The 72,089-nt window shown below is 37.9% G+C and overlaps 2 protein-coding genes across 2 annotated transcripts; both read right to left on the reverse strand.

Annotated features, from left to right (window-relative positions):
* Positions 1–12,258: 12,258 nt before the first annotated feature.
* LOC149163471 (magnesium-protoporphyrin IX monomethyl ester [oxidative] cyclase, chloroplastic-like) lies at positions 12,259–57,241 on the reverse strand. The gene is made up of 5 exons (XM_089431740.1): positions 56,606–57,241; positions 13,815–13,879; positions 13,234–13,561; positions 12,987–13,085; positions 12,259–12,865 (listed from the first exon to the last, which is right to left on the reverse strand). The coding sequence occupies exons 1-5, from the start codon at positions 57,143–57,145 to the stop codon at positions 12,602–12,604; spliced, it is 1,296 nt and encodes a 431-aa protein (XP_089287866.1). The 5' UTR covers positions 57,146–57,241; the 3' UTR covers positions 12,259–12,601.
* LOC149163472 (uncharacterized) lies at positions 34,343–35,316 on the reverse strand. Its single transcript, XM_089430748.1, has 2 exons — positions 35,189–35,316; positions 34,343–35,065 (listed from the first exon to the last, which is right to left on the reverse strand). Exons 1-2 carry the CDS (start codon positions 35,314–35,316, stop codon positions 34,606–34,608), a joined length of 588 nt encoding a protein of 195 aa, XP_089286874.1. The 3' UTR covers positions 34,343–34,605.
* Positions 57,242–72,089: the final 14,848 nt, after the last annotated feature.

The following is a 72,089-nucleotide window of genomic DNA, read 5'->3' on the forward strand; positions in this document are numbered from 1 at the left end:
ATAACACATGCTCTGACCATCTCACGTACACAGTACAATGGCCACATGTCAGGTTTTGAAGGTGCTAGCATGGAGTAAATATGGTGTCCAACTCACCACCCCAATTGCTTGCCACGTGTGAGTTCTAGAAGCATGAAGATTTGGGCGCTGCGTAGGCTTTTCAGCAGACACAAAAGCAACTTTTAGACTTTTTTTTATTTTAGTTAATTTTATCAATCCGAAGACCTTTTTAAAGATAATTTGTATTTAATTAGGTTGTTTTTGCTTTCAAGAAGACAAAAGGATGCTTTATGCTTTATGTTTGGGTGAAAATCATGGAAAAACAACAATTTACTATTTTTTCCTAGTTTTGAATCGATCCTTTGAAGGATCGAAGATGCAGTGAACTTGAAATGATTTTCCTCCATGTTTTTACTATATATTTTGATGAATGAAGACAAAGAAGGTTGTTGTTGGTTTTCCCAATTGCTAGAGGAATTACTGTTGTCATGTTTGTGGTTTGGTTTAATGAAATGTTGAAGGGATTCCAGTCGATTTATGGAGATTCTTATGGTATGAATGTGTTTGGAATAAGTTTTTCTCTCAGTTTATGTGTCTTTCTCTTATTTATTTTCTTCATACTGTGTTTAAAGGTGTAGGGGATAGTTATATTTGAATTCATCTTATATGCTCATGTATGACTGAAACCAAGTATATTTTAGTTGCAAATGAAGTATGCATGCCTTTTAAAAGTTCTGTATTTTCTTCTTAATGGTCATAAATCTGAGCTGCAGTGATAAAGTTGTTATTTCTGCTCTTTGATAAATGTCTTGATATTCTACAATTTCTATACTACAATTTCGTTATTCATTCCAAACACTGTGCTAATTAAGCCTCCATATATGAAGCTGGTTGGAGATACATCAACATGTTACAATAGAAGATCACTTATACTATCAATAACTTTTCATAGAAACCCTCTACCCTTTCTTTATCAAATCCAAATACTCTCATAACTGGTCTCTATATGCTATAGAGTCAAACCTTTAGTTTTCATTAGTTGAGGGAGCCCCCTCTGGCTAGAAAGGCCAATTTTCTAGCCCAGAGTAGTTTGTGGTTATCTTTGTGGCCCTTTCCTCAGCTTAAAGGGATTTATGAAGTGATAACAATATCTAAAGGTCTTGAAGAACAAATTGTCAACCACTTTGTACTACGTTCTTAGTTTTGCAAGAACGTTATCTAAAATCTACAATATATATCATTGTAAACAAACTTGGGAGGCTTATTCTATAGGTATGAATCCATACAAGATGAAACCAAATATTTTTAGCCCTTATTCTCCTTAAGTTCAAAAGATGTTAAATTTACTTGTGCTCCTTGTACTTCTTATAGATCTGTTCCAAAATGAATCAATAATCCTTGTATTTATATTATTTTTACTGTTGAAACGTCACTGTTTATGGAGGAGGAAACAATCATATCTTTACTAGCCAACATATCTTTAGGATATTATTTAACAAAAAAAAATATTGGTCTGCCATGTGAAATATGGATCATATAATACCTTGTCTGCCATGCAAGTGTTGTATCCCATGAGTGATGTATTACACCATGTTGCATTCGTTATACATTATGTCTACCATGGTCATAAGGAACATGTATGTCATGTTTGTACACCATGCTACCTACATTATACATTATGTCTGCAATGTATGGTCATAGGAAACATGTATGCGATGTTTATCTGCCATTAATCAAAGTCATTTGTTAATAAGGAATTTTTTATATTGTTTTAAAACATATTCGGAGCCAAGGATTATGTAGCCCATTCATAGAATTGGGATTAATTAGTAAGAGTTTGTAATGGTGTTCTAATAGGAATAGGGTAATCAAAATAAGCTAGCATGAATATAAATTAGGAAATATGGGATTGATAGAGTTATGGTTTTGAATAGGGTATACATTTAGGAATCTAGGCATTATGGTTTAATAGAGCTAGATTAGGGCTTTCAAGAAATTAGGGTTAGGACATTATTAGGGTTTTATCCATCTTCAACGACGCCATATTGACATCATTGACAACTTTAACGAATAATCCCTCAATTTCCCACTCCATTGTAAATGCAAACTCTGCTTCTCAAAATGTACATCCTCCTCCATCCTCTTTGCCTTCCATGCTGCCCAAATTTAACATCCTCAAGAATATGGCTAACATTAAAATTGATGCCTCCTTATTTGAAATGGCAACAATTCTCGAATAGAAAAATCAATTAAAAGATTTCCTTAAAGGAAAAATACCTGCATTAGTCAATGCCCCATAAATCCAACTAGAGAAGATCATCAAGATAAATTCATTTTTGTTCATAATCCTTCAACTTATTTTAGAACTCCTCCTTTTTATGTCTCCATGAAAATCCATGAAAAAATAACACATTGTTGCTTGGTTGATGGAGGCTCCAGGCCGAACATAATGCCTAAGGTAATAACGGAAGAATTAGGTTTGCACTGTTTTGAATATATCCCAAGGAAAGTGCTTGCATTTAACAATTATCTCCAAGAAATGATTGGTCAAGTCAAAGATATCACCCTAATCATCTGCACTCATACTGAAATTAGAACTACATGTAACATATAAGTAATGGATATGCCAGTTTCTAACTCTTCAATAATTTTGGGAAGAGATTGGAAATTTTGAACCACAGGATACATTTCACTCCATGATTCACATATGCTCTTTGCCTAAAAATTGAAAACGAATAATCATTTACAAGAAAGGTCACATTGCACCATATATTGAAAATTTTCCTCAACCACATGTTAACTACATGGAAGAGGACATTAATGTGTACTCTCTCTTCACTGAAGATGAATTACCTCCTCCCATAAAATCCCATCAAGAAGATAAAATCTTCCATTTACATTTCGATGGGGCCTCTTCTAATGAAGGTAATGGCGCCAATATTTTCTTATACTCTCCTCCGGAAAATGCACCAATATGCATTCAGACTCGACTTTCAATGTGCTAACAATATTGCCGAGTTTGAAGCATTTTTTATAGGAATAGAGCAAGCATTATCTTTAGGTTGTAAATATTTGACCACCTTTGAAGACTCAAAATTGGTTGTTAACTTAGTAAAGAAAATATATTCTCCTAATAACAAACTCCTCAAAAGATATACTTAGATTTCTTGGGAAAAAATCTCTGAGCTCCTAGCTTTCAATAATACTCATGTTAGAAAAGAACTTAATTCCTTTGCTGATCAATTAGTCGTATACGCAACTAGCCATTCTCCTCAAATGTTACCTGAAATCCCTAGTTTTATTATACAATATCTTTATAGCCCTCATCCCCCAAACAATGACGGATACTGACAAGTCTTCTCTAATGACAAAATCATCTGTGCTTTTATCCAAACCCAACCTATCAAGGAGAATGCGATTATATCCTTAAAATACAATCGATACCTAGGTAGACTTTCTCCTTTAGAATGTACATTCTTGCCAAGTGATGTCCCTAATTCGAAAGAAAAACATGGAGAAGAATCTAAATGCAAAATTGGAGAAACCATTCCAGTAAACATTGGAGCCCTTGATGATTCAAAGATATTAAAAATTGGGGCCCAATGCACCGAAGAAGAGAATGAAAAATTAAGAAATTTATTCAAAGAATTCTTTGATGTATTTGCTCGATCCTATAAATACCTTTGAGGTTTTGATCCTAACATCATTCAACATGCCATTCCCATCAAACAATATGCCAAACCAATTAGGAAAAGACAAAGACTGGTCAACCCTGCGCTTGTAGCCACTATGAGGAAAGAATTGGATAAATTAATTCAAGCTCAAATCATTTTTCCAGTTAAGTATACAAAGTGGGTGGCTAACTTGGTCCCTTTTAGGAAAAAATGGTGACATGCACTTATGTGTAAATTATCGTTATTTGAATAAAACAAGTGTAAAATATAATTCCTAACATGAATAAGATTTTGCAACAAGTGGCAAGATAAAAAATGATGTCCCTTTTAAACGACCTTTTTGGTTATAACCACATTCATAAGAAGAAGGTGGACAAATACAAAACTACTTTCACCACTCGCTAGGGCACTTTCACTTATGAACTAATGCCTTTTGGCCTGACCAATGCAGGTGCCACTTTTGAGAGGGTTATGCAACTAGATTTTAATAAAATGATCAAGAAGATCATCTAGATTTATCTCGATGATATGACGGTGTATTCCAAGTGTTGTAAAGATCATTTTGAGCATTTAAAGAGAGTCTTTATTCCGTGTATAAGATTCAGTATATCCCTCAATCTGAAGAAGTCTGTAGTTGGTTTACCATTGGTAAACTTCTTGGACACATTATCTCTGAAGATGGAATCAACATTGACCCAAAAAGGATTGGGGCAATTAAAATCCTTCCTCCCCCTAATTTAAAAAAGGAAATCCAATATTTCATGGGAAAGGTAAAATTTCTTTGCAAATTCATTAATGATTTTGCTAAGATCACTAAACCTATTCATAATCTATTAAAGCAAGATCATGTTTTTAAGCGGGATGATGTTGCACAAAGAGATTATCGATGTTTAGACCAGGGTGTTCGTCGAAGAAGGTTCAACAGAATCACAATAGGAGACATCAAGGGAGTTTCAGGGAATCGATCTCATGGATGACGACAATTAGAGAATGGGAGGCATATTATCCATCATCTCAACATCAGGGGGAGGGATCACAATAGGTGTTTGAGATACCTCATGTTCCAGTGTAGGAGTGGGACCAGAATCCGCAGGTAGAGGAGTGGTGGACTCACTACGAGTGACCTCTAATTCGTGAAGCACTTGAAGTGTATCACAAAAATCTTCGAGACAGGGAAAACGATGAGAATAATGGCCATAATTATCACACAAAGCACAGGGTTGATTTGTGCATAATGAACTGTTCTTCTTAGTTGACTTAGGTAAGGTGATATGGACCTCAAGAATGTTAGAATTAGGGAAGGTGTCAGTGAACACATTCTTAACATGAGGGAGCTCAAGACAATTATTGGTGGCATGACCAACAACATTATACAAAGCACAAGGAAGAAGAGGTTGTGGTGGCTTAAGTGGAGCTGGAGTTGTTGGGGGGGGCCTTGTCTTTTGTTCCCTTTTTCTCGGCTTTGGCCCCCTCGCTAGATGATTTCGCAATAAGAATAGGCTCCCGTTGAGGTTGTTGTGGAACTGAAGCAAAGGCAAGGGTAAGAAAAACCATTTGGACCAGGGTCAAAGCAATGTAAGGTTTAAGTTGGTTAGGTGGAGTGTTTGTGGGGGGATCAATGTACTAGACTGGGATCCCCAAGGTAATGTTGGGTAAACTCAACATAGCCATAACAAGTGTAGAATAAACTCCATGGGGTGGAAAGAAGAATTATATCTGACTAGAAGGATAGTGGCCTAGAGGAACTGCTCTGAGATGGTTAAGGCCTGGGGTAACTGTTTCGGGCGGAAATGGATTAGGAGAGACACCAGCAGAAGGAAATGATCCTTGAGGTGTAGTACCAGAAGGTTGGGTTGAGTTAGGGAGAACATGTTTCTGATGCACTCAAGCTTTGGACCGTGGGATGGTGAAGGATTTTAAGCACCCTAATATATCAACTTCTATGTCTCAATGAAAGCGATCGATTAATGTTATTGAAAGCCTATCCCACCGATTCTACACCTACACTACAAAAATTGTTTGGCCCTGGTGCCCAAGTGGGCTTAACCTATGTGTGTTGATTTATTAAGGTGTAGTATTTCAAGTCTTGGCTTGACGATGTTAACCAAGCTCACGTTTGCTTAGGGTGAGTGTGTGAAAATAATGTGTCAAGTGGATAAGTTAATTAAGCATGTTTCATGATGCCATGTGCTGCTGAAAGTAAAGTGTTGAAATACTATAAATAAATTTAAAAATAAAAGAAAATAAACAACTAATCAAGCACACCAAATCCCACCCACAAGGGTTACTAAGCAGCTAACCAAGAAAGGGAAAACAAGCTACTCAAAGACACATAAAAATGCTTAAAAGATATAATGTCAAGGGACTTGGATCTAGAGGCACTAATCTATTGTAAATGGTGTAGACAAACAATAAAAATCAGAGGTGATAAATGTTGTGAATGATAGGAGTGAAGCTCTAAAATCTAGGATGCTCAAGGGGATCCTAAGGGGGGGAAGGCCAACCCAAACTTTAAAGAGAGAAAAGGTAAAAGAATCATATCCGAAAGAGTTGAAAAGTTATGGACCAGACTCTAAAAATAAGTGGTTGAAAATGTTGAAAACCCTAAACTCCTCACTCAGCAAATCTCTTCTTAACAATGTGGAGGTGTAATCTAAAACCTAGGGGGATTTTTCCTTCCCCAAAGAGACAAATCAAGTGGATCTAGGCCTAAGGGAGACTGAAAACAAAGGTGAAGTACCCCAACTAGTCTGCAGAAAACACTCTCAGCAATTCTGGAAAATAATAATAATAATAATAATTTGAAAATTTTCCGGAAAAAATCCAAAACGCAAGTATTGATCTAGAACAGTGGAAAACATGGTTTTTGGGCCAAATAGTGCACTCTGGAATGCAATTAAGGGGCTGAAAAGTGTGTTTTTCTACCGAGACTCTCGGTTGGCAGATCTCACATAGATTTTGTCATCCCCTGCTCGGCTGGTACCTGTGACCTGCGAAAAGAACCAGAAAACCACCAAACTCCGAAAAGTTGACAAAAAAGGGTTTAGTATTATAAATATAAATTGAGAGGCTAAAAATAGTTGTAGAAAACCTTGAAATTTTCTAAAACTTTAGTCACCCAAAAACAATGTTATTACACCAATGAAGTCGTCATTTGTTGACGACAAATGTAACTAAAAACCCATTGGAGTTGCCATTTGTTGATGACAAATATAACTAAAGACCCAATGGAGTCACCATTTGTTAGTGTGAAAATTCTTGGAAGGTGTACCAAAAACACTTCACTTAAGTCACTACATGACAAGGGACCCTAACAACAAGTTAATGGTTGCTTGCGATTCAGATCTACAATAAAAATGGAAAAACCTGCAACAACAGTATAGATGATCCAGAATAGAAAGGAACAGTGAAAAATATCCAATGCGATAACCCAAATGGAAAGATTTTAATCAAATAAATTATTTATTAAAAACACCTTGTGAAGGAGATCTACAGATGGGTTAGTAAGTCCCCCTCCATGGGATGGGTCCTTTGATGTCCTTGGTGCTTGAGAAAATGATTCTCTCTCAATACGTGAAAAACCCAGACAAAATGAGGAGAACTCAAATGGGAGCTCAAGAGAAAAAATATGATAATGGTGACGATGTTTATGATCATGGTGAAGAATGAATGAAAAACCCTCCTATTTATAACAAATTATTGAGTTAATATCAAAAATGGAGAATAATAAAATAATATTAACCAAATCAAGATCCAACCGCTTGTAATACTTTATTATATTTATTGGAGAGGGAAAAAATATTTAAAATAGTTAAATATCTTTATGTAGAAATAATTAACCAATAAAATGATTTATTAATTATTTCGCAAGAATTAAGAATTATGTGAAATTGAAATAATTATTAAATAGTGATTTAACAATTATTCCAATAACAAAAATAAAGAAAATTAAATAAACATTGATTTATTTAATTATTTATAAGGGATTTAGTTAAATGTGACAAGGAATAATTATTTAAATAATGATTTAATAGTTATTCCTAGAGAAAATTAAATAAATGATGATTTATCTAATTATTCTCATGGGTTTTTTTTATTTAAATCAGAAATATTTTAATAAAAGTGGTTTACTAATTTCTTTTCCATAGTGAAAGTGATTTTACTATGGTAAAATTAAATCTACATAGTGTATTTCGATCCACCTAATTATAAATGGCTAGGTGATCATTTTTGGTGATAACAACATGATTCAACTTGATTTCCCTCTTTTTCCGAGTCATCTTTGGATTATTATTTTTTTTCAACAATTCTTCTTGAGGAGCCCAGTGTTGTTGCAATATCAACATTTGAGTTTACTCATTTTGCATTTTGATTTTGATTTGGATGCACCTCTCGCCTTTTCTCCTCTTTCCTTGGATTGACCTCTAGTCACCATTGCTTGTGGTGAGGAGGTTTCAATACTTGATTTCTTCATCAACTCTTCAGAGAACAACGCTCCAATAATAGCTCAAATTCAAAGGTTTCAATTTTATTAGAGCTATTGGAAATGATCCCACGATTCAAGCAATGAACACAACAATGTAACTGCCTTATCTTCACCATTGATTTTAATATCCATACTATTCAACTGGAAAATAAGAGTATTAAATGCATTCAAATAATTAACCATTTTCATAACTTATTTTATTTTTACACTATATACCTAGTTTTCTAAGTAGATTTGATTTGTCAAGGACTTCGTCATATAAAGGCCTTCTAACATGGTCCACAAGCATGTTATTGTTACTTCTCCAATGAACGTTAAACAAGAAATCATCAGTGAAACATAACCAAATTGTATTTAGGTCTTTGGCATCCATTCCTCCCACTCTTCATTGGTCATCATTGTAGGTTTATTCCTTCTGCCCCATAATGCCTTTTGCAACCCTTGCTATACTAATAAATCCTTCATTTTAAGTTTCCACAATTCAAAGTTGCTTTGCCATTAAATTTTTCAACTTCGAATTTAGTATTCACCATCTTCATCATTATTTTGAAAAACTTACAGAAAAAAACCAACTCACCTTGTCCCTCCCGTCCCCCTCCTCTCACACACACACATGAGCTCTTGAATTTTTTCAAAACTTCATTGACATATACAACATAGATCCATCTTAACTCTGGATCTACCAAACATCGAGAGGGATCAAATCTCCTTTCCTCTAAAAGAAGCTTACATCTGAAGAGATTTCATCCATCTCGGAGCTTGGTAGATTCAAAGTTAAAATGGATCTAGGCTACTTTTATTATTAGTTATAATTATAATTATTAATTTTATATTTTCATATTTTATTTAATTTTTAGTTTTATTTAATTTGACAAAGTCAAAATGTTTTATTGATGACTATAAAAAAAAATTATCTGAATTTTTATTTTATTTTATAGGCCATTATAACATCTCTACGTACTGGGCTCGATAGCGTCTTTCTAGGCAATTATTATTATTATTATTTATTTTATTTAACCCCACATGTAAATGTTTACATACATTTACACACTACAACATCTCCCCACAGCTTTTTGCTTTTAAACTTAATTTTAAAAAGATTATAAAATACAATTAAATATTTATAAAATATTTTGATTAAAATGAGTTATGATTTTTGGACAAATGGTATTGATAAATCATGGTATTGTAATAAAGTTTATTTACAAGTTAATAATATTCATGGTAAAATGGGGTGAATATCCATAGTTAAAAATCTTGTTATATCGAAATATTAAATTTTCATTTTAAAAATATTATATATAAAATTAAAATAAAATAAATATAATTTTTTTAAGAAGGTTTTTTTTGAACCTATGGTATTAATAAATCATGATAATATAAATAAAAAAACTAATTAAAAGTTAATTATATCTATAGTAAAATTAGAGCGAATATTAAAAAATATTCTTATATTATAAATATTAATTTTTTTTATGTATTTATTAATTAAATTTAAATATAATTAAAAAATTATTACTTTATATAATAAAATAAATGTTAATATATAACTATAATTTATATATTATATATTTTAATGTAATAAATATATTATACATTTTTTAATCTCAAATTTATACATCTATTAATAAAAACAAAATTAAAATATTAAAAAAAATTAAATTAAAAATAATATATATTTTAATGTAATAAATATATTATAAATTTTTTAATCTCAAATTTATACATCTATTAATAAAAACAAAATTATAATATTAAAATATTAAAAAAAATTAAATTAAATATTATTCATATGTAACATCTAAAGTCTATCTAATTGCTACATAGCTAGCTATGATATATTGAGTTGTAACATCTAAAGTCTATCTAAGTGCTACACAGCTATGATATATTGAGTTGTAACATCTAATTGCTACACAGCTATGATATATTGAGTTGTACCATTTATGTATTTATTAATTAAATTTAAATATAATTAAAAAATTATTACTTTATATAATAAAATAAATGTTAATATATAACTATAATTTATATATTATATATTTTAATGTAATAAATATATTATAATTTTTTAATCTCAAATTTATACATCTATTAATAAAAACAAAATTATAATATTAAAATATTAAAAAAAATTAAATTAAATATTATTCATATGTAACATCTAAAGTCTATCTAATTGCTACATAGCTAGCTATGATATATTGAGTTGTAACATCTAAAGTCTATCTAAGTGCTACACAGCTATGATATATTGAATTGTAACATCTAATTGCTACACAGCTATGATATATTGAGTTGTACCATTTATGTATTTATTAATTAAATTTAAATATAATTAAAAAATTATTACTTTATATAATAAAATAAATGTTAATATATAACTATAATTTATAAAATAAATGTTAATATATAACTATAATTTATATATTATATATTTTAATGTAATAAATATATTATAATTTTTTAATCTCAAATTTATACATCTATTAATAAAAACAAAATTATAATATTAAAATATTAAAAAAAAAAATTAAAAATAATATATATTTTAATGTAATAAATATATTATAAATTTTTTAATCTCAAATTTATATATCTAAAGTCTATCTAATTGCTACACAGCTATGATATATTGAGTTGTAACATCTAATTGCTACATAGCTATGATATATTGGGTTGTAAAGAACCTCAATAATGGTTCCTCTAAACACAATTCAACTTCCACCCAGTGAAAAAACAAATAATTAAAGCTCGGCTGAATCGAGTCCTGTACCGAAGTTTTTCATTTCATTTGCCGTGGACCAGCTCGGCCTCCTCTGCACACGGATTGGCTAGGGTTTTTACGAATAGCCTTTCTTCTACTTTCTTCTACACACGGGGAACTGGATCAAAGACTTTGACGGCTTCCTATGCTGCGACGGCCCTCACTCTGCTCGACATAGCCCTCTGTGGCTTTCTTCCACCTGACAGCTCCTATTCGACATAGCCCTATGTGGCTTTCTTCTACCCAACGGTTCCTCCATTCTGCTTGATGTAGCCCTCTACAACTTTCCTCCACCCAACAACTCCTTCACTCTGTTCGACGTACCTTTCCCAGTGGCTGCGGCCAGAATTCATATCTATGGGCTCCTTTTTCATGCAACAGCCTCCACCTTTAGCGGATCTCTACTATTCACTAACAAACTCAGTTCCCTTTGTGTGCGAATCAATTCCGAAACGACTCGCATCTAGGGTTTTACTGGACTTTCTCTCAATCTACGCAGCTCAGCCTCTACAGTATGGTCACACTTTCTTGTTGCAGAAACTTGGCCTTTTTTCTGTGTGGCTTTGACCCGAGTGAGAGTTAAGATGTCCCCAACTCGGCTCTGATACTGCGTGTTGTTATTCCAAGTCTATTCAAGCATTCAATAACTGGATAGAGATTTTACATCGTAAAACATTGACAATTTGGCAAGGAAAGGATTTTATTATTAGGAGAAAATTCTACAATCAGGCTTACAACTCACGGGCTTCATAAAAGTGAAGTAGGCTTCGATAACTATAGTTTGGTTCCATAAACCAATACCATTAGAGTAGCCCTAACAAAATAATTTGGTTCCATAAATCAATAACATTAGAGTAGCCCTAACAAAATACTAGGTAAATTCGGTTTTTACATTTTCTTTTAATCAAATTGTTGACATACTCTGACATCAACTTCAGATAAACAATCATAGTATTTGATCTCAGGCACTGAGGCTTATGTCAAGAAAGAAAATGAGAACCAAAAAAATTACAGGGACACTGACACTGACACTTATAAACAATCATAGTATTTGATCTCAGGCACTGAGGCTTATGTCAAGAAAGAAAATGAGAACCAAAAAAATTACAGGGACACTGACACTGACACTTATGTCACTGACACTTATGTCAAGAAAGAAAATGAGAACCAAAAAAACTAGAAGGACACTACTCATTTCTGGATTATTCATCTGTACGATCCTGCAATGGTCCTGTAAAGATGTTCTGCTATGATCTAAGAATATTTTGTTTAGTAACAAGACATATGGACTTTCCATTGCTCAGAACTTTAGAGGACATAAAAGAAGAAAATGAGAACCAAAAAAATTACAAGGACACTACTCATTTCTGGATTATTCATCTGTACGATCCTGCAATGGTCCTGTAAAGATGTTCTGCTATGGTCTAAGAATATTTTGTTTAGTAACAAGACATATGGACTTTCCATTGCTGAGAACTTTAGAGTACATAACTCCAACGGTGTATGTAGCATGTGCATATGTAAACACAATTTTCCTACAGAAATTGAATTGCTTTTCTAGAAAAGGGTACGATATCTCCAAATACAAGCAGCTACAAAGAAAGGCACAGGATCAGAGAGCTCCATTCTCGACACTATAGTGCAACCCTGCAGTTCCACATGTATGAAATGCATCTAGTACACAACCTGTGGCTCAAAATCAGCATAATCCAAAGAACCGGAATCCACGGGTGGCATCAAATAAGCTGCTATTAATTCTGACACCAAAGCAGCTATAAGAGGAATTCTTTGGAGATTCTTCACAAATCCAGGAGCTTGGCTTTCTCCAATTGCTATTATCTGCTGGTTGATGTCTACCATCCTGTCAAGTTTCTTTTTGAATTCTGGATTCTCAACATCCAAGACAGCAGGAAAAATCCTTGCTGTAGTTCGATTTGTCTGCATCAGTCAGAAAAATACATTGCTAAAATCCATCCCACACAAAACATCACTACAACTCAATTTTAGACACACAAAATGGCTTCTAAGTATTGCGATCTATATGAAACTTCTAACCCACCTCAATGATAACATGCATATCGAACTCTTTTGTGTTCAGTCCAATGCCTTCATAAAATGTTGTCCTCTGGCAATCATTCAAGTACATCGTCACATATACCTGCAAAAGGAAAGCAAGTGTACCCAGAAGAAATCATTCACACGGAATAAGAAACAGAAAAACATCCAATAAATATTGAATGAAAATAGCAGACATCATATTGCCTAGATCTTTAGGATATATTAGATGTAATTCAAGATTAACTCACCGAGAGACAGAAAAACCTTGACCAAAGCTTGGCCTTCCAGTCATTCAGAAACTGTGGTTGTGCTTTCAATAAAGCTGAGAAAAAGTCACCGTGCCTATTCTCATCCTGGCACCAGTTCTCAAAGTACTTGAATATAGGATACACTTGATACTCAGGGTTTTCTCTTAGGTGCCTATAGATGGTAATATATCTCCAGTAACCGATCTTCTCAGATAAGTAAGTGGCATAGAATATGAACTTAGGCTTGAAGAAAGTATATTTGCGTGCTTTAGCTAGGAAACCAAGGTCCAGTGCAAGATTGAAATCTGATAAACCCTTGTTCAGAAACCTGTAACCCAATGTGTCAAAGATTGAGTTGAGAAAGTCAATAGACAGATTACAGCATAAAATGCAATTACAGTGGCAAAAAAATATATTCCAGATAAATACTTTATCCAATGTAAGTTTCAAATGGAAATATATCCAATATAGTAAACAGCAGTGCCAACAGACGTAGGGAGCTGCGAAAGGGGAGCCATGTTTGCAGCAAACAGCCACGGCTTTGATCTGACAAACCATGCCTACAAAGAAAGATAGCATACCCTGCATGGCGAGCTTCATCTCTGGACATGAGGGAAAATATCTCAGCCACAACTGGGTTGGTTTTCTGCAAAAGAACATTCGAGTTAGGTCAGTTTCCTGCATACCCAGTCACCAAGTCATCTCATAACAGGGCACAAATGAATATTCATCAAATCCAATTTTTTAAACCAATTGTTTCATGTAATTCCGTATCCATATCTCACAAAGGCAGCAAAATTCCAAGCCAAGTATGTAACAGAAGCCATCAAACCATGCTGACTTGAGAGGAAAAGTGACTCTATTAACCCTTACAGTATATCATGTTTTTCACGATGTACACATATCTGCATTTAATAAGGTTCACTAAACTAAGGGTCACTCAACGTATCATTGGCAAGAGAATAGATTCTGCCCCTGGATGTAAGGTGTACAGGAGAGAAGTCACTGTCAAATTGCTGAAAGCAGCGGCTTGACACAACCAATTTGGCAAGTTTGCAGGTTGTGGGCAGGTGTTTGTAAATCCTTTAAAGGAAGCATTACAGGGTTCCTATAAACAGCAACTAGTGGAGGGGATTTCACAGGTGTAGCCTGATGCTACTGTGATGGGGTCTCTATTTCAGTGTGTAAATGGTGGAGAACCGTTGACTGCCTTAGAGAGGCTCAAAATGTGTTAAGAAACCCAGGCTTCTCCTTCATTCAACGCGTCTGGAGTGAAAACCCTGGAAGACTATGTTGCTAACTGAGAAATGTTTTATTTGCAGGTTTGTTTGCTAAATCATGAAGCCTTTTTCTTCTGACTAGAGAAAGAACAAGTGGTTTTATTAAACAGTTCTTTCACGGCATACCTCATTTTAAGATTTTTTTTGCCATTAAAATTTGTATTTGTTGCAAATATGATAAAAGTTATTGTGGAAGGCCTTGGCTCAAGGGAAGTACAAGATCTTTTTTCAACTCTGGTTCCCTAATATTTTTCTAGCATCTTTTAAGTTTTATCCCTCTTCCATCCCAACATGATCAAGGATTCCAAACCTACTTGTGCACCTTTGGCCAGACCATGTTTTAGAAGCAATAGAGAAGTCTATCAGGAATATAGAATGAGCTGGATCTTCATAAAGGTTGGATGGGTAATAATTTTCTAGAGTTTCAAGGTTTAACCACTGGAACAGGTCTCACCAAGTCTCCTGAATACTTGCAAGTTACTCAGATCAGCAGGAAAACAAGGGGAGGACATGGTAAATCTCGTCAAAAGTTTGAACTCTCCATTACTGAGTGAGTTTGTATAGGGTTTGGCCTGGAATACTCGCTGAGCATTTCAAGGTTTGACCAAGTTCAACCTCATGCACTTGGTCAGCAGCCTATAGATTGAAAAATTCAGTTAAAAAAATTACAACATTTCTTCAAGGACTTCAGACTTATTTTTTCTTTCGGGCAGATGAATTTACAGAGAGGATTCTCCATCAAAACGAATCACAATTCAATTTTGAATAGTGGATTTTCAATCCATGTGAAGGGGCTAATTGCTTGGACAGCAGATTTTGGGAATTTTAAAAGGATTGTGCAGCGAAATTTTTGAAGATCTGCACTGAAGGTGTGGCCAGACTTGTGTTCTAGGCCAGCAGGCTTAACCATAAAAGATTTTCACAGAGATTGGAAGCAGTTTTTGGCTTATGCAAATCTTTTTCATAAAGCCTTAAGGAGAAAAAGAATGTTCTTTTCCTCTGTCTGGGATTAGTTGTAATGCCTCCTTCCCTCTCTCAAGTGGGTTTAGGCATAATGCCTCCCTTTTGTCCCATGTCATTTTGTAAATCCTTCGTCCTATCCCAAGTTGTTTTTAAGGGGGGATATTAGGATATTAGACCTTAGGAGTTGCTTAAGACCACCTTGGTCTTAACTATAGTCATGTGTGCTTTGGTTATCCAATGGTCACCATTCTATCTCATGCATAGATGCTCCAATGGTGCTCATGTTCGAGGTATTTATGACAACTGATCTATGTCTTATCACATAATTGGTCCATGATCTCTATTTAAAGATCATGGATGGTCACTTGTCTTGCATGATGAAGAGTAAAGTATAGTACTGGATATAGCCATTTATTTCTTGAGCAGTAGTACAGCTTTTCTATTGCTTCAAGGATGTCTCATTTTGAGGGTTTTACCATGTAAATCTCAGTGTCTTAGTTTATGTTCAGCATGAGTTATTCCTAAGTGGTATCCATCCTTGTGAGTAACCCACTGGTGATTTCCCAATATGGTATCAAAGTGCTTGTGAGGTTCACTCCTCGTTCAAAGATCGAGCTAGTTATGTTGGGTATTTGAAGAGCTTCAGATCCCTTCTTTTGGTTTTGATGTCAGACCTGTGGAGCTCACATTATTATGTCTTGAAGAACTAGGGTGGTTGTTCTATTTCAACAAAACCTGTGTATTTTTGGGAGAGCTGACTACTCCATGTATTACAGTCAAATTTCAATGCTTGGTATTTTGCTTATGTTGGGGCCCTCACTTGCATTTTAGGTTCTTGGGAGTCATGCCACTTCATATGGGCACAACCCTAGATTTGTAGATAGTCGCAAGTGGACCCAAGGTTTGCCTAAGGGTTGGGTCCACCTTAGTTGCACAAAGCTAGTATCTATAAATGTAAGGCTTTTGGCCTAGTTTTGGAATATAATCTAGATAAACAGATGCAAAACAGAGTATATTTCTGTGTGTCCATATTTCATTTCATGAGCAATGATACAACTTTTATGTTGCTTCGTGGGTGTTTCTCTCTTTGAGCGTTTTACCACATAAATATTGGTGTCTCAATTTTTGTCAGTATGATTTATTCCTCTGTGGTGTTCATCTTGTGAATAGCACACCTGAGATTTCCGATTATGGTATCAGAGTGCTCATGTGGTTAACTCCTTTTTTATTCAAAGATTGAGGTAGTTATGTTGAGTATTTGAAGAGTTGCGGATCCTTTGTTCTGGTTTTGAGCTCAAAATTATGGAACTCTCCTTATTAGCTCTTGAAGATCTGGAGCAAAGTTACGGGGGAGCGGCTCCCTTCAGGAGTGACCTTGGGAGTGCGCTCCCGAAATTGCTTCCGTAGGGAGCGAATTTCCGGAGCGACCCAGGGAGCGAAATTTTCGCTCCCTAGCCTTTTTTGCAATTTTTTTTTTCAATAACATTTCAAATGCAATTTTTTTTCAAAGAAACAAATATTTTTTGAGTGGGGCAGCCTAATGATCAAACCTATGGCTCTAGTATTGATATGTGATTCATGTTAATGTTAAATTCTTAAAGTAAAAGTGAATTATTTAAATTTTTAACATTACCATGAAATGACTCAGGATGTTTGAGAGTGGTTCGAACCTCATTGGATTTCATATGGAGAAAGTAGAAGTTCAGATCTCATTCAAAATCCAGCAGACTTATCAGTTTTTCAGGATTGGGGGGAGTGCAATGTTTCCATTGGATTTTGTCATGTATTAGGGTATGGAACTCGTATTTAATGAAGAGCACCAATCCCTCTGTGTACCTTGATGTTAGTGACATTGGTTGTCGAACTCCACTATCATGACCCTACTAAAAATGTACCCATCACTCAAACAAAATCTTGACTTGACATGCTACGGTTTTTCTATATTATGTTAATGCTTAGAGGGTGATATTAATGACAAAGATCCCTATACAAATTCAAAGGTAATGACAAAGATACCTCTGCATATTAATGCTTAGAGAGTGATATTAATGACAAAGATCTTGATTTTCCAACAAGACTATAAAATTAGACATTTCTCATGGCGGCAAGAGGCCCAAGCATTAGCAATAGATAATAGATTTACTTGTCTTTTCTAGTTTCTAGTGGTTTTTATAACTGTTGACTCTTTCATATTTATTATGATATTTTTTCTACACAATATATGACAATTTAAGTTTGAAGTTTGAAGTTGGCAATTATAACTCATTGGTAATGAATTATGAATATGATGCTTTGTGAAAGTTGAAAGTTGTTTCATTTCATTTCATTTTATAACATTTTATTTCATGTTAGATATTCTTTGTTGTAATGGTTACACTTAGCTTACAAGTACAACTTTGGTCATCAATGATGATAAATGTTATATATTGAATTTTGAAAGCTTGAAACTTCAAGATTGATGAAGCATGAGACTCAATATGTTGTATGTTACTTGTTGAAATTTCTAAGTCTAACACGTTAGAAATTCTTCCTGCATTATCTGGTTTATTTCTCCTACTTGTTTATTACTCAACAAGTTATTTAACCATATAAATACTGAAAATAAACACTAATGCAGTCTCAACCATCTACAAATCAACAACTGAAAATAATAGACAAATACACAAGAGACACTGTTATTTTTGGACAATCGTCCCTGGAAAAACCCAACTTGGGAAAACCGGTGCAGTAGTTCTAAGGGTTTTATTATTAAGCAGCTTTTCTTGAGTAGACTGGGTGCCAAACTGGCTCACCTGACAAAGATAAAAAATCTGGCAATAATACCTCTCTTCGGAAGCAGATATCCTGAAAGTCTGCCCCACGAAACCCTCTCCAACACAATCTGAAGCACTGCGTTAGCCCTCCTGGCCTCTGCATCAGCCTAAAACCCTCTACTTCAGCCCTTTGAGGCTCTGTGCAGCCTCTTTGTCTCTTTGCGTCACTCCTAAAGCCTCTGCGTGGATGACGCAGGCCCTTCTGGCCTCTGCATAGTCACTACTAGCCTTTGTGTGGCTTCCTCTAGCTCTGCGTCTACCTCTCTGCTTTTGTGCTAGTCTTCCGACACTATCTCTTTCTCTCTGCCTCGTACTCACTACCCCTCGCTGCAACTCTAATCACTAGTTCAATTTCTCTTAGCAAACCCTACTGTAGAAAATCAAACTGACTAATCAATCTAGTGTTTTTCCAACTGACCCTCAAGCCTCCTCTTATATTTTTTCTGTTGAGTCTTCAACGGCCAAGATACATCTCTAATCAACGGCTAAGATTAAATTTGGCTTGATCCATGTCATTTAGAACCTTCTATCCCAGTTTTATATTAATACCCATTAATATTTTTAATTTCCTTAGTTTAGACTTAGAAACCCATTAAAAATATTAATTGTTTTAATATCTCCTTCACAGGGAAAAATTTCCCCAAACCATTTCTGGGTCTTGGAGATCTCATGTGCTTTAGCCTCTCCACCAATATTCATGGCTAGAGCACATCTGATGCTACCCCAAATCAACACTCCCTCTTAGCAAGGAATGTGCTCTACTAATACTCCACCACTGAGCATCACCCTGATTATCCAGCATCGGTACCTGTGCTAATGCTTGGCCTCCCTGCCCAACATCCTCTGCATTGCTGCATCCTGTACTGCTGCCCATGGCCCTACCACTGCCACTGCTACATCTGTACAACAGCTCCCTTTGCATCTGCGTTGCTGTTGGTCCTTTCTCCCAACACTGCATCTGCACTGCAGTTCTCTCTCATCATGCTGCATTGTGCTGCCCATAGTACTACCACTGCTACTGCTGCACTACAACTCAGTTACAGAGAAGTAAGTAACTGATCCACCTAACTACTGACATCCTTGTCAGGCCGGAAACCCTCCTGATGCTGAAGCTCTCTCTGCCGCTGTACTGTGCTCCCTCTGCTGCCTCTGCACTGCTGCAACAACTTTGTGCCTCTCGCACAACTGCAAACCTCTCTATGCCATCCTGCACTGCTGCAACCTCCTTTGTGCCTCTCGCACTGCTGCAACCCTCTCTGTGCTGCCTGGGACTACTGCACTCTAGCACTCTCTGTTGCTTCATTCGCATCCGCTTCTACCGACATCCACCATCTTGCTACTGTCACTTTGGGGCTCCTATAGTCATATACTAGGAAACCGGATTCGTCCTAAACCCCCTGCGAATCCCGAATCCGGCGAATCCGACACGATTCGGTCCGGATTCGTGTCCAAATCACAGGACACGTCGTGTCCGTTTCGGACACGTCGTGTCCGAGGGCGTGTCGCGATTTTAGGACACGTGTCCGGTTTCCAGGACTCGCTAAGCTCAGCGCGGGTATGAAAAGGGCGTGTTTGCTCATTAATATTTTCATTTGGTAAGTGATTTGTGCTGTTGCAGCAAGGAGTAGAGCATTTTGGCAGCTTCATAATCAAGTCTAGGCCCTAGTATTGATATGCTATTCATGGTAATGTTAAATTCTTAAAGTAAAAGTGACATTCTCCTTAATCTTCATTTTCATCCTTTTACTTAAATTTTTAACATTACCATGAAATGACTCAGGATGTTTGAGAGTGGTTCTAGCCTCATTGGATTTCATATGGAGAAAGTAGAATTTTAGATTTCATTCAAAATCCAGCAGACTTATCAGTTTTTCAGGATTTTAGGATTGGGGGATTGCAATGTTTCCATTGAATTTTGTCATGTATTAGGGTATGGAACTCGTATTTAATCAAGAGCACCAAACCAAGAGCTTCTGAATATGTCGCTCCCACTCCCATTTTCGCTCCCGCTCCCCGCTTTCGCTCCCGCTCCCAAGTAACACTGTTCCTGATGATATGGGTCTGGACACCATTGTTGAGTTGGCATTGGCCAACATGGATCTCAATGATCCAGTGCTAGAGCCTGTTAGATTTGATGACTTAGAGGGGTCAGCCTCCATACCAGCAGATGCAAAGGCGACTATGGATACAGGGGAGGAGGAGGATGTAGAGGAGAGCAGTGGGGACCATGATGATGGGGACAGTGATGCTGATTCTGATGCTGATTGATGCCTTGAGGCTTGTATACCTGTAGTTGTTTTATATTTTCTATTTCTATTTGCCATTGGCATTGCACCAACACTACCTATGTAACACATTTTGATTTGATGACTTAATGAGAAAACTACAGTTGTCAGTGTGTTTATCTTACTATCTTGTAGTTGTAAGTTGTCTTTCAGTTATGAATTATGAATCATGATTTAAATTTTTAATAGATTTATCATTTATGTGACCAGTACCACTGACATTTATTTGAATTTTGTATGTACTATGCATGCTAATAGCTATAGATGAAGATCTATGTTTGAAATCAATAAATTTGTATCATTAATTAAAATTTGTGTAAGAAATATGATAATATCTAATTTTTAATATATATATATATATATATATATATATATATATATATATATATATATATATATCTATATATATATATATATATATATATATATATATATATATATATATATATATATATTTAAATATATATATATATATATATATATATATATATTTTAATAAAATAATATATAACGTGTCCTGTTCCGGGGGGTCAGTGTGTCCCGAATCCGACACCACGAATCCCGAATCCTACGTGTCCCGAATCCCCGTGTCAGGTGACTTAGGTCATATATGATCCAAGAGTTTGGGTACCTCAAGTATCCTGCCCCTCATCACCTGTAGTCCTCCTGACTACAACGCGATGTCGCCCCACCTCTTCTCTAGAGGTACATGAGCACTCATGGCACAATCGTCATCATCCTCTACCTCCTTATCTGCCTTCGTTGGCGTTGCCTTGGAGTCAGACACCTCTCCCTTATTCTTCTTCCTCGAACACTAGTTTGCATAATGGCCCAACTCCCCACAGTTGAAGCACTTTATCTTGGAGATGTCCTTTTTCTTCCTCTTCCCCTGCTCCGCCGCAGATGCCAGGGCTGCATCCTCTTCCTCCTCTTTCTTGACCCGGGCTCCTTTGCTGCTACTTCCCGTCTTGGTCAGCCATCTGATCTCTTCTTGGCGAAAAGCTGCCCACAATTCTTCCCAATCTGGAAGATTCGCTCTGCCCAAAATGCTCTGGACAAATGTCTCCCACTCCTCAGAGACTGGGTTTAGGGCGGTCCTCACCATCAACTCCTGATCCGGCGTGGCCCATATGGAAGTCAGTTGGTCCCGGATCTCCTGCAACCTGCTGAGGAAGTGATCTACCTGCTCCCCCTTATGCATCTAGTACGACCGCAACTGATTCTCCAGTAGCATCTTCCTTTGCACGGAAGTGCCTTGATACAATGTCTTCAAGGTATCCCACATTTCCTTTGCCATCTCCTTCTCGGTAATATGCTGGACCACATGATCCTTGACCCCATCAAGGATTATGCATTTCACCTTGGCCATCACATCCTCATACTTTTCGTTATCAGCTGGGTCGAATGGGATAGCCACAGTTCTCAAGGTGAAGGCCTTGATGCGATGTCTATCTAGAACGGATATGATCCTGGCCTTCCAGATGACAAAGTTGGACACCCCGTCTAGCCTGTCCTGATCCATCAGTCCATTCATGGCCATCTCTCTGCTCTTCCTTTCAACTCCTCTGAGTCTCTACTTCCCTCCTGGAAGTTCTTTCTTCGACTCCCTTCGAGTCTCTACTTCCCTCCTGGAAGTTCTCTGTTAGACTCCCTCTGAGTCTCGATTTCCCTCCTGGAAATCCGCCTACCAATCGTCGAGTCGCACCTCTCCGATCTCCTATGCTCCTGCAACACTGATATGGATTTCTTGGCTAGAAATCCACCTAGGTAGCCACTCCCTCTAACTTGGTTCTGTCCCGTTAGGTACTGTTCTGCCTCAACAACAACAACATCCCACCAGCTTCACTCTTCACAATCTGTCCACAGCTTCCTATGCCCCAGCAACTGAAGAACTGAGCCTCTAGACTCTGCGCAATCCAGGGAAGGCTGATTTGCTCCCTTGGCCAATTGTGTCAGCCCTCCTGGTCTCTGCGTGGCTCTTTGTGAGCCTCTTCTACCTTCTTCTGCCTCTGCGCTGGCCCTCTCTCTGGCTCGAATTGATGACGCAGGCCCTCTGCGTCAACTCTTCTCTACTGCTTTCTGCCTAGGAATAACTTTTGTCACTCGGGACAGTTATTTCTACTACAAATTCTCTAATTCAGTTGGCGCCTTCAGCTCTCCTGTGATCTGCAACCCTCTAATACATGTTGAAATTTCTAAGTCTAACACGTTAGAAATTCTTCCTGCATTATCTGGTTTAATTCTCCTACTTGTTTATTACTCAATAGGTTATTTAACCATATAATTACTGAAAATAAACACTAATGCAATCTCAACCATCTACAGATCAACAACTAAAAATAACAGACAAATACACAAGGGACACCGTTATTTTTGGACAATCTTCCCCGAAAAAACCCAACTTGGGAAAACTGGTGCAACAGTTTTGAGGGTTTTATTATTAAGAATCTTTTCTTGAGTACACTGGGTGCCAAACTAGCTCAACCGACAAAGATAAAAAAACCTGGCATTAATACCTCTCTTCGGAAGCAAATATTTTGAAAGTCTGCCCCACGAAACCCTCTCTAGCACAATCTGAAGCACTGTCTCAGCCCTCCTGGCCTCTGCGTCAGCCTGAAACACTTTGCGTCAGCCCTCTGAGGCCCTGCACAACCTCTTTGGCTCTCCGCGTCATTCCTGCAGCCTCTGCGTGGATGATGCAGGCCCTTCTGGGCTCTACGCAGTCATTGCTGGCCTCTGCGTGGCTCCCTCTAGCTCTGCATCTGCTTCTGCGCTGGTCTTCCGGCACTATCTCTGCCTCTCCGCCTCGTACTCACTGCCCCTCACTACAACTCTAATCACAGGTTCGATTTCTCTTAGCAAACCCCGCTCTAGAAAATCGAACTGAATGATGAATCTGATGTTCTTCCAACTGACCCTCAAGCCTCCTCTTATACTTTTTCTGTCGAGTCTTCAATGGCCGAGATTACATTTTTAATCAACGGCTAAGATTAGATTTGGCTTGATCCATGTCATTTAGAACCTTCTAACCTAGTTTTATATTAATACCCATTAATATTTTTATTTTCCTAAATTTAGACTTAGGAACCCATTAAAAATAATAATTATTTTAATATCTCCTTCACTGGGCAGAATTTCCCCAAAACATTTATGGGTCTTGGAGATCTCATGTGCTTTAGCCGCTCCACCAATTTTCATGGCTAGAGCACATCCTTTGCTACCCCAAATAAACATTACTAACTTGTGGATGTGGTTGATGAAGATTATAACTTCTAGATGATTGATGTTATATGGTTCAATCTATGTTTGTATGCTTTTTATATCTAATTAATTATTCTACATGCTTTTGTTGACATATATGCATCAAAATATAAAATAATATATATTATATAAAAATTCGCTCCCTGATTCGCTCTTGAACTGGGAGCTTCTGAATGTGTCGCTCCCGCTCCCAAGTAACCTTGATCCGGAGTTGTTCTGTTTCAACTTTCAACAAAATATGTGCTTTTTGGGAAGATCGGACTGCTCCATGTATTACATAGTCAATGCTCAGTATTTTGCTACCTTGTACTGCAACAACTCTTCAGCATTGTCAGGCACACCATCATTTTCACTCTCTAACTCCTTTATCACCTCAAAGGCACTCAACAACACCCCAACTAATCCTTGTTGCAACTCTCCACCTTCCTAATCTATTGAGTAGACTTCCTTGGAATAAACATTACATTGTACCGTTGGTCCCTTTAGAAACTTAGGTGTCTTATGATATGGAAGAATCAAGATGCAAAGCACCATGAACTACAACTCTCTTCTCTGTTGTCCAAATGAAAGTTCGTTCCTCCTAATACAGTGAATAAGGCTGCAAGTGGATCAGTTCCTGTCATCTGCAAAAGAAAAACAATCTGGAAAAGTACCCAGAAAAAAAGCTGATAAAGCTCCAAAGCCCCATCCCCATCCCCATCCATCCTATTAGGTTCACCTGTGCTATATTAAAGTAGCTCTCCCTTGCATCCACATTCTAATGTGTTGAAAGGGTCATTCACATCCCCAAATGAAAGAAATTGTTGCCAAAGAATCATGTCCTCTTTGATTGTGAACATCCTGATAAAAGTGATTCTTAACTCCACCTTCTAATCATTAAGAGGAAGCAACTCTTTGGAACTCTTTTGAGAGCACACGGTTTGGCTATTTGCCTACTATTTTCTTGTTTATCAGTGACCATCAGGTTAGGTCCATAACAAACCTTCAAGTATACTATGGTGTCTAAAGTCAGCCCTTGATTTTTGTATATGAAAGTTTGAAACTTAAATTGTATATGGAAGATATATTCTGTTTAGGGCTACATGTTAGCCCTGTTTTTGTATAAAAAATGTGGAGGATGATATCTGAATATTAACCTGTCATCTTCAGAAATGGTCTTTTGAGTTCCTAAAGTAACTGAGGAATCTGTTAAATGTCTTCTTCCTCTCGTTGTGATTGGAAATAAGTGTTGGTATTATAAGGCCTTGTACTTTGTTTTTTGGACAAATATATCTTAGTATTTTATGGTCACTAGAAATCAAATTTAAATACTTTGCTTGCAGTTTTGAAGTGGATCTGTTAGGACTAAACACTTTTTTTCAAGGAAAAATCTCACAAGGAAACTGAAGGGATGCTTCCCCACATTCATGGATGGCACTCGCAGTAAAACCATCCACATAGACTAGTGCACCTAACCCAATGGGATTCAAACCAGGTGTCTGCTGGCATGGAACTAGCTAATGACCAAAAACATTGGCAACAAATGGTTGAGCTAACCCCTTGGGTTCTGTTAGAACTAAATATAACAACTCACTACAAAAAAATCTGGAATTTTCCATTTTGATTGCTTTATCAATATTTTCCAGAGTTCACTCTGATTTATTTTTATGAGAATATATTTCATCTTACTAGACGATATTGCTTGTCCAAAGAATATATACTCATTAATGTCTTGAATTGATATCTCTCTGATGTGAAAAAACTTCCTGATTCATCTTATCGGTCTAGCAGACACTGATTCCACAAATGGCTCCAACATTTAAAGTTGGAAAAGGATAATAACAAAAACAAAAATTGAAGTTCAGAAATTTTCATGAAATCAATTGCTTCATGGAAACTTGAATCTGGAAAATATGTACTTCCATTGAGCTCAGGATTTTCATATTTATGAGTCTCTCTAAGATGATTATTGGCAAGGTCCATACCAAGATGGGAAAAACAAATGGAATACACAGCACCATACAAGTCAAGCAAAGATGTCCATTGTCACCCACACTCTTTCAGCTTTATATTGACGAGCTAGAAGATCTCATTTCCAAATGATACAGGTAGTTGCCTTCTCTATGGGATTTCCATTGGAAGTCTTCTGTGTGGATGGAATTGTCCTTTTATCCCACATAATCACAGGACTCCAAAAGCATTCTGTGATTGTTATGGCCTTCAGGTCAACCTTGCAAAATCAAACATTCTGGCCTTCAACATGTCTGAGAAGGAGGCATCTAATATTACTCTTACCTATAAAGAGGAGGAGGTTGAAATGGTGACATCCTACACTTACACTGGAGTAGTATCCTCTGGATCATCCTTCAGTGTAATCCCAACAGCAAAATCAAGGTTGAGTATAGGATACGAAGGATCAGAAACACTATAGAAAAAATGTTTCCAGATTGACTTCCAAGATATTTGTGCTTAGATCTTCCTCTTCCATACCTTAGTGACACCTTCTCTCTTTTACAATTGTGAAGCTTGGAACCTGTGCCTAAGTGAAAAAGGATGGAACTACTTGAGAGAGCACTCATTAGTATTACTATGCTCTCAGACTATATTCATCATGCAAGGAAGTATATCTCACACTTTTGGCCCCTCCGCACTTCCATGATTTTCCATGTTATGACCATGCTGCACAGGATTTGTTGCATGTCAGGCTCCCACTCAAGCCAAAACAGATATCCTTACGGCTATCCACTTCTCTATACAGCTTGCTAGTCAAAGTGTCATAAATAGCTGGCATGCTAGATCTTCCTCTTTGCTCCAATACTTGAACATTGATATGGAATTTCCTATGGCTCAAAGATTTGTTTACAATACAAGGCCATAGATGTATTGCCCTACTCCTCCATGAGATGCTTCACCTTTGCCCATAAGCTCTAAGATATGGATCTTTCCACATTGTTAATTCTAGGTTCACTACCTGTTATTTTTACCTTCTAAATGATTCTGGTCACAAGAATCATTATGAGCAGATCTACCAGATTTATTAGGCAGGTGGACGTTAGAAAGCTCATCACATACTTCTTTTCAGCCTTGGATGATAGGAGAGATTAGGGCTAATGACATTGTTGGCCTAGGGCTTCCTCCTTGATGCCCTCTAGATCCTTTCCCAGTTTGATCTTTTGGGATTCTTGGGGTTTATTCTCCCTCTCTTTTGGCATTCTCCATAAACTCAATTCTTTTGCAGTTCTTGAGATGCTTTAGCACTACCAATGGCCACTTCTCTTTGTACCTTTTCGAGCGCCATTGGCCAATTATGGCCATTGGGGTACATTCATATTTAAATTTAATTTAATTACAATTAAGCTAAGTCATAGGACATGCCCCTAGGTGGTCATGTGTCATGAATCCCACATGCCAGACATGAATTTGGCATGTGTCCTGTTCATGGGACACATGCCAAACTCTTGTCTTACACATGCCCCACATGTGCCCCGAGTTTAAGACACATGTCCTACCAAAAGGCAGCTGATAGGTCTAAAAAAGGCACCCCATGCCTCATTTTCCTCATTTCATTTGGCAGGTTGGAGCTCTAAGACATTTTGGAGTGCAGCTGAGGGTTATAGTGCAGCTTTGAATGACTTTCAAATGCTGGGAAAGTGGATTTGTCCACCAGTATTCAAGTTTTTTCCTACGGTAGTCCAAATTCTTCCTCATTTCACTAAAATCATGGCTCAATCAACAAGGGCAATTGGAAAAGGGCAAAGGAAAGGGAAGAATGCCCCTATTGAGGTTGTCCCCCCTCCTTCAATTTCATCAGCCTCTACTAGTGTTCCATCTATTGGAAGTGGGGTTGGAAGTGCAGCTTCAAATGCTGTAAAAAACATTCATGTAGCAAGACAGCAAGCTCAAGATCAAAAGTATCAACCCCAGGACAAGTTAAAGGGGAGAGGGAATGTTCTTTGCACATGTGGTTTTTGCCATAATCAATTAAATAGCACCTACTGCTGAGTTAAGGACTTTTTGTTGGGCTAGTCTTGCGGACGTGGAGCATGTCCAAAAGTGAGTGCATCCAAACAAAAAGAAATGGAAAGGGAGGACAATGTTGAATAGGGAAGGTGACCACTGACAACAGCGTGCAGGAAATCCAAATATAAGGATCCACTTCCTTCTTGAGGAAATAATCTAGCAAATTTCAATTTGGGGAATGGGAATGCAGTTCGACCAGCCAAAAAGAGGGCAGTTGGTCCAATGGACAAGATATTTCAACAAGAGCAGTGAAATGAGGTTGAGCTTACCATTGGGCTAAGTTGCAAGAAACGCACCCTCCAATCCCCGCCTCCCATACCAACCATGTTTTAGTATGTAAACTCTGAAATGTGGTTGAAACACATTTGAAATGTGTTTCAAGGGAGGTGAAATACATTTCACATTTTGGAAACACATTTCACAAGACGTACATCACGTTTCAGCATCATACAGTGTGTTTCAGCAGTTGTACGAGGTGTGTGGACCCCTAAATTGCACCAAAATGAACCCCACTTTTGCCTAGGCCCCACAAAAATCAAATTATTACTAATTTAAAATTAATTTATTTCCATCTTGTGTATAAATAATTGTTTTTAGGAAGCCCCAAGGGTTAGCTCAGTTGGTCAAAAACCGTGCCTCGCCATCGGGAGGTCACAGGGTCGAATCCACCCGAAGCCCTTGGGGTCAGGTCTTGCAGTAGGCCGAGGGGTGATTTAGCCTAGCTATCACCCAGATTTTTCCGTGGACGTAACGATCACTCACTGACCAGGGTGCTCGTGAATCACATGCAAAAAAAAAATTGTTTTTAGGAGAAATCTAGAAGCCTCTAGAGATTAAAAAATTCTTTTAAAATCCCTCTCATTTCTCCTCATACTACTTGAGGCTTGAGCAAGGGATAATGAAATGAGCAAGGGTGATTACAGCAAGGGGGATTTGAGCAAGGGCGACTTTATCAAGAGAGGATTTACATCATAAGGTTGCTAGTGCTACAACTACCCTTGTTGCTGTGTTATAGTGTTTTGGGGAAACTACAACCATATTTTTTCACTGTTTTTTGGTGTGTTTGGGCAGCTATAGCCATATTTTTTAATTGTTTTTTGGTTTTCTTGGACCTGTACAATGATACTTGTCATTGTTTTGTGGTCATTTGGGCAGCTACAACCATAGTTTTTGGCTTTTTTTGTGGTGTTTTTAAACAGCTACAACCATCCTTGTTACTGTTTTATGATCCTTTGGGAAGCTACAGCCATAGTTTTTGGACAGATACAACCATCCTTGTTGTTTTTGACATTTGTGGTCTTTTTGGATAGCTTCAGGTGCAAAAAACATCTTGTGGTAATATGGCTGAGGCTAGCATCTTTGAATTTTCATTTTTTCAATTATTTAGTTTTTCTAAGAGTTCATTTTTAAGGGTTTTATTTACTTTTTAATTTTATTTATTGCAGATTTATTTTTGTATTTTTTATGCAGCTAAAATGGCTTCTGGGCAAGGTGCTTCTGGTACAGTGCCCAAGAGCAAAACAAGGACTGGCTTTTCTTTGGAGGTACATAACAAAGGCTTCTAGAATTGCAAATGGTGGTTCATGGGAGTGGATATGCAATCTGGGTCAAAAACCTTACAAAGTCTCTTACCCAAAGAGTGAAGGCAAATTTTTTGCATGACAAGGGAAAGGGTGTGGATGTTTGCCCACGACAGTTAACCCAAAAGAAAGCTTGAGTAGGGAGAGGTTGATGGGCTCAAAAAATACATGATCAACTTGCCAATGCTACTCCTCAGGCTCCAAACATTGAGCCGAGGATAGTGTTTGAAGCAAGGAAGAGCAAGGCAACTCGACAACAACTTGAACAACAAACATAAAAAACTGCTAGGAGTCTATCAATTCAAGAGAGTAGACTAGCTAAAACGACCAATGTTCAAGGGACAGAGGAAGCTGAATCAAGAGTGGCAAGGGCCATCTATGTTTATGGTATCCCTTTCACTATGGTTTGGCCTCCTTATTAACAGGACATTGCGAGGGAAATCAACACAACTCCTCAAAGGTTCAATGGGCCTAACTAAGAAAAAGTGCAAATAGAACTGCCCAAAAGGATGATCTTGTTGATGATGTCGTATCACCTATTTTCTCTTCATGGAATAGCTCTGGGGTTAGCATTATCTCAGATGGATGCACAAATACTAGGCATAGGCTATTGATTAATATCATTGCAAGTTCACCAAAAGAAGCAATGTTTTTTAAGGCCGAAGATTGTTCAGGGGAGGTAAAGGACACTCAATTCATTGTTGATATTTTAATCAAAGTTGGACTTGCTAGGGAGGTGCAAGTTAATATGGACAACATACTGGTTTGCAAAGTTGCAGGGTTGATTATCGAGGGCAGATATGATCACATTTTATGGACTCCTTGCATTGTCCATAATTTGAATTTGATCTTAGAAGAGATTGACAATACAACTCCATGGATTAAGGAACTCACAGGACAACCAAGGGAGCTAATTAAATTCATCACCAACCACCAACAGTATCAAGAAATACTTTGAGAATACTCTAGGTCAAAGTTGTTGAAAGTTGTTGAGACAAGATATTTTGCAAATTCCATTGTGTTGGGCACCTTCTTGAGGTAAAGAAACCATCAATTTCCATGGTGGTGAGTCAAGTTTGGGAGGAGCTATGGTGTGCAAATTGTGTCTTGATAAGGATTGGTAGAGTAAAATAGAATTCTTGCTCAAGTTGACATCCCCTATATTTGAGCTTCTTTGAAGTGCTGCTAGAGGCAAGCCTTTCTTGGGAGAGGTTTATGATGGTATGGATACCATGGTTGAGAAAAATATGGAAATCATTACAAAAGAATCTCCTCAGTTGTTATTTGTTGATGTTGATATTGACAATACAATGAAGGAAATCATGGTTGGAAGGTGGAACCAATTTAACACTCCATTGCAGACTTTAGCACATGCCCTAAACCCAAGATTATATGATGAAGACATTATTTCTCAGAGCAATGGGAAGAGGAAGGCACCACATAAGGATAGGGAAGTGATAAATAGAGTGAAAAAAACACTTATGAGAATATTTCCAGCTCATCAACATAGGGTGGTGAAGGAAGAATTCGCTAGTTTTGTTGCTAGTTTGGATGAGTATTCATATATATTAGCTTTGGATGAGAGGAGCACCATGAGTCCAATTAGATGGTGAATTTATCACAAAGAAAATGGTGTATACCTACAAATCATTGCCATCGATATTCTTTCGCAAGTGGTAAGCTCTTCATCAATAGAAATAAATTGGAGCACATATGGTTTTATTCATTTAGTGAAGTGCAATAGGTTGGGTTGGAGACGGTTGAAGATCTTGTTTATATACATTCCATCCTTTCCCTTGCACATCATAGGTATCCAGAGTATAGTGTCATTCCTTATAAAGAATGGGATGTCGATCACAAATGTCTTGACTTGGACATCTCTCTTGCTGCATTGAATATTGAGGAACCTAGAAGTGTAATTGGAAATACTTCTACCAATCCAGGTTTGCAACGGAGTGCCCCCCCCCCCAAATCTGCTCCCGAAGTGCACTTCGAGCAGGAGTGAATCGAGAGCGACCAAGGAGAGCGCTCCCGAAATTTCAAATAGAATTTCAAGAGCGCGCTCCCGCAGATTTCAAATAGAATTTCAAGAGCGCGCTCCCGCAGATTAAAAAAAAAACCCAGAGTTTTTGAGTTGGGCAACCTAATATTCAAGCCTATGGCCCTAGCATTGATATGCAATTCATGGTAATGCTAAATTCTTGAAGTAAAAGTGACATTCTCTTTTATTTTTAATTTTCATCTTTTTACTTAAATTTTTAACATTACCATGAAATGACTCAGGATGTTTGAGAGTGGTTCCGACCTCATTGGATTTTGTCATGTACTAGGGTATGGAACTCGTATTTAATCAAGAGCACCAAGCCCTCTATGTACCTTGATGTTAGTGACATTGGTTGTTGAACTCCTCTATCATGACCCTACTAAAAATGTACCCATCACTCAAACAAAATTTGACTTGACATGCTACGTTTTTTCTATCTTATGTTAATTGCTTAGAGGGTGATATTGATGACAAAGATCCCAAGATAGGCAATGATTTTGATGATATGTAGGTATTTGTTGTAACATGATTTTTTTGGATGCTAGAGGCCATCTAGAGCCTATTTGTTGATGTATTTTCGGTTCAGAGATGGATTGCACTTGATGTTATTTTGGTTATGTGCACCCTTACATGCTATATAAATGAGAACTTGTAACTTGTGGACATGTGGTTGATGAAGATTATAACTTCTAGATGATTGATGTTATATGGTTTAATCCATGTTTTTATGTTTTTTATATCTAATTCATCATTCTACATGCTTTTGTTGACATATATGCATCAAAATAGATAAAAATATATATTATATAAAATTATCTCTAGACCCAGGAGCTTTTGAAAATGTCGCTCCCTGGTCCCGCTCCCAAGCAAACTTGTACCAATCCACATTCCATTGTTGGACATGCAACTTTTCCTATTTTCCATGATGAAGATGAAGAAAAGGATGATGACTATTAGACTTTAGGATTTATTAGCTTCTAGGTTCATTGTTCATGCATTGTAGCCTTAAACCTCATATATAGAGGCTATTTTGTACATATAGCCTCATTTATCAATAAGAAATGTTGTTTTTGGAGTTTATTGCTTGCATTATGTTACATGTATCACTTGTCCAATTTATTTTATGTTTCTCATTTAATTGTTTTTAGACCTTGGGCCTTGCAACCTGTTGATTTATTCATGAATCTATAATATGTATATGTATTCTAAATTATAATGTTAAAACAAATGTTTTTTTTCAAAGTTTCAATATAATTTTCTGAAATCTTTATCTATCTATCTATCTATATATATATATATATATATATATATATATATATACATATACACACACACACACAAACACCACATTTCCCCATTTCCTAATTTTTTGAGGGTCATATTTCCAACACATTCACATTTTAGATATGTGTTTCCATTTCCCCATACCATACAACTTGGCCATTGGGTTTTTCTTTCTAACTAAACTTCATTTCTTTTAATGTTGCATGGTCTTCTTCATTTACTGAGATATGTTGAGCTCTAGTTGAAGGGGCTTCAACTAGGGACATGTTGCCTAGTTCATAAAGGCTTAGAACCACATAGTTGGTTAAGGCAAAGAAAGAAGAGGAAAAAATGCTAGAGCCCATTAAATCACCATGCCCCTCATTTGGTGTTAGTATTGTTCATGATGGATGGACAGATGCAACATTCCATCCACTCATTAATTTCATGGTTCCTTCATTGAATAGACCAATCTTCTTAAAAGCAGTGGATGCTCTTGGAAAATACAAGAATGCATAATATATGGTGAGTTATTGATTAAGGTTATTGAAAAAGTTGCAATTGATTCTTTTGTGCAAATTATTACAAATAATGCACATGTTTGCAAGGTTTTGTGGTATGAATGTGGAATCCAAATATCACAAATATTTTGGACACCTTGCATTGTTCATTCTTTGAACTTAACTCTTAAATCTATTTCTTTAGATGTGACATGAATGAGAGTGTCATTAAGGATGCATGCCATATTTGCAATTTTGCACAAAACCATTCCAATGCCCTCAAATTTAAAAAGAATACATACATATATCAGTATTGAAGATTGCAGATACGTGGTTCACCTCCTCATTCATCATGTTTAAGAGGATGACGAAGGTCAAGACTGCTTTTGGGTCCATGGTTACTTTAGAGTTTTGGTCTTTTTGGAGAAAGAAAAATCAAACTTATTCATAAAGGTCAAGGATATTGTGTTAGATGATGGTTGGTGGGAGATAGTAGATCTTACCATTAAGATCATGGACCCTATCATCTCTCTATTGTGGTTTGCAAACACGGATTAGCTGTAATGACCAAAAGTCATATATGCAGCGAAAATATTTAACATACTTCAAAGACGTAAATGTCCATTGTAAGACATGTAACTGTATATTGAATATTGTATATGGAATTGATGTAAGATAAGATATGATTACAAATGAGAATGAGGGTTTGCTTATATACCCTACGCAGGTGCCATTTCATGAATGGTCATGTCTCTAAGACATGCCTCTTCATTACTAACTAACTAACCATTAGTTAATTAATTATTATTTATTATTATTATTATTTATTATTATTATATTTATTATTTTTATATGAATTATATTCATAACATTGCCTCTCTCCTCAAGAAGCTTTGTCCTCAAAGCTTAATGAGAATATCTTCTCATCTCTGAACTTTCATCTTCGTTGATACAAGATGATATACTGCTCTAAGTGATAGACAAAATTGTTGTACTGAGAACCAATGTTGTTAAAAGCGCGAGCGGGATTTAATCGGCGCCGGGAAAAAAGCGGAAAAAATCGTTAAAAGCGGGAAAAAAGTGGAAAAAAGGGGAAAAAAGCGTTTGGCACAAAAATATTCATTTTTTTTTCATTTTTTTTCAATTTTTTTAATATCTAAACCATCTACAACATAAAATAAATACATTGACACATAAATATGATAAAAAAACTAATATATAAGATGTTTAATATCATTTCTAGCGCTAAAATCACACATAACATTGAATCATGTCCTGAATAGTAAGTCCTGAGTCCCAACTCAGCCTCAAAATATCAACAAAAAATATGATAATGTATCTCATCATGTCATAATGTCATATACAATAAAATGAAAGTCTAATCCTATTGATTTCCTCTGCCCCTCTTGCGAGAAAATGGCACAACTTTCTCTTTCCCTCTAGATGTAGAAGCTGGTGCCTGCGCTGGTGGAAATGGCAGTGGAGTCTGACGTGCTCTAGAAGCTGAAGAACTAGTAGTAGCAGCTACAGGAGGCTGAGGTGGACGGAGACCACGTCCTCTACTGGTGGTAGTGGTAGCCCGGGTAGGCGGTGTCACCTCCTCCTCCTGCTCCTCCTCCTCCACCTGCTCCTCCTCCTCCCCCTCCTCCTCCCCCTCATCCTGCACTAACCAATCATCAGTGGGATCCATGAGAGGCCTCTCGGTCTCAACCCTCCATTCAGCAGTGGTGTCAATCCCATCCAATGAGATGGCTTCCGTATCAGGTGTCTTCTCTAGTTGTCTCACCCACAATCGAAGATTGTAGTAGACATAGACCATGTCATTAAGTCTATGGGACTCCAACCTGTACAAAGTTCATGAAATAATAATTAATAATTAATATTATAAAAAAAATATTGTTTAAAACTTTAATGAATTCAAAAATTTATTTGGAAATTTGCAATATTTTAAATGTTTAAGTGTTAACCTATTGCGCTTCTTGTTGTGTATTTTTTCAAATACACTCCAATTGCGCTCACATCCCGAGGAGCTGCATGTTTGGCTGAGGATGCGTACGGCAAGCTTTTGCAAAAGGGGTACTCTGACACCATACATCTTCCACCATGCGTCTACAACAAAATTACAAATAAAATTTTAAATAAACATAAGAAAAAAATGGAATTTGAAGAGACAATGAAATTTGAAACAAAGTTACAAAGTACAAACTAAAAAATACCTGGCATTTTAATCGTCCTATCAATGACAGCCATCTCAAAGCCAAATGTGCCACCTGACAACTTATATGTCTCAATTTGTCTAGAGATCTCCATACGTTCTTCTGGAGATCTCACCATCTTCTGGACACAGGTTAATAATCCTTCCACGACCTCAACATCAAAATCAAACCCACATGCATAAGAAAATGCAGGGTTCAGGAAAAGCCCAGCAGCATGAATGGGACGATGGAGTGTGTTGTTCCATCGCTCATCAATGACTTCCCATAGAAGGAGTTGTCTCTGAAACCCATCATCTCCCTTATCATCATAGTAGGACCGAATGGCTTCTTTGGCCCTGTCCATGGCTTCATACAAATAGCCCATTGCGGGCTTCTCACCATCAACCAACCGAAGAACCTTTACCAAAGGTTCTGTAACAGCGCACACCTCCTGCACTCCCGCCCAGAAGTCTTCCTCGTATGAAACTAGTCTGCAGACGACCTCTCCTTCTGGTTTGCGGCTCATTGACGAAGCACGCCACTCCTCTGAAAGAAACATTCTCTTCAAATCCCACATAGAATTCAAGAGGGATTGAAGAGATATGAAACTCGTCGCAAACCGTGTAATGGCGGGGCGCACCAACTCTTTGTTGTTGGTGCATTTTCTCATCAAGCTAAGCACAGATGTGTGATTGTAAATAAATTTTGTGATGCTTTTTGATGAGTCAACAACCTCTTTGACAAAGGGAATTTTCCCTATGTCCTCTAACATCAAATCAATACAATTGGCAGCACAAGGTGTCCAAAATAAAGTAGGATGCCTGTCCATAAGCATTCTACCAGCAGCAACATAATTTGCAGCATTGTCCGTTATGACTTGGACAACATTTTCTGCACCCACCTCCAAAATAAACACATCCAGCAAATCACATAAAGTTCTTGCATCTTTGATTTGATGAGTTGCATCAATAGATTTGATAAACATAGTCCCCTTGGGACAACTAACCAAGAAGTTTATAAGGGTTCTCCCCTTTTGGTCAGTCCAACCATCTGACATAACAGTGCATCCTGTTTGTGCCCATGATGCCCTAAAATCCTCCAATCTTTGGGTGCAGTCACGCTTTTCATCTTGAAGAAGTCGGCCTCTGAAATCATGAAGAAAAGGGATTTTGTACCCCGGGCCAACACTGGCAATAGCATCAACAGTAGGTTGGAAAAATGGATTATTCCTTATAATGCTGAAAGGAATATCACTCCAGAGGAGAAATTTTGTCATCAACTTGTCAGCTTGTTCTTTTTCAGTTCTTTTTAGCATTGAACCAATAGTTGGTTGTGAACCAGGTGTGGTTCGAGGAACAAAATATGATGATGCAGCTACCGGATTGACTGACGCTGCAGTAGAACCAGTGCCACTTGGCCCACTTCCTTCAGCTGACCTTTTTAGTTGCCTTTTGAGTTCTTCTTTGGCCTCTCTAGTGTGCTCTAATTCTCCCAATGCTCTCATGGCTTTTTGGATAATTTCAGCAGTTGTATTTCGACAGGGCCCCACATCATGTCCAGGGATTTGTGCAAGGTGGAACTTCAACCTGTACACCCCCCCGAATATTTCCTTTCTACAAAACTTGCAATACAAGTTTTGTCTATCATTCGGAGTTTTAGGTTCACCATATTCCCAGAAAGGATCCAATTTCCTTGGCATGTTTGTTTTTGAATTTTGAATTTGCAAACCTATGGAAAAATAAGGATTAGGAAATAGGAATTTAGGATTACATAATACAAATTACAATTTAGCATTTACAAAATTACAAGTTAATTATTTCCAAAATCCCAATTTCTAAACCCAAGTTACCCAACCAAATGCCAATGGCAAATGCCAAAAAACAATGAAAATTCAAAAAAAATAAACAATGTTTAAAAAAAATGAGAAAATAAAAATAAAAAATTGGTTCTCATAGTCATAACAAATTACCCATCCCAAATCAATGAAAAATTACAAAAAATTCTTGAAAAACAATGTAAAACAAAGTTTTTATAGAAGCAAAACAAAAAAAAATTAATCTACATACCTTTTTTATGGACAAATTGGTGATCTTGTCTTGGATTTCTCCTAAAACCACTTGGATTCGCTCCCAAATTCGACGGAAACCCTTCAGCTCCTCTCCCTCACCTCTTCTTCTCCTCCTCCGCGCGCAGACAGCATAATGAAATAAAAAAAATCGTTTTTTGCCTATTAAAAGCCCGCTGCCCCGACGGCCTGCGATTTTTTCCATAAAAATCGCGATTTTTTCCAAAAAAATCGCGATTTTTTCGAAAAAATCGGTATAAAAAAAAATGCGCGATTTTTTGGTATAAAAATCGCGATTTAAGCGGGAAAGGGAAAAAATCGCGATTTTCCGATAAAATCGCGATTTTATCGCGATTTTAACAACACTAACTGAGAACGGATCAAACCATCCTAGATTAATCTTCTGTGGAATCTTCTAATATCTAAAAATTTGTGATGAATAGTTATCGTTGGTCTAGATTCTGCAAACTTCGGTATTCTTCGAAACATAAATTTGTCGTTTATGTTCTCAGTGACACTAGGACGTAGATTGATGGGAAAGTCTACTCTTTTGATTCAGAGGTTGATAAATAGTTCTTCTAGTTGGACTTTCCCTTATCATGTTAGTAGTTGTTTTCTGATTTCCTTCGGGCATTGTTGTTGTTGATTTAGCTATTGAATCATCATTTGGAATGCCCATCGTTTGAATTGCAACTTCTGCATGTGTCTTCACTTCAGTAGGTTTATCCTCTGCTTGAGTTACGATTTTGACTGGATCGGTATTTGTTTCTTTATCTTCAACTTGGACTAAAACAACTGGAGACTTCAATACTACTTCTTGAAGTTGTTCTAACTTGTCATTTAGTGATTTCTTGTCACTTTTAAGTTTCTTTATTTGTGTAAGTAAGACTTGGTTATGATTCCTTAGATATGAAAGTTCGCCATTTTCTGAATCGTTGACTTTGTCCTTAGTATCTTTCTCTTTATTTTTTAAATTTTTTATTGCTCTAATAATTTTTTATTAAGGGTTTTAAGGCACAACTTTTCTTTTCCTTTTTCTGATAGATTCTCTTTTAGTTCCTTATCAGAACTTTCATTTTCTTGTTTTAGTCTTTGTTTCTTAACCTTGGACTTTTTTATCTGCGAAAGTAATTTCTCATTGTGGTCCCTTAAATGCCAAATTTCTTTGTTGCTTTTTGTTCATTTTTCATGAAACCAATCTTGGAGATCTTTATATTTCTTCTCCGATGCTTCGTTCTTTTGTTGAAGTTTTGCGATTTCTTCATTTGATTGTTTTATTTGCATCTGCTCATTGTTTTGATGTTTTTCTATACTAAATAATCTTCTACACCTTGGACAACGTAAATTGCATTTTTTTTATATATGTATATCCAATTTTGTCTAAACAACTTGGACATTTAGTCCAAAATAGTGATTGTTGTGTGGGACTCATCTTGAGTACTTCATTATTTTCGCAATAGGCTCCATTTTTCTTGACTTGATAACCTTCCTTAGTAATTTAATTAATTCTTTATTTTCTATATATATATATTCTCAACAATTATTTTTTTCTTGAACTCTTTTTTTATAACTTCTTTTTTACTTTATTTTGTTTTTTTCAAAAAAAAAAAAAAAAAAAAAAAAATTAAAATCTATATATATTTATAATTTTTTTCTTTTTTTCTTTTTGAAAAGTTACAACCCTAGTGAAATGTGGCTATTCACCTCTTTGGGGTATAATATAAAATATATGTCCACTTATGTGCCTTTGACTCGGTTAATTTTTTCCACATAAAAGTTAAAGCTTACCATTCACATAAAGATATTTTGTATTACTTAATGAAAAATCAAGATAATATTATCTACTCCTCTTTCTCTAACGTATAGTTTAAAGATGTTTGGAAAGATTCCATTTTGACTTTATCATGCACTTTTTATCAATAACGTAGAACCTTTTAATATATATGAATGTTCTCCTTCAAAATTTACATCAAACTTATTTTTTACTAGAACCATTGAAATGTCAATGGCCAAAGGCCTTATTATTATTATTATTATTTTTTAATTAAATAATTATTTATTTATTTTTACTATTTTTTTTATAATATTTTTTCTCATTCTTTTTTTTAACTCTTTTTTTAAGTGGCCAAGGCCCTGACCGAAAATGAAGAAACTCCAACTCGCATAGCGAAACGCTTTAGTTGCGACGACAAGTTGATGGCCAAAGGCCAGATCAGACTGGTTCTCTTCAATAGTTAAGCGTCCAAAGGATCGAACAACTCTGATACCAATGTAACGACCAAAAGTCGTATACGCAACGAAAATCTTTAAAATGATTCAAAGACGTAAATGTCCATTTTAAGAGATGTAATTGTATATTGAATATTGTATATTGAATTGATATAGGATAAGAGATGATTACAAATGAGAATGAGGGCCTACTTATTTACCCTAGGCACGTACCCTTTCATGAATGGTCATGTTTGTAAGACATGCCTCTTCATTACTAACTAATCATTAGTTAATTAATTATTATTTAGTATTATTATATTTATATTTATTATTTTTATATGAATTATATTCATAACATTAGCCCATACTAGGAGAGGTTTATGAAGGGTGGGATTCCATGATTGAGTTCATACAGAGCATTATTTTATAGAATGAATGTCTAGAGAATGGGACATCAACCAAAACCTTTTTCACCACCATGCAAAGTGTTCTTATCAATAGTTGGGATAAGAATTGCACACGTTTATATTACTTAGCTCACTCATTGAATCCTAAATACTACAACAATGATTGGCTCAATGGTGGGCCTTCATGTAGATTCCTTCCTCACATGGATGGTGAGAATTCATAAGGGAGGAAGGATGAATTTAGACAAATATATCAGGATAGAGCATCTCTTGATGAGGTGGAGGGTTTCATAGAGTTTTCCACTAGTGTTGAGAGAGTTGGAGGCTATATTGTAATATGATACAGGGGGGCTAAGAATCCCTATGCTTGGTAGGAAACTCATGGGGTAGCATGCCCTCTTCTACAACATGTGGCCATAAGGCTCCTGTTAAATTATGCAACTAAAGTCAAATTCCACTTTGGACAGCTCATTTGATGGAGATAATTATTGCATTAAATTCCTCTTTTCGAGAGGACCAAAATCGACCTAAAGATCACTCAAATCGGACAAGGAGAAGTGTGTTTTTGAATTAAAACCCACTCATGTGCAAAAATTCAAGGTTGGCTTCAAAATCATGTAGGCTCATGAAGCCCAAACAACATGTATTTTCACCCTCATCGATTCATATAAATACAAGAGACCTTCATCCTCATTTGGCACTTCATCACCTCATATCACATCTTCTCTCTCCTATTCCTATTGGGTCGTACAACTCAAATTAGAAGGATTCCTCTCACACATGCCAAGGGCAGGTGGTTATTTTTGATTGGGCCGAGTTGTAGGATAGTAGCAAGTTTGTTGCATGGTGTTGACCAACGTTGACCAGGGTGAAGTGGACCTCATTTGACTGTGGTTTTGGGTGGAAAAGTTTGATTTATGTAGGTTGCATTGAAAGACACACAAATCGAGGAATTCTAAGTAGTTTCACTGACGTTGACTTTCTGATTTGACCACAGAAAATTGCATACTTTGCAAGCAGACTTTCTCTCTCTTATGACCAAGTTTGACTAAGGTAGATCGAGCTCATAAAGGGTTGTGTTGGCTATTGATTGATGACTAGTTAGGGCTGACTGCATTGTTGTTGACTGTTGTTGATTTTGAAAAAATTACAGTTGACTTTTTCTCTCTCTCTCTCTTGTCTCTATTTTGGATAGATTCTTGGCATATTTGGATATTGGATATTGTCATTGGATATTGGCTAGTCAAAGTTTGACTTTGACCCTTGGATGATGTAATCTCTCCACTGAACATATGAAGGAAATCTAACAGAAGAAGATTTGCAAGGGTTTTCTCCCTAGTGGGGTTTTTCTCTGGTCATTGACCAAATATTGTTTCTGTTGTCTCTTGGCTGTCTTCCATTGTGCATTTGTTTAATTGCTCTATCTACTATTGCTCTACTGTCATTGGAAAATTGAAGAAGTAAAATTGTTAATTTGGATGCTATTGGATATTGTTAAAGTAATAGTTGCAGCATAGAACAAATTGATGAAAAATTAACATGGTATCAAAGTTGAGGTGAAGACAAGCCCAAGAGACATAAAGCAAGAGCATCCATTTTCTAGTAGCTGATCGAAAAAGGGAAAATATTTTGGTAAAAATGTCTTCCTCTTTCTTCAAGGAGCATGAGAAGTTGGGTGACTCATCTAACTTTGTTGCATGGAAAGTTAGGTTGGAGATCATAGTTGACAACAATGATGTTCTGGACTTCATTCAAGGAAGAGATCTTGAGCCTCTAGAGAATTCTTTTGCTGCTGTCAAAAACAAGCATAAGAAAGGTGAGTTAAAAGCAAAGCAAATTATAGTTGATGGTTTACAAGATAATCTACTTGCGTATGTTGGAAATTTGAGAAGGTCTAAGGACATGTATGATAAGATAGCTGGCATGTATGAAGTCAACAATTTGAATGAAATCATCTCTTTGAAAGATCAACTCAAAGACACGAAGATGAACAAAGGAGAATCTATGCAATCATATATTATGAGGATATCTCGTCTTAGAGATCAATTGCAAAGAATTGGGGAAACCACACCTGACAGGGAATTGGTGATTGTAACTCTTAGAGGCCTCCCTCCCATTTGGGAAACCTTCATTACTACTATAAGCAACAACAATAGCTTCCCGTCATTTGATGAGATTGTTGGAAAGCTCACTCGAAAAAAATCAAGGATGATATCTAGAGGAAGAATTCAGGGATCAAATGAAGGAGAGCCCACTTCCAACATTGCTCAAGGAAAGAAAAAGAATGCAAAGAAAGGACAGGGAAAGCCATCTAAATCAAGAAGACCTCCTTAATCTAATTGAGATTCCAAGGATTCAAGAAGGTGAGAGAGAGATGTTGAGTGCTACAATCATCATCGAAAGGGTCACTATGCTCGAGATTGTCTCGAAAGAGAGATGCTCCAAGAAGAAACTATTCAAGGTCCTACAACAATAATTGTGGCTTCAACAAAAATAGGTCATATGAAAAAAGAGACGATAGAAAAAGGAATGAAAGAAGAAGAGCCTCCCCTGATGATCGCCAAGATAACTACCGTCTACCTAAGAGGTCAAGGAACTCTAGGTATGAAGGCAATGCTACTAATCAATTTGAATATATTCTCATTTCCGCATTATCTAGTTCATCTCCTCCAAATTCTTGAGATGGTTGGTTGATAGTGGGGCCTCTCATCACTTCTCTGGATATAAGGAGTTCTCTCTAATTTGGTAGAGAGGGAGACCAATTTGAACATTATTCTTGGTGACAATACCACTCATCCCGTAAAGGGCTTTGGGTTTGTCAAATTTCATTTGAACTCTGGGGAACCTGTCCTACTTCAAGGTGTATTATATGTGTTGGGATTAAAGAAGAATTTGATTAGATATCTGCTTTGGAGGATAAAGGAATGATGGTTGCATTCATTAAAAGAAAAGTACTTACATGAGAAATGCCTTCACATTAGGAACTAGGTTTGAAGGACTCTATAGAGTCATTGGAAGACCTCTTCTAGCTATGGTCCATAATACAAATCTTCAAAGCGAGTTGTGGCACCGAAGGTTGGCCCATCTACATTATGATGCTCTTCCAAAATTGAAGAAGTTGGTCTCTGGGATCCCCGATGTTCAAGCTCAACATGATGGAGTATGCCCTGGGTGTGCAAGTGGAAAGAAGACAAGGGGACCATTCCCCTCTAATCAAAACAAGACGAAAGAAATTCTTCATCTCATTCATTTTGATATATGTGGTCCAATGCCTGTGCATTCACTTGGGGGTCATCTTTATTACATCACCTTCATCGATGATTTCTCAAGGAAGACATGGATATACTATTTGAAGCACAAGGATGAGGCATTCGAAATATTCAAGGAGTTCAAGGCTTTGGTTGAAAATCATACAAGGAAGAAAATAAAGATCTTCAGGTCCGACAATGATGAGGAATACATCTCAAATGAATTTATAGACTTTTGCAAGAAGGAAGGAATTAAGAAGGAGACCATTGTGCCCTACACTCCCGAAAAAAATGGAGTGGCTGAGAGAAAGAACAAGTCCATTGTAGAAGCTGCTTGAGCCATGCTCCATGATCAAAAGCTGCCAAAGTTCCTTTGGGCTGAAGCAACAAACACAACAGTATATGTTCAAAACAGGTTGCCTCATCAAGCTTTGGACAACAAGACTCCCGAGGAAGTATTCACAGGTGTCAAGCCCAATATTGGTCATCTCTAGATTTTTGGCTGCCTTGTATACTTCCATATGCTGATGGACAAAAGAAACAAGCTAGAAGCTACAGGAAGGAAAGGTATGTGTGTTGGATATAGTGAAGATTTTAAAGCATTTAGAATATATATTTCTAGTCAAAGGAAGGTTGAAGTTAGCAGAGATGTAATATTCGATGAAGATGTCGCTCCTCGGAAAGAAAGGGACCTCCCTCCGTCTCCTCCTCCTCCTAAAGACAAGTGTGATGATATGGATATTCTATAAGGTCCTTCTGTGCCTAAATTTGAGAAAGACATCGTTGATGATCCCATGGAGCTTATGGACTCTTTGGATCCTCCTCCAAGTGATCCTCCTACTAGGAAAAGACCACTTTGGCTCAAAGACATACTACAAGATGTTGAGAAACATGTTGCGGCTTCTGGAACTTTGAGGGAAAGCAAGAAGCCATGCAGGTACCAAGCATACGTTCTAGTTATGAGCAATATGATTCAAGTTGAACCTAGTACCTTCGGAGAAGTCGTTAAGGAACAAGTTTGCAAGGATGCAATGGCCGGTGAATATGAGTCTATTATGAAAAATGATGTATGGGGTATGGTGTCAAGATCGAAGGGGATATCTGTGGTAAACTCCAAATAGCTCTATAAGATCAAGCATGGGGCTAATGGAAGCATTGAAAAATACAAGGCAAGGTTCGTAGCCCATGGTTTCTCTCAAAAAGAGGGAGAAGATTACGATGATATATTTTCTCTTGTGGCCCAATATACAACCATCCGTTTGATTGTAGCCCTTGCTACAAGTCAAGGATGAATTCTCCATCAAATGGATGTGAAGACTGCTTTCTTACATGGTTTGCTGCAAGAAGTGTACGTAGAACAACCTCCAGGATTTGAAGTTTATGACAGGAAGACCCATGTATGCCAATTGAAGAAAGCTCTCTATGGATTGAAGCAAGCTCCCTGTGCTTGGTATGCTCGTATTGACAGTTACTTGATAAAGTTGGGATTCACAAGGAGAAATGTTGATCCAAACTTGTACTTCAAAACGATCCAAGGTATGCCTCTCATTTTGGTATTATATGTCGATGACTTATTCATGATAGGTGCAGACCCTCTCATTCTAGAATGTAAGAGGAAGTTGGCTTCCGAATTCGAGATGAAAGACCTTGGTTTGATGCACTATTTCCTGGGACTAGAAGTATGGCAAAAGTCGGGCGAGATTTTCCTTTCACAAGGAAAATATGTTGTGAAACTTCTAGAGAGATTTGGCATGGTTGAGTGCAAGTCCTTGCCTACACCTATGGAGATGAATTTCAAGAAGTTGTGTGGAGAAGTTGTTGGACCGGACCTAGCAAACCCTTCTTGTTGAAATTTCTAAGTCTGACACGTTAGAAATCCCTACTGCATTATCTGGTTTAATTTCTCCTACTTGTTCATTCCATTAACAAGTTATTTATAAATGTAAATGCTGAAATAAACACAAATGCAGCCTTAACTCATATACAGATCAACAACTGGAATAACTAAGACAATCACACAAGGGACACCGTTATTTTTGGACAATCGTCCCCAGAAAAACCCAATGCGGGAAAACCGGTGCAACAGATATGAGGGTCTTATTATTATGCAGTTTTTCAATACAACTAGGGTGCCAAAAATGGCTCACCCAATAGAGAATGCCCCAGCAGTAGTACCTCTCCTCGGAGAAAGATATTCCAGCTGATCAATCACCGGATGAACGATCCCACAACAACAATTGCAGCTCCTTAGCTGGACAGCGAAAGCTGCTCCAAGTTTCTCTGTTGCTCTGCGTCACACTTCCCGGCTCACCAACACTCAGTGTGCCCCACGGAAATTCTCCCAGTTCTGCCTCTTGTCCTTGCGTCAACTCTGCTAGCCTCTGCACAGCTACTAAATCCTCTGCGTCAGCCCTCAGACCCTTTGCGCAGCTACTGAAGCCTCTGTGTCAACCCTTAGACCCTCTGCGTCACCCACACTGGCCTCTATAGTTTCTTCGTGGCTCCCAACTGCCTCTGTGTCAGCCTCTCCAAGCTCTGCGCTCTCTCTCTAGCACTATCTCTACCTCTCTGCTATGTATTCTCGGCCTCGTGCCAAACTGCCCCTCACTGCAACAGATCACTAGCTCGATTCTCTCAGCAAACCCCACTCCAGAAAATCGAATTGACTGATCAATTTTGGTGTAGCTCCAACTAACCCTCAAGCCTCCTCTTATACTTTTCCTGTTGATGAATCAACGGCCGAGATCCCTAATCAACGAATAAGATTAGATTTGGCTTGATCCATGTCATTTAGAACATTCTCACCCAATTTTATATTAATAACCATTAATGTTTTAATTTTCCTAAGTTTAGACTTAGGAACCCCATTAAAAATATTAATTATTTTAATATCTCTCCAACCGAGTGGAATTTCCCCAAACCACTTTTGGGTCTTGGAGATCTTATGTGCCTTACCCTCTCCACCAATTTTCATGGCTGTAGCACATCCAATGCTACCACAAATCAACACTTCTGAGTATAGACAATTGATTGGCGCTCTGATGTTTCTGGTGAATACTCGCCCTAACATATGTTTTGCAAATAACACCTTGAGTCAATTTATGACCGAGCCTCACCATGTACATTGGGTCACTGCCAAGCATGTATTGAGATATCTACATGGGACTATGAACCATGGATCGAGATATGCCATTAGAGACATTAGACTACATGGATATACAGATGTAGATTGGGCTGGCAATGTTGTCGACAAGAAGAGTACTTCCGAATGTTGTTTTAGTCTGGGATCTACCATGATATCGTGGATGAGCAGGAAGCATAAATTTGTAGCCCTTAGCACTGCTGAGGCCGAGTATAAGCCTTGCAAGTTGTGAAGCAGTTTGGTTGAGGAAGCTCTTTGGAGAGCTATTTGAGCAGGTTCTGGACACGACAATTATCTATTGCAACAACAAGAGTGGGATTCGTTTGTCAGAGAATCATGTTTTCCACGACAAGTCCAAGCATATAGAGATCAGATATCATTTTATCCGAGACATGGTGCAAAGAGGAGCTGTGAGACTCCACATTTCGACAGATGAGTAGATAGCGATATCCTCACCAAGGTTTTGCCGAAAGGAAAATTCTTGGTCTTCATAGAGGAACTTGGACTGGTTGAGATGACTCTTTCGAATAAGGGTTTGGGCTAATCAAGAACACTGAGCGGTGCTCTCCCCCCCGGGTTGAGCTCCCGGTTTGTGGAATGGAGCTATAGGGCTCCTGGGGATGAGCGACCTCTAACCGATAGGATGTTGAGACCTGGGATCACCCCTAATCAGTTAGCGTCATGCCCACTCTGTGGGATAACCTATCCCATCTGGCCAATGGGTTGAGGGACTTGGGATAGAGTGTGATCTCTACCCCTTTCAGTAGGTGGATCTCGCCCAAGTTGGTGGATGCATGTGCTCTACCATCTAACTCTTCAGGGTTAAGATGAATGATCAAGGACAATAGGGTAGAGTGTGATCCTTACATTGATCTCACCTATTGTCAGGGACTCTGGGATAAAGTGTGATCCCTACACTTGGGGTAGGTTGGTCTTGCCCAATGTCTTTTGTTCCGAGTGGCAGCCATGGCTCCCCGATGACGACGATGATGATGATGATGATGATTCCGAGTGGTAGCTAAGTCTCCCTGACGGTGATAGAGACAGGGTGGTAGTTGGAGGCTAGAGCTACCTTGCAACATTTCTTCTTCTTTCGATTTGAGAATGTTCAACATGAGATGAGCAGAGACAAGCAAAGATGGTACATGATGACATGATGATCGATGGACAGATATTGACAGGTGGAATTCTCCCTAGTTGAGAGGGAGTATTAAATTATGCAACTAGGGTCAAATTCCACTTTGGACAACTCATTTGATGGAGATAATTATTGCATTAAATTCCTCTTTTCGAAAGGAGCAAATTCGACCTAAAGATCACTCAAATCAGACAAGGAGAAGTGTGTTTTTGAATTAAAACCCACTCATGTGAAAATTATCAAGTTCGGCTTCAACATCATGTAGGCTCATGAAGCCCAAACGACATGTCTTTTCATGCTCATTGGTTCATATAAATACAAGAGACCTTCATCCTCATTTGGCACTTTCATCGCCCCACGTCACATCTTCTCTCTCCTATCCCTATTGGTTCGTACAACTCAAGTTGGAAGGATTTCTCTCACACATGCAAAGGACAGGTGGTTGTTTCTAATTGGACCGAGTTGCAGGACAATTGCAGGTTTGTTGCAAGGTTTTGACCAGCGTTGACCAGGGTGAAGTTGACCTCATTTGACTGCGATTTTGGGTGGAAAAGTTCGATTTCTGCAGGACGCATTGAAGGACACACAAATCAAGGAATTTTGAGTAGTTTCACTGACGTTGACTTTTTGGTTTGACCACTGAAACTTGCAGACTGTGACAACAGACTTTCTCTCTTTTTTGACCGACTTTGACTGAGGTAGACAGAGCTCCTAAAGGGTTGTGTTGACTGTTGATTGATTAGGGTTGATTGCATTGTTGTTGACTGTTGTTAACTTGGACAAAAGTATAGCTAACTCCCTCTCTCTCTCTTGTCTCTATTTTGGATAGATTCTTGGCATATTTGGATATTGGATATTGGCTAGTCAAAGTTTGACTTTGACCCTTGGATGATGTACTCTCTCTATTGAACATTTGAAGACAATCTAATAGAAGAATATTTGCAAGGGTTTTCCCCTAGTCATTGACCAAATATTGTGTCTCTTGTCTCTTGGTTGTCTTCCATTGTGCATTTGTTTAATTGTTCTATCTACTATTGCTCTACTGTCATTGGACAATTGAAGAAGTAAAATTGTTAATTTGGGTGCTATTGGATATTGTTGAAGCAATAGTTGCAGCATAGAAGAAATTGATGAAAAATTACCAGCTCTTCTCTCAGGTTACTTCATTTTGTTGTTGCAAGAGGAATTGGAGAACATACAAAAATTTGTATAGTTTGAAGAAGGCCATACTTAACAGTGCAAGGCAAAGACAATGGTGTATTGTGCATACCAACCTCTAGTTTATTTACAAGCGGAGTGATTGAAGGGAAAGAAAAAGATGTGGAATGTGTTTCCTGATGATACAGATTTGAACAACAATGTTGAGTTGCCATTAGCCAACTTAGATCTTAATGAACCAATGCTAGATTTGGTCACTTTTGTTGATTATGATCCTCTTGAGCGGCATCTTCCATACCAATAAATGCATTGATTGGTTTGGATATAGAGGAGGAGGAGGGGGAGGATGGAGGAGAGAACAATGGCAGTGATGTTGATTATGATGATTGTGACATGGAGGAGGACTACTGACAATCACGAGCTATCAAGTTCTTTCATCTATGGATTGATGTAGTATCGATGTAATACATTTTGATTTTGCTTACTTAATGAGAAACTTGTAGTTTATGGTTCTAATTTCTTGTGTATTTGTCATTTCATCTTCATTGATGTAGTACTAGTAAGTCCTAGGTAGTAACTACTTATATGATTGAATTTATATCATGTAAAAGTTCTAGTTTCTAAATTCTAACAAAATTTAAATCTTTAAGTCTACATTTCATTTTTTTAAGTGTAATTTGTTTTTTTAATATATATTTATAAACCATGTTATCCTTTCTTGTGACTTAGCAATTAAGTAGTGTCAAGGGAACATCAAAATGACAATACCAATATTTTAACTATTTTCATAACCCCCAAAATAGAAATTCCTCGCATTGTATAAGTTTTTGCCATGATTAACCCAAGTGGAGGTATATTTTAGTGGCTAATGTTGAAAATAGTAGCGAGAAAGGATTCTTTGACCTGTGCCTTAGTCAAAGAAGTCACATCGAGTTCCTTCTTTAGCATGCTCGAGTTCCATATAATTTAAGACGAATTCCTATTATTTAGGATTTGTTCCTAAAAATTAGGATGAGCTATGAAGCAATTAAATAATGCATTCAAGTGGAAGACCGAGTCATTTGTCTTTTAGTGCAAGTTAATTGAGGAAAAGGGCAAGTTCTTGAGTCTCAAGTTCTAGAATTGAGACGAAACGAGTTGCATGAGTAGTTAACTCAATTAACTCAATCAATCACAAAAGCAACTTTCCTCAATTAGAAACTTGCTAACTTTAGCCATTCGAATTGCATTAAAAGGAGGAATGGATGCACTCATTTTATCATTATTGAGCACGGGTTTGTGTGAGGTTGTGAGAGAAAGGTGCCAAGAGAGATTGTGTGAATTGCTGGAGAAGAAAGCAATTCCTTAAGGAGATGTGCATAGAAATAGGAGGATTTCCTATTTAATAGGGGCTGCAAGTGCGCTGTCAAATAGGGCCTCTAGCACACATAAAAATAGGAGGTAGGATCAAGGATCAAGTAGGTGTTTCAAGCCTAGTCGAAGACAGGGAGAACCATTGTATTCTCCAATGAAACAAAGACTATTTGGAAGAGATCTATTGCTCATTCTTCTTCAATAATATTCTTAATCAAGCAGAGGGTTTTCCCAATTGGGTTCCCTAGAAAAATTGAGTTGCTAAATTGTGTGATTGTGTATTTATTTTTGTTCCTATTTCGCTGCAAATTAGTTGAGAAATTTTGTGTCTTATGAATAAAATCTACTTTTCAGATTTGTTCATCAAGCAGTTGCAGAATTTCATGGATTTTTCCACATGGTATCAGAGTTGTGAACAAAATAAACACTGCACGAAGGAGATCAGTTTATTGTTGGAGAACAGAAATCAATTTTTCAAGAGCAGGTTCCTTGGACAGGCAGTATGGCGTACCAAGGACCAAGAGCTGATCATTGTCTAGAGCAAGCATCGAACTTCATCTCTTGGAAAGGGAGGATTATGATAGTGTTGGAGGATAATGGTGTGGGGGAATTCATGAAGCAGGCTGTCCCAGTGCCTCAAGATCCCCAACAATGATGTCAACGCCAAGAGGATTATTCTAGAAGGGGTCAAAGATCATATAGTGCCTCATACCCATGAGAATAAGACAACTTATGAGATGTACAGTGCTATCCTGAAGTTATATCAAAGTACTAGTGATACCAGGAAGCTTGCTCTTAAGGAGAAGCTAAGGAGTATCAGGATGAAACAAGGAGAGGTCCATCACCACATATCTTACTAGGTTTACTCAGGGTTGAGATGAACTAAGCGGTGTGGGAGAAGTTGTATCTGATCATGACCTTGTGAGCTTTTCCTTGGAATTCACAAGTCTTGGAAAGGGTTTTAGGATGTTGTTAGTGGAAGAGAGAACTTTCCAAATTGGGAAAGATTTTGGACTCACTACATATAGGAAGAGATCCGAAGAGGAACCTTAGAAGGGAGATCAGTTAAGAGTTAAGACCGAGGATGAGGAGAACTTTGCTCTTACAGGGAAAGCCAAGGGCAAGAAAGGCAAAGGGAAGGGCGAGTCCAGTCAAAAGGGTGACAACAAGAAGAAAGATCTGAGCAAGATCAAGTGCTTCCATTGCCATAAGTTTGGGAGCTATGCTACTAAGCGTCCAAAGCGAAAGAACGGATCAGGTAAGGATCATGTTGCTACATCAGTTGAGGTAGATGGGTTTGCTTCTCAGTTTAAGAAAGACTTCTCATTGATAGCTTGCTTGGCAAGCTCAGTATGCGATAACACGTGGTATATTGATTTAGGAGCTTCTTTCCATATGGCCGGGAACCGAGCATATTTCAGTCAGTTGTAAAAGAAGGACACGCAGGTTCATATCGAGCTTGGAGATAATGGTAAGTATGAGACCAAGGGGGTTGGTACCATCAACTTTGAGAGGGACTCTAGGAACTCTCTCGATCTTAGAGATGTTCTCTATGTTCCAGGGTTGAAAAAGAACCTGGTTTCAATAGCAACCCTTGAGGACGAGGGATATGACTTCATCTTCAGCAGAGGTAAGGCATACCTCAAGCACTTGGGTTTTGGGAAAGTGAAGCAGATAGGTGTGGGGATGAGGAACTTGTACAAGTTACAGGTAGAGACTTGTGCAACCTTGAGTAGCAAGGCAAGTGGTGAGCAAAGTAGAGATGTTGGAGAACTTTGGCACAGGTGCATGGGACACTTGCATCATGGGGCACTGGAAATTCTTCAGCAGATATCCACAGGATTACCAGCTTGCACCTTTAATAAGAATGGAATGTGCAAGGGATGCAAGCTTGGCAAGTATTCCAAGACTTCTTTTCAGGGTCGAGACCGCAAATCCAAAGGTATTTTGGAGCTAGTGCATTCAGATGTGTGTGGACCCTTCTCCTCTCCTCTAATGAGATACATGTATTATGTTACTTTCATTGATGATTACTCTCGTAAAACCTGGATTTTTTTTTATGAAAACGAATGATGAAGTCTTAACCAAGTTCTTGGAGTTTAAGGCTTTAGTAGAAATCAAACAAGGAAGAAAATCAAGTCAGTGAAAAGTGACAATGGGGGTGAATATGTCTCCAATGCCTTCAAGGAGTTGTGTGCGAAAGAATGCATTAGGAGGGAGTTGATCGCACCTCATAACCTTCAGCGTAATGGGGTATCTGAGAGGAAGAACCGCAGTACTGTTAGAGCAGCCAAGGCCCTGTTGCATGATCAGGGATTGCCTATGTTCTTGTGGGCGGAGGCATGCAACACTGCAGTGTTTGAATATTTCTACAGAACAAGAGTCCACACAAGATTCTTGGACGAGTTACACCAGAGAAGGCTTTCACACGAAAGAAGCTTGATGTTTCACACTTCCGGATCTTTGGTACGAGAGTTTATTGCCATGTGTCCAAAGATAGCCAAAATAAGTTGGAGCCCACAACAGAAAAGGGTAATTTTGTTGGGCACAATGAGACAGTTTAGGCATACAGGGTGTATCTACCAAGTCTCAAGAAGACATTCTTGAGGTGAGATGTGAGGTTCGATGAGGACAAATCCTTAAGGGAGTCCCTTGAGAGGGAGCAGATGGCAGTACCTTAGATGGAGGAGCTATTGGCTCCTAAGGAGGAGCCTCGGGCAGGATCACAGAGAAAGTCTCAGATAGGTGGCAAGAGGCCCGCACAACAGGATGATGAGGAGAAGAGACCATTAAAAGAGCAGGTAGCTACTTAGTTAGAGAATCCTAGCACGAGGAGGAAGAAAGCCAAATGGGTTGACAAGTTGATTGAGGAGGCCCATGAGCAAGTTGAAGCTCTTAGTACCATGTTCAGGCAGAGCAGACATCCATAGAGGTACACAGGTTATATGGCACTGATGACAGAGTTGGTGGACATTGAGCCTTCTTACTAGGAGGCAACTTCTCAGCAGGTTTGGTTGGATGCCATGGTGGAGGAATATTCCTCCATCGTGAAGAATGTCGTTTGGGAGAATGTGCCACGACCTAAATGAAAGCTAGTAGTTGGATCGAGATGGATGTACAAGGTGAAGCATGGCGTAGATGGGAGTGTGGAGAAGTACAAGGCCAGGTTTGTGGCCAAGGGCTTCTCACAAATTGAGGGCATAAACTATGATGAGACCTTTGCCCCAGTAGCACGGTATTCATCCATCAAGACTATTCTGGCACTTGCAACACAGATGGGGTGGAAGATCCACCAGATGGATGTGAAGACAACATTCCTCAATGGAGTGGTTGAGGAGGAGATCTATATGGAGCAGCCAGAGGGGTTTGAGCAGTTTAGTAGAGACACACGTGTGCACGCTGAAGAGAGCTCTCTCTGGGCTCAAGTAGGCTCTGAGAGCATGGTACACTCGTATTGACAACTACCTTCAAGGATTGGCTTCACTAAGAGTGAGGTGGATGCCAACCTGTACTACATCATGGTTGGAGGGCTTCCACTCATTCTAGTGCTCTATGTTGACGACCTTATATTGATTGGAGCAGACAACTTGATCCAAGATTGCAAGGAGGACCTTGCAAGGGAGTTTGAGATGAAGGATATGGGGCTTATGCACTATTTCCTTGGCTTGGAGGTTTGGCAAGTTGATGGTGAGATCTTCGTGGGGCAGGGGAAGTACACTGCAAAGATCCTCCAGAGATTTCATATGTAGAATTGCATGCCCATGGCCATGCCTCTAGTCACAAACTGGAGGAAGGTGGATGTTAGCACAACAGAGCAAGTGGATGCTACAGTATACAGGTAACTCATCAAGTCGTTGATGTACTTGATTAGCACACGACTGGATATTTGTTTTGCAGTCAGCCAACTGAGTTAGTTCATGATGGAACCGACCAGAGTTCACCGGGTTGCTATGAAACATGTGTTGAGATATCTCAGAGGAACAACTGATTATGGATTGTGGTATAAACATGTTGATGGAGTGAGGCTTGAGGGCTTCACAGATGCAGATAGGGCAAGGTGCTCCACAGACAAGAAGAGTACTTCAAGTGGCGTCTTCAGAATTGGGTTAGCAGTTGTTTCTTGGTACAACAGGAAACAGAGTTTAGTTGCACTCAATTCAGTAGAGGTCGAGTACATGGTAGCTAGTTTGGCAGCATGTGAGGCTATTTGGATGAGGAAGTTGGTTGAGGGACTTTTCAGACAGAGGTTGGAGCCTACCATGATACACTATGATAATCAAAGTTGTATCAAACTCTCTAAGAACCCAGTGTTTCATGATCGCTCAAAGCATATCGAGATCATGTATAATCATCTAAGAGATTGTGTGTAGAAAGCGATAGTGAAGCTACCATACATTCCAACAGGGGAGCAAACAACAGACATCTTGACCAAGGCATTGGCAAGGAGCAGTTTTTTTCATTTCAGAGATAAGTTAGGAGTTGTTTAGAATCCCTTCCTCACTAAGAGGGAGTGTTGAAAATAGTAGCGAGAAAGGATTCTTTGATTTGTGCCTTAGTCAAAGAAGTCACATCGAGTTCCTTCTTTAGCATGCTCAAGTTCCTTATAAGTTATAACAAAATTCTATAATTTAGGATTTGTTCCTAAAAATTAGGACAAGCTATGAAGCAGTTAACTAATGCATTGAAGTGGAAGGCCAAGTTATTCGTCTTCTAGTGTGAGTTAATTGAGGAAAAGGACGAGTGATTGAGTACCAAGTTCTAAAATTGAGATGGAACGAGTTGCATGCATAGTTAACTCAATGAACTCAATCAATCAATCACAAAAGCAACTTTCCTCAATAAGAAACTTGCTAACTTTAGCCATTCAAATTGCATTAAAAGGAGGAACGAGGGCACTCATTGTATCATTATTGAGCACGATTTGTCTGAGCTTGTGAGAGAAAGGTGCCAAGAGAGCTTGTGCAAAATGTTGGAGAAGAAAGTAATTTCTTAAAGAAGTGTGCATAGAAATAGGAAAAATTCCTATTTAATAGGGGCTGCAAGTGCGCTATAAAATAGGGCCTCTAGTGCGCATAAAAATAGGAGGCAGGATCAGGGATCAAGAAATTGTTTCAAGCCTAGCCTTAAGGGAGGGAGAACCATTGTATTATCTAGTGAAACAAAGATTGTTTGTAAGAGATCTATTGCTCATTCTTCTTCAATAATATTCTCAATCAAGCAGAGGGTTTTCCCAGTTGGGTTCCCTAGAAAAATTGTGTTGTTGTTTGATTGTGTATTTATTTTTGTTCCTATTTTGCTGCAAATTAATGGCAAAATTTTGTGCCTTGTGAATAGAAACTAGTTTTCAGATTTGTTCATTAAGCAGTTGCAAAATTTTGTGGATTTTTCTACAACTAAAAATGGTTCACCAAAATATCTAGATTAGTAATATTCACCAAAATTTACAACTTTTAATAGTAAATTGTACATTTTTATTGAAAATTTTCCTGCGTCTCTATCTATGATTTTTTCCAAACCAAAATAATCTTATAGAATTGTTGGTATTTGGGACCATAAATATCATAAACAAGAAAGAAAATGCACATAAGAAACAAACTAAATTCACACAAGTAGACCTGGAATTTATATGGTAAAACCATGACAATGTGTCAAGGAGGTATTGGAATTCTTATTATTCAAGGTAAACAATGACTTTCCAACAATACATGAAGCTTCTCGGGCAACATCATTAAAATAGGAAGACATCGTTACACAACTTCCTATCGTTGCGCAATTATCTAAACGGTAAAGCCAGATTTACTGGGGTGATTACATTTGTAACAATTTTTTAATTGTTGTCATTCTTAACAAGAATACCATACTAAGTGGGATATGGAATATTTTAGGGATTCAAATATTATAATAAGTGAGTTTAATGGTTAAGAACATAGGCTTCCTCATAAAAAGTCACAGGTTCAAATGCAAGGGGAGTAGAGTAAGTACACCTTCATAGACTTTAGAAGTCAGATCCTTGGGTAAGGGTCCCTTGTCCCACTGACAAAAAAAGACAGTCTTATACACCACTTTGGTGTCTGGCTTGGCTGTGACATTATTTATATTATCATTATTATAATATTTAAATCCCTAAAATATTTAATGGCCCAAGGGATTAACTCAATGGGTTGTCACTGCATATGGCTACTCCTGTGCCAGCAATTTTCCTGCAAATTTTTCCCGGGGAATTTTTTTGGGGCCATAGTTCATTTTAAATTTGTGAATTCAGAGGAAAAAACAGAAAAGGCAGCATTCCCCTTTAGAATTATCCAGAGTTTAAATGTAAAAGTGAGCCTATTGGGCCGTTAGTTGCCCTTGTAATGGGCAATAACACTAACATAATGCAAGTCTACATGTCTCTCTATCTATAAATGTATATGTAGATTCCTACATCTCACACGAGAAAGAGAAACAGGGGTTTAGGAATTGCAGACCTTGAGTCGTCTTCCGAGTTCCTTGTAGAGAAGAAATCCGGAAAACTCAGCAGTACATGACCTCTCCAGAAACTCAACAAAGATCTTTCTGAGTGGGCCTTGCATTTTGTCTGCAGCCTCCTTGAATTCTGGATTTCTGACGAAATGGGTTTGATTATAGTCAGTCTTAAATTCTGCAAGCAAGGCTTTGAACTCTGACTGATCGAGATTCTTGTTGATTTCAGTGTTGAACAGCATCTCCATCTCATCAAAATCAGTTGTGTAGAAGCGAGGGGTGAGCAGTGATTCTTTGATGCCTTCTTTGGCACCCTTCTTATTATTATTCTTGGGCTTCTCTTTCACGACAGTTTCGGAAGCAGCAGCAGCCTTCACTCCACAATGACTGTATGAGCAAGCTCGTCTTTCCCTATTCACCATCGATGGCAATGGCCTAAAGCCATAGCCACCGAGCGTCCTACACGATGACAGTGATGAATCTGATGTACCCAACCGCAGTGGAAGAGCTAAATCTACTAAGGAATGGGCTGCCATGGCTGGCATTGTGAGCTACTACGCGTCGGAAGCTTAATTCCCACAACGAGACTAAGCAGAGGGAGAGAGGCGTAGCATTTGATGTAGAGGCTGAGAGCTCTTGCTCAGCTGAGACCAAGTGGTAATGATGTGGACACGTCAGATTAAACAGAGCCAATGAGAAAAGAGATAATTGAATCTGGTTGATTATGGGGATAGGATTGGATTGCGCTGAGCTGCTACATTTAAGAGGAGTATGTCAACTTAGGCCACTTTCATCTGATCGGGAGTAACGCCCTTCCCACGAACCTTTACAATGTTACAACAAATTAGTTTGTTGGCCATTTTAAACGTCTAAACCTGGAATGGTTTTTTGTCCATTGAATTAAACTTTGTTTAGTTATAGGATTTTATGCCATTGAGGTTTGAACCTATGTTATTAACCGTTAAATTGAATTCATTGTGTATTAAAAAATATATTCTTCATTATATAATTTAACAATATAATATTTACTTTAAATATACTTAAATTAAAGTAAACCATTAAAGTAAAACATTGAATTTAAATTAAAGTAAACAATTAAAGTAAAATATTGAATGTAAGTTAGTGTTAAGGTTCAGAATTTAATCAATTTAGGTTTTACTAATTGGTTGAGGTATTTTGTTAATTATAGTTGTGCATTGTGGGGGTGAAGAATTCAATCTTACCCAACCACAATAACAATGTCTTATTGTAATGATAATGATAGATGAATATATATTAAAAGGTAGTTGTTCCTCCCAGATATATTTCTGAAACATAGGTGGAATTTATTTCTTAAAATATATATATATAAATATTAAAAATGAAATTGTTTTATTCACTTAATTATTTGTTGTTTGAATTGATAATCATTTTAATTTATCATTAATATTTTTTTACTGATTTATTCTTGATATTAAGTAAAATTATATTGTTTTTATTACTATTATTCAATTTATTAGTTAAAAATGTAAAACCAACGTAGATCCATCTTAAGCACCGAGAGGAATCAAATATCTCAAGGCGTAAACCTCCTTTTTTTAGTGCAAAACTTGAGGAAAGGTTTGTCCCTCGAGATTTGATCCCTCTTGACATTTGATAGATCTGGGGTTAAGATGGATCTAGGTTGGTTTTAGTCATGTGCGGTCATACAAAATTTGTTGAACATCTAATTATTTTGATCATTTTAAATATGTTAAATATGTCTAAGATTAGTTTGGTCAATTGAATTTTAAAGTTACCTCCTTTTTTAGTGCAAAACTTGAGGAAAGGTTTGCCCCTCGAGATTTAATCCCTCTTGACGTTTGATAGATCTGGGGTTAAGATGGATCTAGGTTGGTTTTAGTCATGTGCGGTCATACAAAATTTGTTGAACGTCTAATTATTTTGATCATTTTAAATATGTTAAATATGTCTAAGATTAGTTTGGTCAATTGAATTTTAAAGTTGCTTAGTTACCTCAGTTTGTTGAGATGAGAGAGACTCTGAGTAACTTGAATGATGAAAAATGATGAGATACAAATTTTGAATGCAAAGTGATAATGTAACAATGTTGAATGATAGAAAATGTGAATAATTAAAATATAGCCAATTACAAACAATATTTATTGCGATCAATCTGAAACTATTTTCTTCTACTATTCTTATTGCCACACTTATTAATTTTTTCATTTTCTCATATCGATCATATGAAAATGGCAATTGAAATCATAGATCATTCAAATATTTAACTCAAGCTACTGTAGTAAACATGATACCTTGTCTTTGTTGCTCTCCAATATTAATAGTAGTTTTCTCCAAAGTCAATTATTCTAACTCATGGAGTGTGAAACCCCAAACAATTTTCAATAGTAGTTATTTTCTATTACCATGTTTGAATGCAAAATGATTAACAGTTGAATGATGGAAAATGAGAATAATAAGAATGTAGTCAATTACAAATAGTTTATTGTTTCAGGAAGCAAACATTTCAGGTAAGTGAACATTTTATTTAGGATGAAAATTCAAGTATTGTATTTATGATTGAATTAATGTAACACATAAGTCAATGCACGTCATGAATAATTTTTGTGTGATTACACTGAGAGAGTGTGTGTATGTTTTGGGGGTGAGAAGTTGAGACAAGGGGAGATAAGGGTATAGATGGAGGGGGGAGAGAGGGAATAAGAGAGAGGTAAAGATAGGGAGGGAGGAAGAGATACAAATATGGAGAGAGAAGCGTTAGAGAGAGAGAGAAGGGGAAGAGAGAGAGGGAGGGGAAAAGGTAGGGAGAGAGAGAGATATAGATAGATATGGAGAGAGAGTGTGAATGTTTGGGGGTGAGATAGAGAGATAATGAAGGAGAGACAATGGGAGATAGAGATATAGACGGAGGGGGAATAGATGTGCTTACACTAAAATCAATACACACTATTAATCTAATTACTTTGACATTGATGTACATCATACATCTAGTTGCATCAAATCAAAAATTAACGTCTACACTGAAATCAATGCATCTAGTGCAAACGATCAAATAGGATTAGAAATCAACATCTACATTGAAATCAATGCATCTAGTGCAAGTAATCAAATATGATTAGAAATCATTATCTCCAATGAAACCAATGCATCGAGTGCAAGCAATCAAACAGGAGTAGAAATCAACATCTACAGTGAAATCAATGCATCTAGTGTAGGGTATTAAATAGGTTATAAATCAACATCTACACTGAAATCAATGCATCCAGTGTAATATATTAAATAGGGTTATAAATCAATATCTACACTGAAACCAGTGCATCCAGTGCAAGCAATCAAATAGGAGTAGAAATCAACATATACATTGAAATCAATGCATAGAATGTAAGGTATTAAATAGGATAAGAAATCAACATCTACATTGAAATCAATGCATCTAGTGCAAACGATCAAATGGGATTAGAAATCAACAACTCCACTGAAATAAATACATCTATTTTAGTGAAACATCAAAATATTCATGACTTTCTAGATCTAACTTCTATGTTTGTATTTGTCTCTATGTGTCTCTTTGTTCTTCCCTCTCTCTCCCCACCTCTCCCTCCCTTTTTTTGTCTTTCTCTTCTTCCCTTTCTCCCCTTGCCATCTATATCTACACCTCCCTCTGTCTCTCCTTTTTTGTCTCTCTATCCCAGCCCCCTAAACACATATCTCTCTCTCTCTCTCTCTCTCTCTCTCTCTCTCTCCATATTTACGTCTTTCCCTCCCTGCCCCCCCCCCCCCTCTTTGCCTCTCTCTTCTTCCATCTCTCCCCTCCATCTATATCTCTATCTCCCCTTGTATCTCCTTCTCACCCATAAAACATACACACTCTCTTTCCATATCTATCTCTCTCTCTCTCTCCCTCCCTCTTCCTCTCCCTCTCTCTCTCCCCCTTCTGTATCTCTCTTCCCTCTTGCTCTCCTCTCTTCCTCGTTGTCTCTCAATCTCTCCCTTGTCACTCCCTCTCCCTCTCCACCTTTTTCTCTCTATGTATTTCTTCCCCTTCCAACTCCATCTCTCTCTCCCCCTCTCTCTCTCTCCTCTCTCTCTTCCTTCCTCTCTCTCCCTTTCTCTCCCACCTCCCTTTGTCTCTCGCCCCATCACACACTCTCTCTCTCTCTCCACCCTCCAACTCTGTCACTATCTCCTTTCCTCTCTCCTTTTCTCTCTTCCCCTCTCTCCCCCCTCCATATCTATGTCTCCATGTCTCTCTCTTCCCCTTCTTTCCCTAAATCTATCCTCTCCTTTTCTCTCTCTTTCGTCATCTCCTCTCTCTCTCATTCCATCTTCATCTCTCCCTCTCTCTCTCCAGCTCTATCTTTCAATGTATTTGTTCTTCCCTCCCTCTCTTTCCCCATCCAAATATATATCTCTCTCCTTCCCTCTCTCCTCCTATCTCCCCCCTCCTCTCTTTCTTCCTTCCTCTCTATCCCTGTCTCTCCTACCTATATGTCTCTCTCTCCCACTCTATTCCCCCTCCATATCACTCTAGCTCTTAAATATGATCTCACTGTATTGTATTAAAGAAAGTATCTATAAAAATAAAAATAAAACATAATTGGTTGTAAAATATTAAACCTATATTTTGGATCAGCCACGTCAAAGAAAATACAATAATAAAAAACTTAAAAGAATCATGCACTATCTTTCTTCTATCATTGTTAGTCACTTTGCTTTCTCTCTTCTCTTGGATCCTTGGTTAATATGCATCTATCTTGGTTCTTTATAATATTATTTATATTATATAAATTTCACATACGTATATATAAAAGTATTCTCATTTTTAATTTATTAAAAGCTCGGTTTAATCTCTATGGGAATATTTTTAGTAGTCGTGAGGATGGAGGATTTAGATATACCTCAAAAGTAATTATAACCTTTTTGTTTTTAGATTTAATTAAAAAATGTTATGAAACTAAATTAAAATAAAGCATTTGTGAAATATTTTGATTTTGAAATAAGTTATGGTTTTTGGGCATGTGGTATTGATAAGTCATGGTATTGTAACATAATAATTAAAATCCTAGATCCATAACATGATAATCAAAAGCCCAGATAACCCATGGTATTGATAAACCATGGTATTATGATTTTCTTCCCTCTTCTCCCTCTCTCCCTCCCTCTCTCTATCTTTTTGATAAACCATGGTATTAGCCCATGGTATTATGATTTTCTTCCTTCTTCTCCCTCTCTCTATCTTTCTCTTATAGGTATTAGGCCACGATATTGTAAAAAAATCTATTTAGAAATTAATAATATCCATGGTAAATATTCATGAATAAAAATTGTAAATATTAAATTTTTATATGCTTATTAATTAAATTTAAAGATGATTAAGGAATCAATATTTTAATTTATATGGCAAAATGGATGTTAATTTATAAGTATTATTTGTATGTTATATATTTTAATGTGATATGTATATTATATTTTCTTTGATTTTATTTATAAAAAACAAAATTACAATATAAAAAAAAAAAAATTAATCAACAGAATCCTCCTGGATCATTCCTCTCCACTTGAAAGCTTTTGGACCACAAAATTTTAACTAAACAAATAGTCGATGAGGGTAGATCTCCCTCTCTTTCCACCTTGACCTGACAATTACCAATAAATTTGATCAATCACCTGCAACTGATGACCCTGATGATGCTGACCATGGAAATTTTTCAGCCGGTGACCTGTTCCATCCATCTGCAGTATGAACAACTTGTGACGATGGGAAAACAACCTGTTATCAACATGGCAATTGAATTCTTTCCACAAAGAACCATGAGTTAGTGATTCACAATCTTTGAAAATAGTCTCTACTGGATTTTCTTTAATACCATCAACATGTATAAACAACCTATTTTGCGAAATAATAGAGACAATTAGAGATAATCTTGGCATCAAACTAGCTACTTGATTACACAAACTTTCCTGCTTCCTTATTACTAAGTGAACTTGCTGCAACGAACCTATCCAACTGTAAGGTGAAATTTTCTGCAACTTAGTTTGTCTTTGAAAGTATTGATTTAGCTGTTGATTTGTTTGAATCACTTTTTCTTCATTCATTAAATGATGTTTCCATGGATTAGCACTTTCCTCTTATGCATAATCCCATTAGACACTTTGACAATGCTTTAGAAAAGGCTTGGATATGAAAACAAATAGGTTTCCTCTCCACTTCAAAAGAGGTTTCCAAACTGTTCGAGACATGACATTGCGACACAATACAAGAGAAAATGAACACTGATTTTCCCCAATACTGATCTGTATCCTTGTAATTGTTAAGCTCCAAATTTAAACTGAATTGATTCATTTTGACATTAGGAAGAGGAGATTTAGGCACAAACTGTAATTCATGTTGTAAACCCTACTTATGAATAAGATGTTTGGTTTTACATAGAACTAAACAAATTTCTATCTCTTTAATCAAACCCTTTAAGCTGAGTTGCATAACTTAAACAAGAATCATGTTGGTCATTATGTTGATCCTTTACACACATGATTACAAACCTCTTGTTTGAACTTATTAATCACTTCATCTGATTAACATTAACTGAATTCAAATGATTTTTGTTTTGATGTGCCCTGACAATAAATTCAACCCCATCTTTCTTAAGGTGATATTTATGTTCTCTCCTATAAAATACTGCATCACGATCATAAAGATAAGGACTTCCTAAGACAACTCCACATATATCTGCTAGAACCACATCCGATTCCACTTCATAAATGTAATTAGCTGTTATGGAAAATGTTAATCGACACTGTTTGGTGACTGTTATCTGAGTTGATTTATTTAGCCATACTAATGGGTAAGGTCTTGGATGATTCTGTGTTTCCAAACCCAAACTTTTAACTAAATATTTAGAGATTAAATTCACTTGTGATCCATTGTCAAACATTGTATCTATCTTTGTATGCTTAGAAGTTATCCTTATGTTAAACAATTCAACTCTTTTATCCTCATGTGCCGGATTTATGTTTGAAGAATATGCAATAATTTTCCAACTTGAACCAGTGTCAGAAGTTTTACCTGTTGTAACCATAGCGGTTATTCTCCTTTCATCACCTGAATCTGAACCTAGATCCTACTGGATTGCTGCAATGGCCATGTTTTCATCCTTCTTCTTAAGGAACTTTTTGGGCTTAAGTTCTGGATGAAGTTTCCAACACTTAGATTCATCATGACTAATTCTTTGACAATGAGAAAAAGTAGGTCTTTCCTTCTGAACGATCGTTGATTTCTTTCTATTCGAAATGTTCTTCCCCTTACTGTCACTGGAATCTTTGGTTTCCAACTCTTTGGATGACTGCGATGAAAACTTGAAGGGTCTGCCACCTGATTCAATATGTATGGCCTAAACATGCACCTCATCAAAATCATCAGGATTAAACATCAATAATGTATGCTGCAAATATGAATGTAATGTTGAGATTGCAACAAGATGATGGAGCTTAGTGAAAAGAGTCGCCTTCACTAAGTGGGCCCGCAGGTAAATTATGGCGCAAGTTCTATTTTTGATCACAGTGTGGATGATCACTATGTGAGTGATCACAGTGTGAGTGATCACAATGTGGGTGACCAAAGTGTGGGTGACCACAGTGTGGGTGATCAAAGTCTATTTTTAGACTGGCTGTCAAAAATAGAAAAGTCAAATATTATTGTCTCATAATAATATTTGGACTATAAACTTGATTTTATTCTCTTGGAGCACTTCAGTTTGAGCTATAGATGTGGCCCATGCAGCTGTCAGAAGGAAGTACGCTTTTCTTATGAGTCAGTTGAGTTGTTGCATGCATGACTTCAGTTAGAACTCAATCAGTTGAGTTTGGTGGAGTTGATTATGGAGTTGATGGAGTTGTGTTCAGTTTGACTTGGTTAAACTAGTTGTAGTTAGTCTAACTGCAAATAGACTAATGATGAGTTGTTAAACTAATTATTAACTCATAATACAACTATAGAATACATCAGTTAACTCAATTGCATGTCAGTGCATGTTCAGTTCAGCAGGGACAGGTGTTAGGGAATCACATTGCTATCAGTTGTGACTATAGTTGTGCATCAGATCTTGCACAATCAAAGGATTGAGTATGCCAAAGAGTTTGCTCATGTATTTGCCCAGTTTGTAGCTTCTGCTCACGTCTTACACATTGTGAGTGATTCTTTGGAGGTGAAATACGAGTTTGGTAGACCATTCTCATTCATTCTTGAGCAGGTATTGAGCAGTGGAGGCAGGCAAGCAGTGGAATAGATTTGGAGATCAGATCTTAGCTGTATTGTGTGTAACAAGTGGAGCTGGTACTGGATTGCTTGTGATAAGCATTGTACTTTGTAATGTTACATGGTCTTAATCATTAATATACAGATAGTGTGGGATTTTTTAGTGAGATGCTTTCCCCGGGTTACATACTGTGTTAATGTGTGAATGCTCTTGATGTTTTATTGTTATTGATGCTGCTATATTGATGATCAACGTAGAGGAGCTTATGTATTGTGTATGTATTCCGCAATAGTACATGATCAGGATAATCTCCATTGAATATGTGTTAAATTATTCAAAATTTCTACATGGTATCAGAGCTAGATGATTTGTAGAAAAAGTTTCTACATGGTATCAGAGCTGTTGATCATCAGATCTACTATTCAGGAAGTGTTTACATTCTATTTCTTCAGGCAGAGTCTGTAATCGGGCCAGGTAGCCTCTGGATTCATCCTTCCTTTGGAAGGTGAGATATCCGGTGAATGCCCATACAGTCAATCTCTGTACGAGAAATATTGTGTTCTCACGAATTTTAGATCGGAAGCGGTTGAGTTTGAGCTGGTGGAAATCGAATTTGCAGCAGTGTTGTTGAAAATGTTTTTCAACGGATCGCAAATGTTATTCCAAAGCAAGAGCGACCTGGCGCTCAAGGATAAACTTAGAAACAATAAAGGTGAGAATGGATCTTCATGAAAGGTATCTGATGAAGAGAATTGCGCTTTGGCTGCCAAAGCAAAGAAGGGGAAGAATAAGAAAGCTTCTCAGTCTGGTGCGAAAGGCAAGAAGTAGGATATGTCCAAGGTGAAGTGTTTTCATTGTCACCAGCACGGACACTATGCCACTAATTGTCCACAGAAGAAGAAGAACAAGCAAGCTGCTGGATCTTCAGCAGGAGAGGCTCTAGCCTCACAGTTTGAGCTTGATTTTTCATTGATCACATGCTTGGTTTCAAGTGTGATGGGATCAGTGTGGTTCTTGGACAGTGGTGCATCTTTTCACATGACGGGAGATAGAGATTTGTTCTCTGATCTGGAGGACAAAGATCTTGGAGTGCACATCGAGATGGGCGATGATGGTAGATACAGTGCGACCGGTATCGGTACCATTTCCTTTGAGAGGGAGTCTGGTAAACCCTTCGTATTGAAGGAAGTCATGCATGTTCCAGGATTGACGAAGAATCTCATCTCAGTGGCGATGTTAGAAGACAAGGGGTATGATGTTGTTTTCAGCGAGGGAAAGGTTTTCCTGCGCAGCAAGACAACTGGTGAGACCCGAAAGATAGGGGTTCGAGTGAGGAACCTTTATTAGTTGCATGTAGATGGATGCACAGCAATGGCGGGCAAGGCAGAAGGATTGGTGAGCCGGGATGATGGCGAGTTGTGGCACAAGAGATTGGGTCACCTTCACCATGGAGCCTTGAAGATACTGCAGCAGATCACTACAGGGCTTCCTAAAGGCACACTTGCGCAGTCAGATCAGTGCATGGGGTGTACTTTGGGGAAGTTTGTGAAAGCCACCTTTCACGAGAAGGATAGTCGCGCCACGACAATCCTTGAGAGAATTCACACAGACGTGTGTGGACCTTTCTCAGTTGTGTCACGCGGAAAGAGTCGTTAGTGCGGACACAACCGACCTTCCTAGAAAGCCTAAGACTCTCTAATGACAAACAAGACAAATAAGAGCAATCCTTCCCTAAATATGCTTTTACAATATGAGAAATCAAGTGCTTAGATCCTACCTGTAATCCAACGCTGTTGTAGTAGTCCAGCTTCGTTGATCCGGATGAGCTCCTCCTTCCCTTCGAAACCTGCATTCACCAACAATCAAACGATTAAATAGCACCTGAATATCACATAAAATAAAACATATTTAACATATAGACCAAGGAGTATATGAAACAACTCATTAATAACAAATTGTTGAGAAGAATGGACTAATTTGTATTAAAAGGTAACAAAAGGAACCATTACAACCTGAGCCTTGGTGTTGTGCAAGCTCCTCCCAGGGTCCACAAGAGTTCTCCCTTACTCTGATCAGCTCACCCACCTCCCAATGGAAACAAGTAAAGATGGTAATCTCTCCTCACAAGCTTCTACAAGGAAGTCCTAATTCCAGCAGCATCTACCCTTAGGAATGTTCAGCTTTTTAACCTCTCCTCCCTTTGGCCCAATGCCTGTATTTATAGTGCTCTAGAGGAAGTTATTCAGGTCCACCATCAATGGGATAAGTCCCTCTTTGGATGGGATAGCTCCCCTATTGATGGGATAAGTTCCTCTTTGGTAGGGGTACATGAACCATCTGGAGGCGCTTCATACACGTCAAACATGCTTCTAGAAGACTCTAGAAATGACCACAAGTAACTTTTTTGGAGTGAAACTTGCGCCTTTTGACCTTTACAGGAGTACGCACCCATCCCTTTACATACAGAGCGTACAAGTACGCAGGTTTTGTGAACTTGGGTTGCGTACCCGCAGGTGAGGCTAAGAGAAACTGCGTACCAGAGATAATTGACTTTTAAATGACTTTTCTCTCTTTTTTGAAGTTTGACATGGAAAGCAGAGGCATGAGACTTGCCAAGGAGGATAGTATGACAGTGGATGGAGCCATACTAACTGCAAATAGTCATGGTGACATTTTTTAGTGTAACAGATTGCCCCCTAAAGTGCGAAGCCTGTAGTAGATTAGGGTTTTTATGATCTAGGAAGGGTGAAGTACTTTATCATTTCAAGGAGTATCTTGCGGAGGACCCGGTCAGAACCTGCAAATATTCAACACAAAATACATATATAAGATGATATCATCGCTGAGGTAGGCATTCCCATACTCAGATTGAAAACTTTAACTAACAATCTAACTACTGCTCTGATACAAGAATGATTTTGCAGTACATCACAATCATAGACTTTTGTAGACACAGTATGGACGCAGCCATCTGTTTATGATTAGTCTACTGTATAATGAATACAAAACTCCTCGCAGCCCGGATGGTGGAAACTAGATCCAGGGTCTTCATTTCTACCTCCCGAATTGGTACAATTCTATCCATGCGAATAAATGAGTTGATGTCGAGCATGGTAGAAACCACTTGATTACCAGTCAATGATGTAAACTGTTAACAAGTGTGAGAGAGACCACCAGTGATGTCAATGGTTCTCAAAGTACCCAGTACAATCCATGAAATGTGAATGAATGAGTTGATGTCGAACACGTCATGGAATCCTTCGATCGAAAGTCAATGATGTAAATTGTCGTCAAAGGCGAGAAACCTGCCATTGATGCATGCAGACTTCAAGGTACTGTCGATTTCTAAGTCATCTTTCTAGATAATTTGCTGATGTCGATAGAAAGCGACCCGTTGTAGGCAAGCCCACAACACGAAATCATTGTTCAAGTTGAAGAAATGTTGCTGTAAGGACTGACTCAGGGATGGTCAAATGGATGACAAGTATTTTGCATATGAATGGTTTATTTGCAGAGACCTCTTGAACACATAACGACACGACAGATGGTTTGGTGACGATTGACCCAAAGTTAATACCCGGAAACGGTTGAAGACTTTCAAAGTGGTTTGATCAACTTTTAAGGCAAAGGATTTCCCAACCCAGGTGAACGGAAAGTGTCGTGTTCAAGAGCGGTGATAAGGTTCTTCTGTAACAAAGGATGACAAATCGGTTCATTCTTCTCTCTTTTCCCCCACCATTTCTGGCAAGTACCTCTTTATTTTTTACAAGCTTGAGGAGGATAACATATGCTTGATTATAAGCTCATCCTTCGGATGAGTCCAACTTAGTTTAGATTCGGACCCTAAGAAGGAGTGGTCCGTTCCTGTTTGTAATCAAACAGGTCCTTTACTGTAAAATTTTAACGAGTCCAGTATAGGAGAAACTCGGCGTTTTTCATTTTTAGAGAGTCTGAAAAAACTAAAGAAGACTCCACGGTGAACTTTTTCGTAAATTTGTGTCTCCCAAGCCCAAAAAAGTATAAAATAATACCTGAGAGAAACGCTTGATCTCGCGACCAAGGAGTACTTTCATGATTAGTGTCTCTGACCTGAAAAGTAAAAAGCGATCAAGGACACGTCGTTTTATTTCCGTATCGAGTTTGAAACGACAAAAACCCGGCAATCTTTTCCTGTTTTTACGGTCAGAAAAGAGCTATAAGGGGACCGTCTTTTAGTTCCGTTTTAACGAGTGTAAAAGAAACGCTCGGAAATCTTTTCATGTTTTAGGAGTCAGAAAAGAGCTTAAAAGATGACTCTGATGTTTTGGTTTGTGAAAAATGATGATTTTACTCTAAAGTCCTTTTGTCCTGCACAAAAACGACACATTACTCATACCTGTTTAAGATGGGTAAAAGTACATTGAAAAATGTCCTTTCATGGTGAAAAATAAACAAACTTAGCATTCATTCATCCAAAAAACCTATAAAAAGACTTTTTACCATGTCATTTTTACCATTTTACTGTTGAGGTTGAGAAAAGGGCTTTTGACAAGAAAACTTCCCGTGGACTTTGCGGAGAATCCGACCGCCAGAATCGAGCGCCGTCTCTTTCAGGTATTTCACAACATCCTCCTCTTCAATTTCATCTGTTTAGAATTTCATTTCAAGTTTTAGTTTGATTTTTTGGGGGGTTTAGGGTTTTAAAATGTGTTTCTCGGGGGACACAGGTGCCCCATGGGCGACCTGCGTACCCCGACTTTTTTGTATATGGGAAAAAGGTCGGGGTACGCAGCTCGCCTCCAGGACAGCTACGTACCGCCGCTCTGTCTTCTGAACGCGGGGTGCGTACCCCGTGAAACACGGATTTTGAAACCCCAAACTCCAATTTCAACCAACCAAATTTTATTTAATGAATTCTAACTATTGTTTTTTGGTGTGTAGGTCACTCACCATGTTGGATTGGCGTGAAAGAGAGCACGAAGATGTTGATTTGGCCGCAATAGGTCATCAACCTTCTATTGATGCGTTAAAGGCATGGAGACTCTACAAGTACTGGGCCATACTTGGCATGAGGGCCCAGGTGCCATTCTTAGAGTGGCTGGTTGAAAGGTGGAATATTCAGGATCAATGTTTTTACATCGGAGAAAACCAGCTCGAGATAGAGTCCTCCGACATATACTTTCTCACTGGCTTGCCTAACAGGGGCGAGCAACTCTCTCTATTCGGGACTAAGCCGGGTGGCCAATCCCTTGCTAGTCTCCGGCTAGAGTGGTGCAACAATCAAAACCAGGAGAAGGGGATAGAAATCAAATATATATCCCGACTTGAACTTATGGTAATTGCCTTTACAGTTACCAGACTCTGCGGCGTTGCCGCTTTGTACATGGCCACTGGATCCCAAATGCGGATGGCTATAGATTGCTTCCAAGGCACCATTTTCAACTGGTGCGATGCTGTGTTGGCCAATATGAAGGGCCAACTAACCAGGGCAAAGAGAGGACAACTGAAGACCTTTGGATATGGGCCTTTAGTTGTGAGCTTTGCCCTAGAGAGAGTTCCAATGCTGATCCCCCAGCATCTTACAGTTCCAGTTGGGCCTCCTCGGGAGCCTAAGTTGACGAGATGGGTCGCGGTAATGGCTCGGCATCCTGATGAGGGAGCAGCAGTTGTTCGATTTCCTGATGGTTACTTTCACTGGCTGGAGGGCCAGGTCTTTGCGATTCAGGATTTTCCGTACGCCGGAATGGATTTTCGCAATGATCCGGACATGGTTCTTCCACAGGGAGAACAATGGGACGACAGAGGTATTTCATTTTTCACAAGTTTTTAAATTATGCATTTTTTTTTGTTTTTTATATATCGTCTCAAAACTGACAGCACAAATTTTCAAAATGCAGATGTAGGTCCACGGCGTCCGGCCAACCTCCGGGCTTTTGAGAGGAGAGTACCAGCTGTACCAGCACCAGCCCCACAGGATGCGGCTGCAGAGACCTTAGCCGAGCTGGAACAGGATCTAGAGCGTCTGACGGCGGATATACCAGAGACCATTATAGATGACATTCCTATCCGACTTCAGCGCTATGTGGTCGCAGTCCCAGGACCTTTCAGGAGGTTCCTGTGTAGTGTAGCGCGGGCAGTGGTCTTGTATAGAGAGCACCACCAGTGATTGGCTAGTCACTTTTGTAGACACATATGACATTTTTGGTTTTTTGTACTTATCATTTTTGCCGATCATAAGGTGTTTTTCAACCTATGATCGAAGACGATGTATATTTTTGACACACTCCTATCTATATATATCATTATTACCGGCTTATTTTGTTAAACATGTGTGATGAAATGTTTATAAATTTACATTTATGATTGTTACAAATGTCTATTTAACATTCGAGACGCCATTGCATCTGCTAATGTATTTAAAGACCTTGGAATATGCTGATATTCAATGTAATCAAATTCACGTTCCAAGAGACGCACCCTAAAAAACAATCTTAATAACACTGGATTTCTAATGGCATAGACTCTATTAAACTGTAATACAACGAGTTCAGAATCTAACCTCACTATCAAACTCCGAAACCCAAATGAAATAGATTCAGATAATAACTCAATCACTGCACTGTATTCTGCAATGTTGTTTGTTGTTTGACCGAGGCTCACCCCATGCATCGAAACTAACTCGTCAGAGGGCGAGTAGATAACCCAAGCTGCGGAAGAGATATTCCATGTACTACGACAAGCACCATCAGCAAATCCAATGTACGTTTGGAGAGGCGTCGACATCTGCAATATCAAGAGTAAAACCAAGATAAGCCAGAATAACGACAAAACACACTCTTTAAACTAAGCACACAGCTTAAACTAAGCAAACATACCAGCTAGAAAGAAAATTAACCTAACTAGAACTAATTAAATCTCCATACCCACCATTTAAGCATAATACCTCTTTAGGTAAAGTCCATTTCTGGGCTTACCCAAAGAGTCCCCATCAAAATCTACCAGCTCATTGGCCCCTTTTGCCAGCTTTCGCTTGACAATGTAGGGTCCATGCCACATGGGAACGAATTTTCCAGCACCTAATTTATCGTTAGCTTGATCATATAATAGCACTAGGTCTCCTTCCGAAAAATTACGAGGGGTCACGTTACGGTCATACTGAGCTTTCATCCTTTTTGCGTGAGTCTCGATTGCCAAAGCAGCATCACGTCGAGTCTCATCTAATTTAGCTAAGTATAACAGATGCTTTTCCTCTTCAGAA

The sequence above is a fragment of the Pinus tabuliformis genome, chromosome 5_1 (assembly GCF_031772625.1).
Source record: "Pinus tabuliformis cultivar Carrire ecotype Pingquan chromosome 5_1, CPIR1, whole genome shotgun sequence".
Taxonomy (NCBI): Eukaryota; Viridiplantae; Streptophyta; class Pinopsida; order Pinales; family Pinaceae; genus Pinus; species Pinus tabuliformis.

Bases quoted from the DNA above. Each gene is read 5' to 3' on its own strand.
- LOC149163472 (XM_089430748.1), bottom strand. From the start codon at position 35,316: ATGTATGGTGTCAGAGTACCCCTTTTGCAAAAGCTTGCCGTACGCATC. The intron at 35,066-35,188 runs GTTAACACTTAA...AACTTTGTACAG, and splicing joins CACAACAAGAAGCGCAATAG to GTTGGAGTCCCATAGACTTA.
- LOC149163471 (XM_089431740.1), bottom strand. From the start codon at position 57,145: ATGCCAGCCATGGCAGCCCATTCCTTAGTAGATTTAGCTCTTCCACTG. The intron at 13,880-56,605 runs GTCTGCAATTCC...GTTCTTTTGCAG, and splicing joins AACTCGGAAGACGACTCAAG to AAAACCAACCCAGTTGTGGC. The intron at 13,562-13,814 runs GTATGCTATCTT...ATTGGGTTACAG, and splicing joins GATGAAGCTCGCCATGCAGG to GTTTCTGAACAAGGGTTTAT.